The 71,146-nt window shown below is 43.4% G+C and overlaps 3 protein-coding genes, 2 long non-coding RNA genes and 1 pseudogene across 5 annotated transcripts in view; 4 read left to right on the top strand and 2 right to left on the bottom strand.

Annotated features, from left to right (window-relative positions):
• The window catches only part of Npvf (neuropeptide VF precursor), a 3,800-nt gene extending 1,066 nt beyond the window's left edge, over nt 1-2,734 (top strand). Inside the window, exons 2-3 of the mRNA XM_055611840.1 lie at nt 677-1,053; nt 2,485-2,734. Coding sequence (XP_055467815.1) covers nt 677-1,053; nt 2,485-2,536 — 429 coding nt within the window. The 3' untranslated portion in view covers nt 2,537-2,734. The remainder of the gene's footprint in view (nt 1-676; nt 1,054-2,484) is intronic.
• Nucleotides 2,735-15,197: 12,463 nt separating this feature from the next.
• LOC129680229 (HAUS augmin-like complex subunit 8) lies at nt 15,198-24,341 on the bottom strand (annotated as a pseudogene).
• Nucleotides 24,342-26,480: 2,139 nt separating this feature from the next.
• CUNH7orf31 (chromosome unknown C7orf31 homolog) lies at nt 26,481-55,166 on the top strand. Its single transcript, XM_055611839.1, has 9 exons — nt 26,481-26,614; nt 34,195-34,371; nt 38,599-38,670; nt 40,562-40,591; nt 44,487-44,668; nt 44,971-45,059; nt 50,703-50,877; nt 51,167-51,258; nt 54,351-55,166. Exons 1-9 carry the CDS (start codon nt 26,481-26,483, stop codon nt 55,164-55,166), a joined length of 1,767 nt encoding a protein of 588 aa, XP_055467814.1.
• On the bottom strand, nt 27,697-62,265 carry LOC129680249 (uncharacterized). Its single transcript, XR_008720660.1, has 3 exons — nt 62,195-62,265; nt 37,215-37,279; nt 27,697-29,425 (listed from the first exon to the last, which is right to left on the bottom strand). It is a non-coding gene; the product is annotated as an uncharacterized LOC129680249 (long non-coding RNA).
• A 195-nt stretch (nt 62,266-62,460) lies between these two features.
• On the top strand, nt 62,461-64,445 carry LOC129680283 (cytochrome c, somatic). Its single transcript, XM_055611881.1, has 3 exons — nt 62,461-62,599; nt 63,454-63,631; nt 63,743-64,445. The coding sequence occupies exons 2-3, from the start codon at nt 63,463-63,465 to the stop codon at nt 63,889-63,891; spliced, it is 318 nt and encodes a 105-aa protein (XP_055467856.1). The 5' UTR covers nt 62,461-62,599; nt 63,454-63,462; the 3' UTR covers nt 63,892-64,445.
• A 2,033-nt stretch (nt 64,446-66,478) lies between these two features.
• LOC129680205 (uncharacterized) overlaps nt 66,479-71,146 on the top strand; it is a 5,195-nt gene continuing 527 nt past the window's right edge. Inside the window, exons 1-3 of the long non-coding RNA XR_008720656.1 lie at nt 66,479-68,008; nt 70,660-70,799; nt 70,904-71,146. The exon at nt 70,904-71,146 is cut by the window's right edge and continues 527 nt beyond it. This is a non-coding gene — a long non-coding RNA (uncharacterized LOC129680205). The remainder of the gene's footprint in view (nt 68,009-70,659; nt 70,800-70,903) is intronic.

Genomic DNA, 71,146 nt, shown 5'->3' with positions numbered 1-71,146 from the left:
GCTCCTATGGAGTCGGACTGTTGGAGGTACAGTACCTCACAGACCAACATTGGCTCTTCAGTAAAAATGTAATTTGTAGCCTAGTTAAAGTGCAACTAGTTTTTTGAAATATGTTTTTAGAGTGGAACTGTTTCTATGAGGGCATAAAAAACTCAATGGGACTGCCCAGAACCATACACAGAACAGGCTGGCTCCAATTCTGAGTGCTACTTGGTAAAGGGGAGAAGCAAAATGATGGAGGGAGGCATGGGAGGGATGGGAAGGCATGCAGAGGGAATGGAAGTTTCCTCTAAAGGCATAATACAAGCATATAAAAATAGTCCATAAACAATATGAATCAAAAACCTGAAAGAGAATAACTGTAATGAAATAAACTTTTGCCTCATTTCAATACTTCATTATATCCCTGCTGTTTGAACATACTGCTGCACTCACTATATATATTTTTTATTAATATTTTATAGTTGTCTTATAATAGTCAAGGGACAGAGAAACTAGATTGCTTTAAGAAGCTTAATACAAATTATTTATTTAAAAATTTTGCATATAGGAACACAAACTTTGTTTATAGCTAAAGCAAGTCTGTAGATTAAAGTCTGGATTTAAGTTAATTTAGGGTTTAAATCTATGGCTTGTAATAATAATAAATTATTTTAATTGTTGTTTCTAATTATAGCCCAAAGAAATCCCAAAAGAGGAAAAGGAAAGAAGTGTCAGTTTTCAAGAACTAAAAGACTGGGGTGCAAAGAATGTTATTAAGATGGGTCCAGCCCCCGCCAACAAAGTGCCACACTCAGCAGCCAACCTTCCCCTGAGATTTGGGAGAACCACAGAAGAGGAAAAGAGCCCCAGGGCACAGGCCAACATGGTGGCAGGGACTGTGAGCCGTGTTCCCAGCCTACCCCAAAGGTTTGGAAGAACAGCCAGAAGCACCCCCAAGACAATGAGTGGTTTGCTCCAGAGATCCTTGTATTCCTTGGCTGCCAGTGAGTTGCTCTACGCCATGACCTGCCAACATGAAGAAATCCAGGGTCCTGGGCAAAGGCAACCAAGGTAAGTGTAGGAAAGATGGTCAGCTGCGTGGGCAGAGAATTAAAAAAATGTGTATCCCATACTGTCAAACTGGACTGCTAAGAAAGCTGGCTTCTCAGAAGGACGGGGGCAACGTCACAGTAAATAAGCACCTGTACATTCAGATCTCTTCAAGGATGGGTGTGATAAGAGCAAGCCACCCACGTGGCCATTGTTCAATGTTCCATCCCTCTAAAATAAACATGCCACATGAGAGGATTGTTCATCAGTTTAGACCACATCACCATCTCAAACACATGGCAAATTCAGGGATTTTATTTCCCCCCCAACAATTTTTTGGGGGTGGTGTGGGAGATGGAATGTGGGCCTTATGCAGGCTAGGCAGGTCTTTTACCACGGTCAAGCTACCATTCAACTTTTAACCAGAGTTTTCTTCACCTTGTTTTGTAAATAAATCCTTCCTACATCCATTCTTAGTATTAATTAACAAGTACTTACTAGTGTCGGCTACTACGTAAGATTAGAAAATGTTATTCCTAGGAGAAACAATAGATTAACTAAAATTCCTAACTTTGGTTACAGGCTACCCAAGAAACTTGCTACCATCTGACTTGTAGGTTAGGATCTGTTACCTTTAACAGACTTTAATTTCTCTAAGTCCCATCACTTTATCCACTGCCACATCGTTAGGACCTAGACCTGTGACTTCCCCATAAGTCCTGGGTATTTGAGAGAGTGAATGACTGTTATACGAGAGACAGTAATAATATCCTACAGAGGGTGCACCCATGGGAGGGAGCCCAGGGCTATTTCCTTGGGAGGGCAGCTGGACTCTTAACAGACAGAGCCTATGAGGAGGAGGGAGGCCATGTCCAGACTAAAGGCTGAGGGAGAGAAAAGGCACTGAAGTGAGGCAAGCCATGGAGAACTGAGGTCCCCCTTGCAGGAGCAAGAACAAGTAAAGAACTCAGGATGAGGGCAGAGGGAAGAGGATAAACAAAACGCAGATGAATGGGGACCAGGCATGGGTTTAGGCCTCAGTCATCTGGAGATGGAGAGTTGCTGTCATTTTTGTTGAGGCCCTAGGGTGTATATATTATATAATACATATATATACAGGGTAGCCTTGCACAACTGAATCAATGGTGTCCACCACAAGGTCACAATCCGGCAGAATCTCATTTGTTTCAACCCAATTCAGCTAAAGTATAACTAAGTAATTACAAAGATGAATTTTTTTTTTGAGACATCATCTCACTCTGTAGATCTGGCTGGCCTTCAACTGTCTCTGTGGACCAGGCAGGGCTCAAACTCACAGAAGTCCTCCTGCCTCTGTCTCCCAACTGCTGAGACGAAGGCTATGTCCTTCCACACCCTGGGTGGGTCGTATCTTTATGTATTTTGGCTTGCTAGTGCTCTGATAGATGAGAACACTGTTCTGTTACATTGAAGGAGACAGACATTCTCGGAAACAGATGATGCGGAAGGGAAACAAGAACAATAGGAAACCTCGAACCCGTCCTTCAAGATGCTATGAAGCTGTGACTGTAGTCTAAACGGCTCTGTGGTGTTGATAAGGAAGAGCACTGATGAGAGCAATTCTCCTGTCAGCATAGACTATGTCAACGTTTGTCAAACAAGGTCAAGAATACTTGTAATGTAAAGTTGAAGTACGTTTTGTCAGAATAAAACAACACTGTAAATAAAGACACTTCTGTCTAATGGGAGAGAGGAGGAAGGGAGGGAGGAAGGGAGGGAAGGAGGGAGGAGAGGAGAGGGAAAAAGGGAGAGAGAAAGGGAGGGAGGGAGAGAGAGAGGGAGGGAGGGAGAGAGGGAGGGAGGGAGGGAGAGAGGGAGGGAGGGAGGAAGGAAAAGAGAAACTGAAGCCATATGACTATACACTGTAAAACCATGAACATGTCCATCCTCCGACACCCCTACCCAGCACTGAGCACCCCCTGCCCCTGTCTCACAGGCAGGTTTGGGGGAGCCTGCCTCCCCAGCTCCCAGCTCCACCTCCAGCTCAACCATCTGGGATTATGGGGATGGAGCTGGGGCGGGGTGTTCTATAATTTATTTGGTGAATAAAAACCTCCCAAAGGTGCAGATCCTAGGCTCCCAGCCAGCTCCTGTTTTCCCATGATGCTATGAGGCCCGGCTAGGACCCACCTGGGCAGAACCTCTGCCTAGCACCTTATAAGTCTAATAGGCAAAACACCCTCAGGTCTGCTGAGCCCCTTGTGCCTTTTGGGTTGCATTTCCAGCAATGTGGATGAGAGGAGCTTAGGTCCACAAAGTAAGTCCTATTGTAAAGAAAATAAAAGAGGGAAACCCCCCTCCATGCACACACAAAGTCTGTATAAAGCCATATCTGTAATACACGGCGGTTCTTCCTGTATGTCACAACGAAATTTCCCGATTAGATGTACACACACAATCATGTGCTCAGCTACAGTTGCTTAAAAAAATTAAATAGATGTGTGGCCTGACAGATAGCAAGGTGAAAGCTGATTGACAAGTGGACCAGGGTAACATGGCTACTTGTGAAGGTGGTTTAAAAGATTTCCCTTCTCCACGTCACCGTCACCGTTAGTGAACAGATTAGAATTTAAAGCCCAACTCCTCTCTGTGTAATTTTACAAGACAAAGGAAACCCTGAGTTCAAAGAGGGGCGGAAGAGAGAGCACTAAGAGCAGACCATTTCATGCCTCTTGTATCTATATTCAGAAACTTGCCTGTCATGCATCCCTTTGTGTCCTCATGTAAAATTTTAAGGCTTTGATTTGGTGGAAAACCATCTGGCCACTCCTCAGCTAACAACTTCTAAATGCAGCGGAACCAAAAACAAATGCATGGTGAGCCAACCTTAGTCCTGAGAATATGAAACCCTTCATCAGCTGTAACAGGCTTACTGAGCAGCTCCAACTCCACAAGGGACCCACAGGAAATGATTTCTTTTTCTCCCACTCCGCTGGGCCTGGTGACTCTCCCTCTCCTGCTGGGTAGAGCTCCAGAAACAATACCCTGGACAGATGCCATAACTTCCTTGGTCACTGCTTGATATTAAAAAATTCTGTAAAGTCCGGGTGAAGACTCCAACCTCAGATCCAAGGCAAACTGTTCGGTCCCTCACCACTGGCTAGCCTACAGACCGGAAGATCCGCAGCAGGAACAGAACGATTCTCTCTTTTCTCAGCCTTGCCTGCAAACCTCCGCGGTGGCTGGCGGGAGGGAAAATGGCAATGGAGAAAGCAGTCCTCCCCCTTCTCCAGAGTGTCCAGGTGGGCAGAGCATGAGGGGAACTGTACACGCTGCTCATACAGCCTGTCTGATGTTGCCGCTTCTCCCGGTGAATTACAGGCTTTCAAGCTGCCTGGACCTACCTGTCGCTCACTCTCTCCCTGCTACTTCCTCCATGTTCTCCCTGGACCCATCCTATTGCCCGAAAGAAAGGCTCAGCTACCTTTCCAGTAACCGCTTGGGGTATAAACAAGATATCCAGCCCATGAACAAGCTTAAACTATCCAGACCCTAGCGCTTGGCTTCCAGAGAGCTGCGACAGGTCCATGGCCAGTCTTCAAGTCCACTGGCCCTTGCCGCTCCCGCCCCAGAGTAGTTTCATGAACCTGTGACCTGTGCAGTCCCACAGGGCCAGGCTCGATGCTAAAGTATGGGGAGGATTTGAATGGGATCCTCAGGGACTGGGGTTAGAGGTTCGGTCCCCCGTTGTGACAGTATGAGAGGTGAGCACAGGAGGAAGTTTATGGGTCACTGGGACTACCACACACAAACGGGACTCCAGAGTGAGTTTTTATGACCTTAGGTCACACAGACCTAAGACTTCTGATTGCCTGGTTGGCTTTCTGTCTTACGAATCGATCGCCTACTCCTGCACCGAAAGGCTCCCGACATTGTGTGTCATTAGGGTTAGGATGTGCAATGTGCCCCAGAACTCAGGTTTGAGCGGTGACTCAATCACTGTGGGCACTAACCTTGTCATGGAAGCAGTCCACTGTGCTGGATAGTTTTGTGTCAACTTGGCACAAGCCGAACCGACGAAACCACACTTGAGAAATGCCTCCAAAGAATCTGGCTATCGGGCATTTTCTTAATTAGTGACTGATGGGGGAGGGCCCGGCCCATTGTGGGTGGTGCCAACCCTGGGCTGGAGGTCCTGGGTTCCACAAAAAAGCAGGCTGAGCAAGCCAGTAAGCAGCACCCCTCCATGGCCTCTGCAGGGCCCTGCTTCCAGGTTCCTGCCTGACTTCCTTCAGTAATGAGCAGTGATATGGAAGTATAAGCCTCCCCAACTTGCTTCTTGGTTATGATATCTCATCACAGCAATAGTAACACTAACTAGGACATCCATTAATGAGTTCTTAGCCTGATGGCATTAGGAAGTGGGGCCTAGTTTATCATGGGGCTGTGTCTCCAGCCCCTTCCTTTCACTCTGTTTCCCATCGCCCATGTGGTGAGACTAAAAATGAATGGAGCCAGCTCTGAAGCAGCTAAGCCCCCTGAAACCATGAGCTTAAATGAAGCCTTTTGTCCTTTTAAACTGTTTTCTAGCAGGTAATTCTGTCACAGGAACAGAAGGCTAACACATATGTTAAGTGCGATGATGTCCTTACTAGAACCGGGCTTATCCCAGTCAGTCTCCAGAACTGTGACCGCTTTTCTTAACAAAGCAACCAGCCTCAGGGATTTGTCACAGTAACAGAAAACAGATTATACAGAAATAGAGCTATTCCCATAACTATACCTAAAACTATGGGGGCAGATTTACAATCAAAACCAAGAGATGGGCAGAGATTTGAAGAGTTTGAAAGAGCTAAAACCCAAGATAATTCTTAAATAATCACAATCTCTCAAGTGATTTATGCTGGATTTCCTCAAAACACTGGCGTTTTACAGCAGAAAAAAAATAGAAAGGACACAGAGAGAGAGAGACCGAGAGAGAGCCTTCTCTCCCAGAACTTCCCTTCCTGGGGAACCTGCCTGGATTGGTATCACCCTACACCCCAGCCAGCGTGTGAAGAGGAGCAGAGGACAGAGGCTTCAGGGAAAGTTGGAGGTTCAGAATGTTCCAATGCAGTGATGATTTCCATGGAAATGACTTTGATGTGGTCTCAGCACCATATTTTATATATCATGTTATGACAATGACCTTGAAAATAACAAAAAAAAAAAAAAAAGGAAGAAGTGTCCTGACTCTGGAGCAATTTCTCATGAGAAAAATGAAAGGTCAGTGCTCACCTAAGTGTGACCAAAGAAATGAGACAGGCCAGAAGGTGAGTGTGTTGGCTTCTGCGTCCTGTCTTCCTTTTTCCCTTCTTAAAGATCTGCTTTGGCCATCACATGGTACCTCTCCTTTAGAGGATAGAAAGTTATCACACTGCACAATGAATGAACCAACTGCATGCTGTTTTCTCTACCTGTGTCTGTATAAGTTTCTTCATCAGGAAAACCTGTTTCCTATCAGAACCCACGGAGACCAATCAAATTTGAATGCAGATGCATGCAACAGAAAACCTAGCTAATAGTATCCCAACCAAGACTTTTCTTCCCACATAAAAATGTGTGGGGGGAAAAAAAAAAAGCAGTCCTGAGCTGGTGTGAGAATTCAGTCAACTGGGACCCAATGTCTGGCCATCTTTGCCTCCTCTGGACCTCAGCAAGCTACCACACCTCTTTTTGAGGAGCACAGAGTCAAAGGAATTCTCTATTTCAACAAAACTTCTCTTCAAACACTAACCAGGAACTTCCTCTTTTGTGCAAACAGCCACCCTTGTGTGCAAATTGGACAAGAAAACAGTGTAGTCCTTCCATCCCAGGATGTGGCCCCAACCACTATCACCGTGAAAGAAAAGATAAGAGCATGGCTACAGGATGGGTGACCTCTACAAGCTCGCCTCCTTGCTTTCTAAAAGACATATCACAGTCTCATTCCCTAGACAACAGTGAGTTTGGGCGCTATTTGTGCATCACAGATTGTTTGGCAGTACATGGAGTTGCTATCTCTAGTTTTCACCTGCCATGTGCCAAGGGGACCGCTCTACAACTGTGACAAACCCAAAATGTCTCTGGACACTTCCAAATGTTCCCTGGAGGTCCAAATAATTCCTTATTAGGAATCACTTAGTTGAATTGGCCCTTCCTAAAACTTGTGACTATCGCCATAGTGATTGTGTTTTCTTTAACGTTTAATACTGTTCTGTTAACACGAATTTCTATCCATGAGAACAAGGAATGAATTGTCTGAAGAAACAGGAGCCAACAAACTGGCTCAACTGCCACCAACCTGCCCTCAAGGTCACCTTCTCCTCCACCCTCTGCATGCCCACCAGCGTGCAATGACAAGCCCTCAAGCTCGCTAACGTACCGAGCATTCGGGGAAACCTCCGCTGACTTAAACACCAGTAAGAAAAAATACAAGAGCCCGAGATTAAATCCTTAGTGTTTTAAAATCCCATACGAAGATGTGGAAGAGAGTAGGAGATGGGAGAGGGGAAGGGAGGGAAGGAGCCAAGTAGGAGGGAAGAAGGGAGTGGGAGAGGGACAGATTAGATTCTAGGAAAGCATTACTTTATCTCTTCCCTGAATGTAGAGCAGGAAAGGAGTGTCCACCTCAGCAGGAATAAGAGGTGAGAAGCACAGTATCACCGAAGCAGAAGGAAACTATTGTTGTCTTATTCCACCTCAGCAGGAATAAGAGGTGAGAAGCACAGTATCACCGAAGCAGAAGGAAACTATTGTTGTCTTGGGCCATCAAGGAGCAAAGTGATGCTTTTTCTTCTCCAGCACGAAAGTGTTTGGGGTGTGTTTCTGTCTGTAACACACACACACACACACGCACACACACACGCGCGTGCGCACATATAGGTAAGCATGTATGTGTACCTGTGTACATGCATGTAAAGGCCTCAGAGGCTGAGGGTTTTGTGTCTTCTCTTTCCTTTCCTTCCTTCTTCCTTTCTTTCTTGAAACACATCAGGTAGCCCCAGGGATCCGCCTGTTTCTGCATCCCCAGCACCAAGATGATGAGTGGGCCACCATGAAACTCAAGCCCTTTGTGGCTGTAAAGTGAGCGCTTTACCAAGTAAGCTACCTCCCCAGCTCCCAAAGTGCTCCTGTTGATGAAGCCCCACCTCCCATTCTGCTTCAGCAGTACTGCTGGGCCGGAGAGGTACAGGGAATCTCAGTGACTCCCAAGTAGAATTGTGGCGCAGTGGCCAAAGGTGCGCTCGCTGTACCTTCAGAGGTCTTACACTCCCTGGGTGATTTGCAGCCTCTTACAGAGCTTATTCAGGAAATGGAACAACATGTTAAGATATTAAAATAAATCAGCAGTGCGCCCTGACTCACCAGCACGAAGTGTCATGGCTGCCCCACTCTTCCCCAGATGGATGGCTATCGAGTATGCCCAGTAGGATTCAGTTAGAACATATTACCCAGCAGGCAACCGTCCCTCTTCATTATTCCCAGGCTATGTGAACTTCCCATTTATTAATTAACTCCCTCTTTGGACTGTTTATCAGATGTTGCATGGTTCATTCACCACTGTGCTCTTTAAACTGGGGAGATCTTGCTTGCCTTTTGAAACCAATTTTTATTGTGATAAAAAAAATCCACATAACATAAAATTTATCATCTTAACCTCCTATAAGTTTACAGTTCAGCAGATTGAATACAGTTCACTAGTCTTTTTCTGGAATCTGATTCTATTCATGACACACATGCTGCTACAATGTAAACACAGCCAAAGTTTTGTTTTATTTATGAAAAAAAAAATCCCATGAAAACAACAAAGCTGCTGGTTTCCACGAGGCCTGGACTCTATTATAGAGTCTTCCATTACCCAGAAATGTTAAAACTTTTCACCTAAACATTTTCCTTCTATGTCTTTAAGTATGTCTCAAAGGAGGCTATGTTGCAGTCATTTTTTTTCTCCCCTTTTATTCACTCATGGCTTTTGACATACTGTACTGACCTGGAGCCTAAGCTCATTCATGGCCTGGAAATGCCTGGAAGAGCGCAGTTTTCTGTCAGCAGACAGACACGAGGAGACATGTAAATATGGTCATGAAAATGGAGTCTGATTAGTGTAAGTCTCTTAAGAAATGAAAAGCCTTATTTCCCAGCACTCAGGAGGCAGAGGCAGGTAAATATCTGAGTTCGGGGGCAGTCTGGTCTACAGAGTGAGTTCCAGAACAGCCAGGCTACACAGAGAAATCCTGTGTCAAAAAACAAAGCAAAACAAAAATTGCTTTGCTAGGTGGTGGCAGTGGCACACACCTTTAATCCCAGCACTCATGAGGCAGAGGCAGGTGGATCTCTGTGAGTGTGAGGCTAGCCTGGTCTACAAAGTGAGTCCAGGATAGCCAGGCTACACGAAGAAATCCTGTCTCAGAAAAATGAAAAAGAAAGAATGAAATGAAATGAAATTTGGTGCCAGATGTGGAGGCGCATGTCTTTAAACCCAGGAAGGGGGTTGGGAGTGGGGCAAAGGCAGGCTGATTTCTGTGAGTTCAAGCCAGCCTGGAATCCAAAGCAAGTTCCAGGGTGGTTATACAGAGAAACCCTGTCTTGAAAAGACAAAACAAAACAACAACAAAAAAAGAGTTATGATTGTTCATGTGCTGTTTTGCAACACTTTCTCTTGACCTTGAGAACTCGCTTATATTCTGCCCAATAACATAATTCATTACGTTACATTAGTTCCTGTCTGTTTCATATTAAAGTCAATTAAAATTGGAAACTTTGCACTTGATGTCTGAAAAATCTACATCAGTAACTAGCCCAAAAGATGTCCAAAGATAACTAATGAAAAAGTTCCTTATAGACTGCATCATAGCATTTTCCTCTCACAACATAAAATGAATACGGGGCATGTAATACTAACAATTATTACCCACATCCTCATCCTCAATATAGGAATGGAAATACGAAAGGAGCCAAAAGAAAAATCACTACTAAAATCAAGAATGGAACTAAATTATAACCAGATTGATGTCAAATTAACATTCTCTTTGTGGGAATAGAAAAATATTATTTTAATCCTGAAGGAGAAATATTACAAAACTGATTTTACTTCTTGCCCAGATTTCTATTGTGGTTAATAAAGCAGAATCTATTGTTCTTCTTGCAATAAAAATAATTAGCTATGGCAGTGCATCACATAATTTTCTCACGTTCGAAAATTGTCTTTTCCCCTTGTGATTTAAAGCACTGAGTGGAGCCAACATTGCAAAATACCTTTTAACCACTAGGGGGAAGAAAACATTTTGCATCTGTGCACTACCAGCTTTAAACTCTAAAGCTAAAAGGACAGTCTGCACTACAACAAAAGGCCCTCGAGGTCGCCCTGTGTTCTGTGCGACGTCTGCACATATAATGCTCCACTGACGGTCTTAAGGGTCAACATTAAATGAGCATATTCAACAGTCCACAGAAAGTAAAAGTAAGTATCCCTTTGAGTCTAGTCTATCCTCCCAGAAAGGTGGGTTCCTTAAAGCAGGCTAGCATCCCTGGAGCTGCCACAAGCAAGTTTCTTTCTGTGTTAAATATCCGCAATGCAATGCAAAGGTGGTGTTTCTTCTAGAACTGGCTTGTCACTGAGTTCACAGAGCTATAAATTCTCAGCTATGGACGAGGAGTATTTGTAATATGAACTTTCTTTACCAGGAACTAATAATAGTTCTAACGAGGCAACTTGTTTCCCTTCATTGAAAGGGAATTTGTTTCCATTTCAATGAAATGACCTTTCAATGAAGCTATTTGCACTTCAGTAACTAAAGCATTACTTTGATTAGAAAACACAACCTCTTCACTCTCTCAACTAAAATGCAGCACGGTAAATTATCCCTCTTGGATTTCCGTCTGAGCCGGCGACATTTTAACTACTGCCTCTTTCTCCTCCCCTCCTTGTCAATCTTGGCCATGCCCTACATCAGTGGACAGCAAGAGGGTGATGGTAGCAGGCTGGTGGAGGAATGGTAGGGAGCCAGGAATTACTCATCACAGAAGTTGGTGACTTCTCTGATGCCTCAGGCTGCTTTTACCTCTCATGGCTTTACCCACCACCCTAAATCACTTCAGTTCTAAAGCGTTCTTCTTTAACCTAAACAATTCTTCTCTCTCCACTTCCTAGGTCTGTGGCAAACACCTACCCTAATACAAAACAAAAAAACAGAGAAGTGGTATGGAAAAGCTGGGAGTGGAGCACGGTGGCAGGCTTCCTCTTATTCACCCTGAAGAACAGTGATTTCAGGCTAACACCAGGCACAGCAAAGTGCAAGGATACACTCAGGTACACGTGTGTTTGAAAATGTCATGACTAGGCCCATTATTTTGTACTGTTCATAAGGAGAGGGACTGGCATGATGGCTGGGGGAGGGTAGCTGCCACCAAGTCTGACCACTGAGATTCATGTGGTCACAGGAGAGAACCAACTCCTGCAAGCTGTCCTCTGCCCTCCCTGTGTGCACCACGACACACCTGCGCACGCGCACACAATAAATAATTATTTTTCAAAAAAGGAGAGAGAGAGTAAGGCTACGGGTACCTAACCACTGAGGTCTAGTTTCCTAAGTGCAGTTGCACAGGTATTAGTCTCCTGGGGCAAGCCAACACCTAGTCACCAGAAACCGGTGCTCTGAACAAACAAAAAGACACTTTCCACAGGGCTACTGGGAGTCAGAGATGAGGAGGCCAGCATGACAGAGTTCCGGGAGGGCTCTGGCTGGCTGGCAGGCAGCCAACTTCTCTTCTCATGGCTATAGTCACGTGTCCTTTCCTCTGTGGCTGTGCACGTTGAGACAGCACCCTTCCCTCTACTTCTCAGTCTCAACTCTTGCTCTTCCTGCCTCTCCTATAGGATCAGAACCCCCATCCATTTAACCCAATTTCTTCCCAACACCCTGTCTCCAGATATCTCTTGCGCTGGGGGTTAGAGCGTCACCATGTGCAGTTGGGGAAGGTTGAGCATAATTTGGTCCCTACAACAATTTGTGCCTCTTCACTCTACTAAGAATCCCCGGTGGGCTGGTGGCGCACACCTCTAATCCCAGCACTCAGGGAGGCAGAAGCAGGAGGATCACTGTGAGTTTGAGGCCAGCCTGGTCTACAAATCAAGTCCAGAACAGTTAAAGCCACACAGAGAAACCTTATCTCAAAAAAAGAAAGAAAGAAAAGAACCCCAATGGGTTGAAAAATTAGCATCCCAAATTCAGACCACACCCAACAACTTAACTTGTCGGAAAAAGAATTTTCCTCCTTTTAATGGAATTACTTCATACCCATCCAAATTCTCAACAGAGGGTAGAGATGGGAAAACTTGCATCTCAGTCGACACCAGGCACCTCTGTCTCCCTTCAAGGCAGGATTTGTTGCCCAAGCTGACAGTCGTGGCACAGACTGCTTTCATAAGTATCTTTCTACAACTAACACAGGATCAAGGCAGGAGTATAAAGGTCACCTCCACCCAGCCTGGGACTGCTGTGACAGGCTATGCCCGCTCCCCAGATCCAGTGTTGGCCAGCATTTATCTGGCCCTCATCACACATAGACCTCAACACCTGCCCTGTCCTCCAGCCTTCGTCTCTCCACAACTGCTAAGCTTGCTGTTGCTTGAGGCGGGATCTTCCATGGCTCAAGCTCTCACCTCCTGCCTCTGCCTCCCCAGTGCAGGCGTTACAGGAGTGAGCCGCTATGGGCACTGATCTTATTTTCTCCTCCGTTGCTGTGATACAAGCAACTTAAGGGAAAGGGGGTTTACTCTGACTCACAGTTTGTGGCAGTTTGAGTGAGCACAGTCCCCATAGGCTCATATATTTGAATGCTTGGTCCCCGACTTGTAGAACTGTTTGGGTAGGATTACAGGTGGCTTTGTTGGAGGAGGTGTGTCACTGGAGGTGGGCTTTGAGGTTTCAGAAGCCCATGCCATTCCCAGTTAGCTCTCTCTCCTCTCTCTCTCTCTCTCTCTCTCTCTCTCTCTCTCTCTCTCTCCCTGTTTGTGGATCAGATGTAAGCTCTCAGTGACTACTCTAATGCCCTCCTGCCTGCCTGCTTCCTGCTATGATGGTCACAGACTCTAACCCTCTGGAACTGTAAGCCCCGTACAAACTCTCCTTTAAGTCGCCTTGGTCATGGTGTCTCTTCATAACAACAGAGAAGTAACTAAGACACGGTTTGAGGATACAGTCCATTTCAGCAGAGAAATTAAGACAGCAAGAGCTTGAAGCTAGCCCCAATTAAATGCGGTCCTTTATAAGAGTTGCCCTGGTCCTGACAGCATGTCCGTAACAGCAATAGAAACCCTAGGATACTGGGTATGACCACATGCTTCCCTGTGAGCCCAGTGCTGTCTGGGAACTCTGCATGGAGGACAGGCTGGCCTCAAACTCAAAAAGTCTGGCCTGCCTCTGCCTCCTGAGTGCTGGAATTAAAGGCATGTGCCACTATGCCCAGCTGACTGGCTAGTTTTTAAAGACCAGAAAGAGCCCAGTTTAGATTGAACATGTAAAAGATAACACAATGCTTTTTCCTGTGTCTGGCTGGTTTTATTTGCCAAAATATCGTTGAAGCTTATTCATGTTTTGGCTTTGTAATAAGATCTCATTTTTCTTTAAGGGCTGAATAATTATTTAATATATATATATATATATACACATATATACATATATATATGTATATATGTGTGTGTGTATATACCACAGTTGATTAATTTATGTCATTGATATAAAAATATATGTGGCATGTATTATATGTGTGAGCATGGTATATAGTATATATATATACTGTGTCTCAAAACAAAAACTAGCCAGTCTTCTATATCCAGGTAAAATAATAGAAAATAGGCTAAGACAACCATGCAAGAGAAAAAGAAAAATTCTCATTAGCAAGTCATTCAAAGCCACTCATGGTGCCCCCAGACTCTTTAAGGGACTGCTGGCAATCGAGAGGGGATGTCTGTCAGTGGTGTGGGCAAATAGCCTTGCTTCCGGCCTTGCTCATGCAAACAGCTCTAATTAAACTCAGTGGGCTACACAGAGAAAGGAGTTAAGACTTCATGGGGAGAAGGAGGGTTTCAGAGAGTAGATGAGAGAGGGGAATGGAGATGAGGATAAATGAATAAAAAAACGGAAGGGAGAGTCCTTTAGCTCATCTTCATGTAATTTTTCAGGGCAGAATATGCATGCTCACTGGTTGTCTTCCTCCTGAGTAGATACATATCCTGAAACAAATGAGGCACAGAGTTCCATGTTTTTAAATGCAAATTTTAAGAAAAGTACTGACAGAGACTTTTTAATACATCTTCCAGGCAAGGAATAAGATCCAGTTTTTCTTCATTTATTCTTCATTTATTCTTATCTGCCAAGAAGTTCCCTCAAAAACTTAATTCATTTTTGAAATGCCACTTTGTTAAAGGTCTCTATAAGATTTAAAAGAAAGGTTATAGACTATAATTCAAGCTTTAAATTATTATATATGTCCTGCAAATTCCTTAAGTGAAGATAAATGGTCTCATCATGATCTGGAATTTTTGTCAACCCAGACACAATATTCTAGGCATTTTTTTTTTTCATTCCTAAATTTTACTTCCATGTGTGAAGGACTGCTAGGTGAGAAAGAGGTCAAGGAGGTCAAACTGCCTCAAGCAGAAAGGGGATGTGAGGGTATTGATGATACCAGTGGTCACTGTATACCTGTGAATATCTGTGAGCAGGTCCCTTGTGTTACTTGTGCTGGGGCAAATGAGTTACACCCCAAGTGCTAGGGATCAAATGCTGGTCACACATGTAGAGCCAACCCTGAATGACCTCGTCCCTGAGAGCCTTTCAGGGGATATGCCTAGCTGGTCTTTGCTACTTTGTGGGTTCTTCCATTTCCCCACCCTTAATCACCCCTACCACATCTCACCACCTAACGCTAGACAGGAGAGAAACAAGGACAGAAGGGAGAGAGGAATTAGAAAAGTCCCTGAATCTAATCTCTTTACTTTCATTTCTTCTTTGACGGTGGCTACTAACCTCCCTAAATGACCAACAGCCACTGACCCCACTTCTTTGGGGGCCCTTGAATTTATGTACCTCTGAAAAATTCCCAGAATTTCAAACATCACACAATTTCAGAAATTATCTGCAGCTGACAAAACCATGCTTCGGCTAGAGCATGAGGGAAATCACAGTCAGCTGCTGCCGACAGTCCGAAGCAGCTTCATATCCCCACATCCCTACACCTGGGATTAAAACAAAAGCACAGTCTAATGTTTCTGTTTTGTAAAAAACCAAATTCCAGAATTCTTTAAAATGTCTCTGCAGAGATGCATTTCCAAAGAATAACTGTTAAAAAAAAAAAAAAGGCAGTGTCCCTTTCCTCTAAATTTTAGTTGAAAAATTCAATGGTAAAATAATTATATTTCTCTACCCTTTACATTTGAGTTTAAAAAAATTAAATGAAACAAAGAAGAGGAAATGTCTGCTCTTAGGTATGGTGAAGGAGAAAGTTTATTATAGACCTGTGGGAGAGCAGAGCCAGAAGCAGAGACATCTGGGAGAATCCAAAGTAGACATGACCAGACTGAGTTGTGCCATGTGAAAAGAACGGGGACCCGGGGAAGAATGGAGAGAGGAGAAGGGTGGCCAAGTGCAGCTGTCAGGTGGCCAAAGGTACAAAAATCTGGTAGCCAAAATGGTTGGATTATATTAGGAAGAGCAGCCTGCGCTGATCAGCCAGCCAGGAGGGCCCTATAGCAGGTGGGTTCTGAGGGACACAGAGAGAACCTGTGTCTGCTTTGATATGTTAAATAGGCACCTCAGCTGTTTGCCCCAGGTTTGCAACCTAACAACACTCACTTGAATTAAAACTAAAAACTTAAATACACTACCATACTGTTAGAGGCCCGCCCCTTTAAGACAGCCATAGCTATTAAGAAGCCAGATCCTACAGCCTGGAAAAAAAGAAAAAAAAAAAAATCAGATCATAACCCATGAGCCCCTGCTGCTCTGTACCTGAGCATAGAGTAAAGAGCTGCCCTGTGCTGTGCTTTTCCAGCCCCTAATTTATGGTCTTAGCCAGTGTCTGGCTCTCCTATGCTCCTTGCCACATGTGCTATGTTGAACTAAATCTCGTGATGTAAAATGTCCAGCTACTCAGAAAGGTTCTAGAGGTCATGTGGATTTCTCTGAAGAGGCTTCGCTGACCTGTGCCTATCCACCCATATCCACACAACCTTATGGCTGGCGGCTTCCTTGCTTCCTGTCTCTTGTTCTCACTCATAATGAAGCCCCAAGAAGTTTCTCCTTCCATTTAAGACTGTGGTATATTGTCTTTCTAATGCTCTCCCAGCTCAAGGCCCCTGGCAAGGCCTCAAGGCTCTTCTAATGAACCTCATTCTTGAAGTTATAGCCGGGCCTAGTGGCCCACACCTTTAATCACAGCACTTGGGAGGCAGAGGCAGGCAGATCTCTGTGAGTTCAAGGCGAGCCTGGACTGAAGAGGGAGTTTCAGGTCAGCCAGAGCTATACAGAAAAACTGTGTTGAACCCCAACCCCCAAATTATATGCCAGCCTCCTTTCATGAACTTTCATGCACTATTTTTCCCTTTTAAAATTATATTTAACATTCATTTAACCTAGAGTTGCCACAACTTCCCTAGTGTTCCCACATCCACAGGCATAATCCAAGGATGAAACTTCAAATATATTTCACTCAACTGTCAGGCTCAGTTTCTTCCCAGGAAGAGCCCCCACCAGGTTAAAGGTCTTGAATGTTTGCTCCTCGGCTGGTGGCTGCTTGGGGACATTATGTAACCCTAGCTGGCGAATGCAGACCATCCAGGGCAGGCTTTGAAGGTTCCTGTTCTCTGCTTGCCCACCTGAGGTGTGAATAAGCTGTCCGCAAGCTCTCCCCACCTCAGACGAAGCCTCTCTAGCCACTGTGTCTTCCCCTGGTGGAAGCTACCCTCAGAAACCATTTCTGTCAGACATTTTGTCACAAGACCCGAGGGGGTGTGTGTGATCCAGATAAAGGCACGGAGTGCGGCGGGAAGACGGGAAATTAAATGGGAGGTCCTACCCAGAGAGGCAGCAAATAGCTGAAAAGATTAGGATGGAGTTCCGCCAGAAACTGGAAGACAAGACAAATCCAAACAAAAATGATGGCTAACTGTGTCAAGGCGGCTCTCCCCTCGCTCACCCCGCTGTCTCCATCAGGGTCTTCCTGAGGCTGAGCAATGACGTAGCTACTGTTCTACTGCGGTGAAGAGACACTATGACAAGGCAGTGTAAGAGCCAGAGTTGACCTGTAAGCCCCACCCCAAGGACAAGGCAACTTCCTGGAATGCTGGGAGCTGTAGTTCTTGGCAAATAACAAGCCACGTGTTTTTACTCCCCTAAACAAGTTTTTGCTTGATCACGTGTGGGCAGGAGGTACATAGGCAGAAAATATATCAGGATGTAACCTTGCCCCTGACTGGACCTGATGGAAACTGCAATGAATTGTGGGGTTTGCCCTTTTAAGCCTCTACAAAAAGTGACTGGGGCCACTCCCTGGGAATACAGGGGTGGACCTGCCAGGATTTAAAGTTTGCTTCAAATCTGGTTCAGAACTGTGGCACTGGCTTTCCCCTCGAAAGTCTTAGGATTAGTTGATGAAAGAAAGCCTTTAATTGGGGGCTTGCTTACAGCATCTCGTGCCTCACCTTCGTTCCCACTGCCAGTTTTTCGGGCCGTTTTTCAATAGAACAGACTTAGAAACCTAAGTTTGCATCTTTACTCTGACAGCCCCTTTCTCTCTCTCTTTGGACAGGGTCTTAATGTAGGCCCCAGAGTCACCGCAGCTGAGGATGACCTTGAGCCTCCACCTTCCAAGCTCCGGGAGTATAGGCGTGCACCACCTTTCCAGCTTTTTTCCTATTAGTTTCTCTCAAGGTTGCAGTCATGACTGAGGAAATACGGGAGGGCCCAGGCCTTTGGGAGAGGCAGACGACCACCTCCTGACTCCACCATCCCACTGGTCCATCAGGGAGGGAGGAGCACAGACTCAGGGCTGAGTGTAGAGAATCCCACAGACCCCACCTTGGAGCTCAACGGTATTGTAAAAGAGGCTCTCCCCAGCGTGCTGCAGCTTACGCCATCACGCCCTCGCCAGGTGCAGCGCATTTCGACTGTGTGACCCACGCACCCTTTAAAAGGTCCCAGCCACCCAGTTCTGTGTGTCTCTCTCATGCCCTCACCCTGAGAAGGTCTTTGTCTCGCGCAGCGCCCAAACCTCTTGCCTTAGATCTGTTGTTTGGTGTAATCTTCTTAGTAGCTCACCAAACTGCCAAGGTACCTTTTGCTGCTTATCCTAACACTGGAGCCAAAGACTCGGTAGGCTACCCTAGTGCCCGCTCACGCCGCTCTCAGGGGACTGAGCCACACCAAGACCCTCTCTCTCTCTTACCTGTGCCTGCAACCTCTTCACCTTCCACCCAACGCTGGGCCCCTGGCCTGTCACCGACACCCTCGCATTCAGAGTAAACGCTTCCTGAGTCTCCAGCGGAGTTACCCGCCCCCGACCCTTGGGTGAGATTTTGGTTTTTGAACACGGTTTTCATCCTCTGGCTTCTTTCGAAAGCCCTGGTATGAAGCACCCGTGTCGTCTCTAGCCCCTGGTCTCTGCTCAGGTCGGTGATGACCCACTGAACAGCTTGTACCTTCTTTCTTCAGTCCTCCCTGAGTCCTTGAAACACCTTGGACCTCAAGTCTGTGGCCCTCCCTCTCTAGCTCACCTATGGGAACTGCATCGTCTCCTCGCTCCCCTTAGGACGCCTTTTGGAGAACCTCTGACCACCCCTTTTCCAGTGGAATCTGGCCTTAACTTGCCGCCCAAGCGATCCAGGGAACATGAGTTAAAAAAAATCCCCATTCCCTACTTGTTTCGTCGCTCCAAGAGCTCCCCAGACTGTGTCCTGTCATGTCTGTAAGTTTGTTGTAAAGTGGGAGTCTGAGCTGGACCCAGCAGGATAAGGGTGTGGGGAGTTGGGGGGTTAGCGGCAAAGGAGCAGGCCAGCTGCAGTGAGCGCTCAGCACATACCTGCTCCTAAACCACGAGCTAATCTAACCCTCTTAAGGTAAGGTATGTGTGGACCATTTGTGAATGATTCTGATTCTTCAGCTGCTGGCTGCATCACTCTGGCCCGCTGTGTCCCCTTGTTCTTGCATCCTGCTGGTCCACATGGACATCTTCTCTCTCCTGCTCCCTCCTGGCTTTCTCTCGCCTTACAGCCAGCCTGCAGACCCCCTGCCTCTCTCTCTCTGCTCAGGGTTGAAACATAAAGTCCTAGCCTTATAAAAAGCTACTAAAAAATTATTGCAAACTATTAAGGATAATTAAGACATGCAAGTTGATAGTCTTCTCACGAATGATCAAATTCTTTAATGTCTTCAGAACTATACCTGTAGTAATGCAAAGTACTAATGAATTTTAGGGATAAGTCTTATTCAGGCTTTTGTATAGGTTTTCAAAGTTAAACCTAAAACAAGTAGCTAGAAATATGCAGTTTGCCTAGTTTAAACATACTTAACAAATAAGGTACCTCAACTCCTTCAGAGATCTGCAGAATATGGCACTTAAAATGTTTAATTAAAAAAAAATTTTTTTCCATGGTAGATGTGCCAGGTCCTGGCAACACCCCTAATCTCCCCCAAAGAAGGTGGATGGGCACAGAAGAGCCTCCACCTGAAGCTTGCTTTAAATGTGGCAAAGCTGGCCACTGGGTAAAAAAACTGCCCTTTGTCTCCACTGCTGAGAGGACACCGTCCAAACTGTGGGCGAGCAGGACACCGGGGCAGGTTGCCCTGCTTTGCCTGGACAAGGTAACCCAGTCCCCCAAGTTCCTACTCCACAGGACAGTCTGTCAGAGCTTCTGGGCCTGGCAGCCAAAGATTTATGCTGTCCTGCGATCTCTGCCCCCAGGAACCACAGAGAAATCTAGGGTGACTGTCCACCTGGCTGGGAAGAGTCATTTTTAATAGATTTGGAAGCTGCTTGGTTTGTGTTTCCTGTTTACTCAGGAGAGACTCCTCCTCAGGTCTCTGATGGGGCTGACAACTAGGCTAGGGATAGATTTGTCAGTTGATCAGCAGCAACCAAGGCTTCAGCTGTCTTCTTAGTTCTCTTCATGTGTAAAACTCAGGCCACAGGCCTCACTTTCCTAGAGCTATTACTAGGTCCAGACACAGTTTACCTTGTTACCAGCCTCAGAAAAGAGATAAACTTGCAAAACAAATTTCGGTGTAACTTTTTTACTATTCTTTATTTAAATCACTCACTTTACAATGCTTGCTCCCAGTCATCAACCACCTGTGTCTCGTGATGAATAATTAGATTATAAAAACGTATAAAGTTTATGTAGGGTCTGGGGATACTAAAGCTTAATTTGTGAGGATCTAAGTAAATGTTTTAGGGTCTAAGAAGGAGTTTTAAGGTGAGGGATAAATGCAAGTTATAAAGGTCAGAGGATGTGAACGATTATGTCATCATAAGAACGTGATTTAAGGTATATATATATAAACATTTCAGATTTCTTTCCCTGGCTGTGCTACTGTTGAATTAAGGCTCAGAATTTTAAATTTCCTTTGGTTGCCTTTGAAATTTAGACTTAAAGTGCTTCTCTGTAAAACGAATTTTTGTTCTCCTGTTTCAGTTGTTGTCTGGGAGGCTTATTGCCACCACCTGCTAACCTACGCCTACTCCTGGAAGCTTCCAGCCTCCCTGCAACTGAACCTAGGGCTATGTGCTCAGCCTCTGAGACTCACTGCTTAATAAGCTCCACTCTTGTTCTTACTGAGCACTGGGCTGGCTGATTCAACTCCGCTGTTCTGGCTCAAATTCCTCTCCCTGATGACTTATTCAAGATGGCTTCTTTCCAGGCCTTGTAAAAACTTCCTCCTCTCTATCTGCATTAAGTAGCTTCCCTTTGCTCTCTCCCTCTTCTTGTGAGAGTTGGGCATATCCTAGTCTGTCAAATCTTTCTGATTCATCACTGTTTCTGCCACTCGATTAGACATCCCTTTCAAACAGAGGTGCTTTCTTCTACAAACTAACTTTACCTTCATTGCTTGGGATAATAGGCATGTACCACCATGCCTGGATCTAAGCTTTTCTTTACCTGAAACTTGCTCTATTACAAGCTGGCCTTGAATTCAGATCTGCTTGCCTCTGTCACCTGGATTAAAGGCCAGTTTGTATCGGACCTAGAAGATCTTTGGATGTGATCTCTTGCCACCCAGATCACACAGACCTAGAAAGTCTCTGGAGGTGCTCTCTTGCCAGAACAGCCAGGTTTGGAATTAACATTCACCTACACTTCTTTGTGTTAAACTGTTTAATCTATATACATCCATCCAGTCTTCTGGATAAACAGAAAAAAGTCACTCTTTCATGGTCTGTTTGTACTGAAAATCAAAATCAAGTGAGCTTTTGCCCTTCTCCACAGGAGCTACCTGTCCTTCCAGAGCTCACCTTAAAGTGTTCCTGTATAGCTGGATGTGGTGGTGTACGCCTTTAATCCCAGCACTGGCAGAGGCAGGTGGATCTCTGAGTTTGAGGCCAGCCTGGTCTACAAAGAGTTTCAGGACAACAGGGGCTGTTACACAGAGCTAAAAAAGGGGGGTGGGGGTGGTAATGGAAGTTTTGGTTTCTTTGTAAACTCAGTTATGTTATATAAATATGGTTTTATTTTAATCCCAAGCATGGGATTTTAGTTGGGCAATAGTTTGTCCACAGCTGTTAACTGTCCTTAGGGGGATTGTGGCTTTTGCCAGCTGTTAATGGCCTTTCACACCTGAAGAGGGGCATGTTCTAGGGCTCTGAGGATAAATTTGAGAGCTGAGAAACAGAAGGTGGAGCTTTGCATGTGGCGTGTAGCTGTTTGGAGAAATCAGAGATGGGCAGTGTGGCAGTTTGGAGCTGACAGACACTTAGGGCACAGTGGTCGGAAGGAGACTTGCTAGATGCTTTTGGTGTTGAGGAGAGATTGGTATAGCCCCCCCCATCCACTGACCCTAAACAGCTGGGATAAGTAAAGGGGTCTGGTCCCCCTCTCCCCACTAACCTCTCTTTTACCTGGGGCTTGGAGGATTGGCAGGAAGGAGGTAGAGATCTAAACACCCCCAAATAAAAGAGAGTTTAAAAAATGAGTGCTGGGTTGTGGGGACCTGATGGCCACTTGGTTGGTTCCATGACAACCAGGACTCTGCAGAGAGACCCTGCCTCAAAATGCAAGACCACAAACCAGAAGTGCTGATGATGTCCCAAGTGGAAAGCATAGGAAAAAAGTGCACAAAAGTTTCAAAATACTGTGTCGTCTGACCACCTTCAGTCCCTGTGGACAAGGCCTGAGGGCATGTAAATAGCCCAAAAAAGCAACTGGGAAATGCTCAGAAAATGGCAAGACAGGCTGCCCGAGTCACTCAGGGTCAGGCCTGCACTGTGGTTCATGCTGTCCTTGGAGGGGACTGAGGTGTACCCGAGGGCATCTGAACTCAAGTACCAGGGCTTGCAGGTAGGGGTGCTCTGGGCTTCTTCCCAGACTTCCTGGTTTGAGAGGAAAGTTCCGGCACCTGGCTGATAATCCTGCAGAGCTCCAGGTTCTTCTGTGTGATCAAGCCCTCGAGCTTCTCCAGCAGACACCTGTGACTGGCATCTGGGGAGTAGATGTCCAGCTCACCCAAGAGCTGCAGCGTGGTCCTCGGGGCCGGTGGCAGATCATCGAGGAGCACCTGCCCACTTCCCTGTATATGGGTGGCCTGCACAGGTAAGCACATGCTGAGTGGTATCCAGGCCTGTGGCCAGTGTATGTATTGCTACTTGGGGGTGTCAGTGGGGGAAGGGGGTCTGCCGTGGCCTACAAAGGGCCCAGTACCTCCACCTGGGCCTGGAGGATGGTGGCCAGCTCCTGATGTTTCTGCCAGAGCAGGAGCTGGTTGCTGCCACTCCAGTGCCTGCCCTTGCAGCCTCTCCTCAAGGCCCATGGCTGCCAAGTCCTTCTCAGACTTCTCCTCCAGGATGAAGGCTCTAACACGGGACAGCAGGGTCAGCAGCAGCATCATGTCCATGGTCTCCTGCAGACATCACCTGATTTTGGGAAGGGCTCTCCTTTTCTGAGGGCTTGTAAAGGACCCGGCCTCGGCTCTCATTGGCATTGTCCTGTCTAGCTGGAGAGCCTTCCCGAATGTTCTTGTGGTGGATGGCCAAGAGGTCTAGGTTGGGTGGAGCCAGCATGGTGGACTTGCAGGTCTCCTGTCCCCATCACTTGGCTTTGCTCCTCAGTGATGCAATGGCTTTCTTCCCTTGAGCCAGCCTTCCCTCTGGCTGCTACAGAAGCCTCCTTAGTTGTCGTCTTGGATCAAAGCTATCAGGACTCAACTACTCTTGCTCCCTGCACTCTCCTGGGCACCAGTGGCTCAGGCTTTCCCAGGCCCCCTCTGAAAAGTTAGCCATTTTCCTGCCTTCTGCTCTAAGGTGGGCTGCCACTAGGAAGCAAGGAGTACTACTTAGCTGGGAGCTGGGAGGAGGGTGTTCTAGGTGCAGGGCCAGGCTTGTACTTGGTTGGAATCACCTGGCAAAGGGCAGTGTGAGTGAGTATGGCTTCAATATGTCCCTAAGATGTGCCCAGTGTTCAGGCTTTTAACCCAAAATCTTTTCCTATGTTTCTACTGTGACACAAAGGTGTGAGTCTATTGCCTTTTCTACAGTGTGCGTTTCAGTACAGATTACAAACAATGGTGATGCTAATGTGTTATACTTCTCTTTCTGTAAACTTAATTTTTTTTGTAAGCTTTATGGAATAGTCTTGAATCTAGCTCATGGTTCAAATGGACTCCAGATAAGTGTCCATATCAACAGCCTGTTTCCCCGTCTACCCATTCTGCTTATTCCTGAGGGTGGGATCTCTCCCTTTTCTGCTCCTGGGGCTCTCCCCTCAATTACCAGGACCATGGGCCTAAAAGTTTCAAATGCATACCTAAGAAAAAAAAATTCCCCCTAAACCCCTTAACTTTATCTTCTGCCTCCTTCCAGGTCCAGGTGATCCCTCAATCTGTATCCTGGACAGCTTCAAATTGGCTGGCGCTGGGTGGTCAGCCTCGCAGCCTGCTTTGACTAGGCCTGTACTTACCCGGCCGTAGGTGGACAGACCTGGACAGCGAGTGAAAGAGCCAGCTCTCCCAGGACTTGAGCAGCACCCCAGCTTTCTTGGGTCCCCAAAGATGTTGTCGCCCCCCAGACAGCAGGAAGCTGTTTAAAGAGCACAGCGTCCTCATTCCTGCCTCACCATCACGCTCGCTCTTCACCTTTTATAACAAATAAAAAATGCTGTAAATCAGGTGCTCCGCCAGCCTTCCTTTAGCAGCTCGGTGGTAGCAGCGTGCGTCATCACCCCACTCCCCCACACCCCCTTGCCAGGTGCTGCACGTTTCCACTATGCGACATGCGTGCTCCTTAGAAAGGTCCTGGCACTCCAGATCTGTTCTATTTCCTCATCTCTGCCCCTCTGTCTCTCCCTCATGTCCCCACTCCCAGAATACCTTTCACTCTCCCTTCTCCCCATCTTGTGTTAAATCTGTTGTGCAGCGTGATACCTTAGCGGCACAACCTTGGCCCCAACCTGCCAGGGTACCCCCACCACTTTTTCCTAACAGTGTTGGAAACAAATTCAAAAGACTATTAAAAAAGTTTTTAATGTTCTAGCCTGCAAAAAGCAACCTCAGCATTGAGAAAAGCCAAATCAGCCAAAAGCTGATTTGAAGCAAGACAATGGTTTTTAAATTCCTCTGAAATCGAGAAATTCATCCTCTCTTCCCATAGGCCAGGACTCGCCCTGTTCCCAAATTCCTCATCCTCTTGGTTTAGGACAACGAGCTTTATCCATAATTAGGGCTTGAGTCTGTCCCCTTCTCTGATCTAGTGCTCAGCAGGCTGCCAGTAGCTCTTTCAACTCTTCGGAGCCGAGAGATAAAGTGGGTGAGCCGCCAGGCAGGAGAAGGGGTACCCAGGGCCTCGAGCTTTTCTGTTACTGTTAGGAACCTAGAGTGCACCTCATACTGTGCAAACAGACTCTTAATCAGTTTTCTTGCACCGAGATCACCTTGCCCTTCTTCCCAGACGAGAGCTTTAGCTCCTCTCAGACCTTGAGAAGGTTTGCACGCTCCGCACTAGGGAAACTACAGACCAGTCAGGGAGGAAAGAATTTCCAAGGCGGCGCCACTAGAGGGCGCGCTGGGTCAGCCTATGGCGGGGAGAGGGTAGGCCCGGGGCGGTGGAAAGACAGGCGTGGGGGCGGGGCTAAAACCCGAATAATGAGTTGGGGTGGTGTCCGGTCCATAGCTGAAAGAGGCCGAGGGCGGGGCCCACGGCTCTGGGCGGGGCCCGAGGCTGGGGGCGGGGCCAGGGTTTGAAGGCTCGGAGAGCCTGGGGTCTGCGGTGCGGTCGAGGGCAGAAAAACCCGCTTTCTCACCTTCCTTCTAGCCGCAAACACACTCGCTTCACTTCCGGCCCCTCTCCCAAGTCTCCTGGCCCGGGATCCTCCGCGGGGCTACTAAACAACCCGAGGGGGCTACCCGCTGTTCCTCTGCGCTCCCGCCGCCGCGCGGGCGCCCCACCCTCAGGATGTGTTACCTAGTGCGCGGTCACCGTCGCCGTCACAGGCAGCCTCTACCCCGCCCCCGGTCCGACCCAGACTCTTTGGCCTTCTTCCCCCGCACCTGCCCGCACGCTCCCGGGGCCCCGCAGGTGCGGAAGACCACGAAATTCCACGCCCCGCGGAGACCCACCAGCTCCCTCGACAAGAAGGGGAGGCGCAGTCGGTCGGGCAAGGCTCCCAGGGCAGAGTGCCAGGTGCGTGCGACTCCCTGGCTGCGCTGAGCCTGTGGTCCCCGGTCCTCCGCAGGGGCGGCCTGGCCCTCAGCCGGTGGGGAACCGGGTCCCCAACGGGGCCGGAGGTGCTACACCACCACCCAGTTTAACTGTGAACCGGTCCTGTTCCCGAGTGGAAAGGCTCTGCACCTCTTAACAGCGAGTCTCCCTGCTTAGGAAGGCCACCTGACTGTTCTCGAATAGTGTTAAAATTGAGGCAAGCCGTGAACTGTAGTTAGGGGACTCATTACTGCTTCGCCATGTGCTCATCTCCCACTTTGCAGGTTTGCTTCAGCTGAAGTTATGTCCATAGAAGTTCACGTTACTGTTTATTACAGCTGACAGGGTCCACAGACCCTCACAAGAAGTCAGAAAATAAGCCTATGATTTTTGTGCATCGATGAGTTGAAGAACTTTGGCAGCAGAAAATGTTTCCTGTCCGACCTAAGGCAGAGACACTATAATACTAACCAGGACAGTTTCCCAGACCAAATGCTCATCTTTTATTTATCTATTTACTCCCCAGACTACCTTTTAAGGCAAGAAGCATGGAGGTAATTCATGGCAGGCCCTACTGTTGTAGGGAGCTTGAAGGAGCTGACCTCCTGTCAGATACCTTTTATTCTAACGAGCTGCACACTCCACTCGAAACGACTATTCGTCCAACTGCTTCAGAAGACAGGTAAAAAAAAAAAAAATCAGAAAAATGCAAAAGAAAGCCTTCATTACAACATTGACCTTTTCTATCACACATACGCGCGCGCACACACACACACACACACGCTTTAGCTCTCCCATATATCACGTGAATGAGAAGGCAAAACATGACTAAACTACATGGTTAATCTGTTCAAACTGAAAAAGTATATTGCTGTACACTATACCGAGGCAGACATTGACTCCTTCCACTGCATTCTAGAAGTGGATTCTGAACCCAGGCCCCGCAAGGAGACACTACACCAAGCTACATCTCTATTCTAGAACCCTAAAACGGTCCCCTTCCTTCACTTGGAGAGTAATCTGTTTCAATAGAGTATTGTGGTATCCATTAACAGCGTATCCACCAGCACCTTCAGTCCAGAAATACTCCTGGAATTGGTTGCTGTGGAAGCCCTGCACTGTGTGTGTTGTAGTTCTTTGGCTCACCATGCCGGCCATGCCAGCGAGACGTTATCCTCCTCTCACCTATGATATATGGGATATAGACAAATGCTTTGCCAATCTCTCTGTCTCAGCCAGCTTTGACATCACAGGGATAAAATGAGGCAGGGCAAAGGGGGGGTCCAAGGAGGGGGTGCTCCTTGGGGGGGGAGTATCCAGTACTCCTTGTAACTGGCATATGATCACCAGTAGACTTTTTCTTTGAGGGTAAAAAGCTTGACTCTCCAAGCCAGAACTGATGGTTTCCAACAGGGGTTGCTGGCTGTAGCCAGGTACTAAATAAAGGAAAAGGAGGAGAAAAAGACCACACACACTAGATGGATGAAGCAGGACAAGCTCCAAAATGAGCAAGTTCTAACAAGCTTTAACAACTTCACACATATACATACATGCACACACACACACACACACACACACACACTCACACACTGGGTCGATGGAGCAAACTCCAAAGTACGAGCTCCAACCATTTTACATACATGTACACATACACACACACACATATTGGGTGGACGGAGCAAACTCAAGTGAGCACCAACCATATATACACATATATACATTTTGTAAATGGAACAAAACTCCAACTTTATTTTTTCTCCCACAGCTTATATATCTCAGAAAAATCTTTCAAGCACAAGAAAATTCACAATGTCGTTACATTCCTTTTTCTTTAAGTGAACAATTACAATGAGTATGTGTAAGAAAAACATGTTCCCTAATATCTTCACATGATCAAATGTTTTATGTATTATGGGTGAAACACAAATATGAGAAACAAATTATTCCCAAGAGCCCACATACATTCATAACAGAGCAACCTGTTACAGATTAACAAAGTGTAAGCAAACAAGGTAATTTTTTCAGCCAGTTTCTCTTTACTGGCAGGCTGCAATCTGAAGTTACAAAGAATCAATTATCTTAAAAAGAAATCCTATAAAATCTTAAAAGAATCACAAATCTAAACTTTCATATAAAAACAACCGGCCATTTCTACTTTAAATCCTCACGGTGCACATCTACTCATGAACAATTTCTATTATATCTTAACAGGAAGCTGAGGGCAAAATGGGTACAAGAAATTAATCAGCACCAGCCCAGCTTTGGCGAGAGTCACACCAGCCAGTGCTAATGTGGGCCATTCTTCTTGTTCCCTGACCTCAAAAATCCCCCGCTCAACTATGATGAGTGTGCCTTTCTGAACTTGAAATCGTTCCTCGAGATTGTCTACATCAGAGCCACTGACAAAAACAGCTTAATCTAACTTTCTGAAACTATGTAAATCAAAGCAGGAATTCTATAAAATCATTAATTCATCTAAACATTTTTTTATGAAACTTTACCCTCATATTGATCTGCAGGAAAACAGACCAAAGGAGTGGTCTGTTACCCAGGAAAAAAAAAAAAAAAAAAAAAACACACCAGTCTAGACAGTGAGGGTCTCCTCACACCCAACCATACCATGCTAGATATATGAGGAATATAGCAATGACAAACATGAGAAGGCACAGCAGCAGCAAGAAGCAATGTGGAGACAAAGCCCCTGGGCTGAGCCTCCCCAAAGTACAGCCATGGCAGCTGAGCCAGACAGTGGGCCGTCCCCAGGAAGCTTGCTTGCCCATGGCAGCCCCTCCTGCATGGCGTCTGCCAGGTAGGCAGTTCAGCTGCTGAAGTGCTGGCCACACAAGATGAAGATGTTTGATCCCCAGTGAGAACCTGTTACCCCAGTACTGGGAAGGCAGACACAGGATTATTCCTGGGGCCCTGGTGCTCAGTAACTAGCTAGTCTAGTAAAATCAGGAAGCATCAGGTTTGGTGAATGACCCTGTCTTAAAGTGGAGAGTGATTAAGGAAGGCAGTTAATGCCAACTTCTGGCCTCACACACAAACCTTTTCCTTCATTTTTAGGGAATTAGACAGGATGCTGCCTTAACTCAATTTAAACACTTCCAAAGTGGGGCTGGAAGTTCAGCAGTTGAGAGCACTGCTGCTCTTCCAAAGGACCTAAGTTTGGCTCTCAAGACCTCGCTTGACTCTCATCTCTTACATCAGACAGCTTGCAACCACGAGTAACTCCAGTTCCTGAAGATCCAATGCCCTCTTCTGGCCTCTGAGGCGCCTGCACACACACGGGGCACCATACACACACTCAGGCATATACACATAGTCATAAAACAATAAACAGTCACAACAAAATATCCTTCCACAGAGGTACAATGCTCCCACATGGGCAGTCCATTCCACATTCCCCTGGTTGTTGGACCATTTTCTTTGAGTTTTTCTAAGAACAGTTTTCTTCCTTGTGACTTCGTCCTGCTGGTTCTGGTTCTTCAGTCTGAAACATGTGAAGTAATATGTCATTATCCCTAGGCCTGGAGCTCTTCAAGGTTTAAAGTTTCCTCAGTCTCCCTGAGGGTGTCAGACCCAACACCTGGCTATCCAAGACGCTGCTCTTACATTTCAGCTATTGCTCATGATCAGACTTCATGGATCTATTTCTATTTATAAACATGCTCTTTGCAAAAAAAAAAAAAAAAAAAAAATTGGGGGCCTGGAGAGATGGCTCAAGATTAAGAGCATTTACTGCTCTTACAGACCCCAGGTTGAGGTGCTAGCTCCCAGCCATCTGTAACTCCAGTTGTATCTGATGCCCTCTTCCAAACTCTGCGAGTACCAGGCACACATGTGGTGCACACACATGCAGGCAAAAATACTCTTATTTATAACAAATAGATGTTTGTAAATAGATTTTTGACATGATAGGTGCTTTTTAAAAAGCAAACCCATCTGAGAAAATTAAGTACCCATATGGCCAACTAGTCATAAACTAAGAGAGGCCATTTAAAGCACGGCCTGCAAACAACCCCAGCTCCTCATGACTAAACCCTGCTTTCCCCTTTGCGAGCTCTTTCCTATCCCTGTCTCAGGACAGATTGCCAGGGTGATCCTATGCTCTTACGGCCCTTCCTCTTAACTCCTTAACCTATGAGGCAGCTGGATGCTCTGGAAAGTGTCCTCAGGATAACAGCAGCATCTCACAAGTTCTGAATCAATGGCTCTCAACCCAAACTGCAGGGTACCCACCAAAGCAAATCAAAACAACAAAAAGAAAAGAGCCCCCGCATTCCAGGGAATCACTCTTCCTGATGGTAGAGAAGAATCAAGGTCCCGGTACATGTTAGCTTTCAGAAGCTCCGTTTCCAAGCATAGAGACAGGCACACCCTTGCAAAATGTGACAGACTTTGAGTTAATTTGGCAATTCCTTACACCAGCCAACTTTGTTCTTTATATACTGGGCAAGGCAATCAGACAGATATATTAAATCACCTATGGATAATCATAGTAGCTTTTCCCTGTAAATCAAGCACTTGGAAGGCTAAGACAAAACTATTGAACTAAGAACTATTTTCATTAGTTCAAGGCCAGGCTGGGCTACCAAAAAAATCACTTGAGAAGCTTTGTGAAAATACACATTTCCAGGTTTAACCTATTATTCTGGCACACTAAGTCAGAGACAAGAGTACAAGACCCCAAGGAAGACTGGGTTAGCAGAAAGCACTGTAAACAGTAAAAGAGCCAGAAATAGGCTCTTTACCCAATGATCAAAGCACAAGCTAATGTTTATGTTTTCATTTCAAGTACTTCATTCACTTGTATGTTTTAGAACAATTATCGTAGCACTCTTTTATAATAACCTTATTTGTTCTCCTTTGAAATTGTTAAGTAAATTAAAGCATCATATTCTTTTGTGTATTTTTTGTTCAAAGTTCAGACTTTCAACTTAACTAGAAATATTTTGGTGGAGAGCTCCTCCTAACATGCACATGGCGCGAGACTCAATTTCCAGCATACACACACGCCAAACTGGATGGATGGATGGATGGATAGATAGATAGACAGACAGACAGATTTAACTGTGGCTAGGCCAGCATGGAGGATCACTAGCCCTCCCCGCATCTTCCCATTCAGCTGACTTCTTGTCTGTAGCAAGTTCTCTAACTCACCAGGCAAAGGAATATACCAATTAAAGAAATGTCCTGAAAATTGCTTAGGATTTCAGTATAGTCTCCCATTTTGCCTCTGGGTGAACTTCACTGATTTCTGATTCTTGAAACATAAACACATGCATACATACATACACACACACACACACTGCTATTAGTTCTCTACCAGCTAAAATAATAAGTTTATTATGAGCTCTCCTGTAACCATGCCTTCCCATAGTTACTAGCCAAATTGAGCCCTCTACATTTGGGATTGATTCTTACTCAACTTTATTCTACACAGTAAAACAGATTCTACACAGTAACTTTAATATCTTTAGGTTCACCCATAACCTTCCCAAAAACAAAGTAAACAATTTTCTGTGGCTACAGAGTAAAGCACCAACAATTTCATGATTATTCTCTTTGTTAAGAAGGAGTGTTTTATTTGAAATAATTATTTCATCCTAAAACCTCAACTTATATTTTAAACATTTCCTTCCATACAGTGTTTTGAGTATTAGGCTAAGAGATGATGGTTGAATAGATGAGTATCTAAAGAAAGTGCTGGTGTTGTGGTTCACACCTGTTAATCCCAGCACTCAGCAGACTAAGGCAGTTAAATTGCCATGAGTTTCCTGCCACCCAGAACAGAGAGGAGAAAGACTGCAGGAGTAGGGCAAGTGGAGGATCAGAGGTTATTTAAGCATTACCTCTAATTTTAAAGGTTTTTTTAAAAAAATTTTCAACTTTCCAGTTTCACTGGGTACCAATATGTATGACTGATTAACATTTTCTTCTGGCTCATTTTCTGGGACAGTGTAATTTACTGGGGTCAGATATTGAGAAATTGACTCATTTGTAATTTAAATGTTAACTTTACAAACTTAAAAATTAAAGCTTAGCTTGTCATTAATCACAAGTATTTAATATTTTCCCTTGTCACTTCCCCTAAACCATGTGTATTGGTCATAGTCAGAGCTGGGGAGAGTGAAAGGTCTGAATGCTGTTTGCCAGGACCCCAAAGTAACAGTCACCAAGCTTTCCTAAACTGGTTAGGACATGTTCTCTAGAACAAGCCAGACAAAGTATTTTGTGCTTCACAGTTTCATCATAGATACTCAGGTTTGCTGTTAAAGGGTGAAGGCAGCCACAGACTAGTCATACATAAATGAAAGGCAGTATTGCAGTAAAATACTATTTACAAAACAGTTAGTAGGTCCATGAGCCACAGCTTAGTGCTTGTTTATCTAGCAATTTCATGTGATGTTTAGTTCCATTTGTAAGGCAGTCCTGAGTGTTAATTCTCCATTATAATTACCAGTTACTATGGGGGAGGGGGAGGGCTATAAGCCATGTACTGCCCTGACAGAGAAACAAAAGTACCAGCAGCTCTTGCCTCTGAGCTCCACTTCCATGTCTCTGACTGCCTCCCACATTCCCTCAGAGCATAGTCCACATGAAGCCTACAGAAGACGCTTCTGCTTTTCTCTCATGCTTTACTTCTCACCATGGCCCTCTTCCACTGTGCCCACAAATTCCTGACCTCTATACCAGCCCTGAAAATAGAGATACAAAACCATTTTTATGGCAAAAAAATAAAAATAAAAATAAAATCAACTAAGTTCTACTCAAGTCTTTACAAATCTCCCAAACTTATTCAAATATCCAAGTTAGAATGGGGTAGCACTTTTAAGCTTCTGACTTGAGACGAGGCTGTTTCTGTTCAGCAACACACTGACCCACATATAAAGCTCAATTCCTAGTTCCCCAATTATTCCTAAGTTTCCCCCAGAGGTCCCATCATTGCATAGCACATAGGGAACCTCACTGAACTGTTGGGAAGCAAGTAACACCTGACAATAGTATACTATTCCTTCACAACACCCCAAGCCTCTTCAACAGATGATGCCAGGAAGATCCAAACACAAAGGAGCAAGTTTGACCCTTACCTTATACCATACATAAAACTTAATCATGATTCAGAGACAGATATAAAAGCAAGAACTAAAACTAAAACTCATAGAGGGAAAAACAGGAATTTATATGACTTCCTAATCCATGCAACCAAAGTAAAAATAAATTGAGCATCAAAATTAGAAAGTTTGATATTTCAAAAGATATTCTCAAGAGAGTGAAAAGAAGGTATACAGGAGGGCATATTGCATAATAAAAGACTGGTATCTGGAACATACAAAGAACTTGTAACTAAGAAATAAAACAAATTTAAAAAACAAAAAATCAAACAGATGTTATCCAAAGAAGTAGTAACAAAAAGTACTGTTGTCATTAAGAAAATGCAAAACAAAATTACAGTGATATACTCCTTCACTTCTGTGAAAATGGTTATAATTCTTTTTCAAACATAAATAACAAGTGCTATAGTGAATACAGAATATTTGAACCTTTACACCATGCTTTTAGGAATGTAAAATAAAGCATCTGCTATAGAATAGCCCAGCAGTTCCCCAAAAAACTAAACACAAATTAACATATGATCCAGCCATATTATTCATTTTTTTGGTAGTGCTCCTTAGAAAATTAAATCAAGTACTCAAAAATACCACTTTAGCAAAGCAATAATCTTAAAAGCCAAATATCTATCAACTGATGAATGGTTAGGCAAAATGGAGTACCCATTGATAGAATATTATGCAGCCATTAGGAGGAATGAAGTCCTGGTTCATATCACATAATATACCAACCTTAAAAGCATTATGTCAAATGATAGAAGCCAACACAAAGACCACATAGTATAAGGCTCCATTTATATGAAGGTCTACAAAGAAGGTAGGTGCTCGAGGTGAAGTAAAGGTGGGTTCCTTAACAGAGCAATAGCAAAAGAACATGCACTTCTTTTTGAGGTCAGGAAAATAGTGTGAAAGACAGTATATTTAAATAGTCATTATAATTAAGCTGCTGTAAACAAGTCAACTAAAATTGATGAATTCTATGGCATGTGAGTTACATCTCAATAAAGCTATTTTTACAAAATAAATAAAACAGGTGTGGGGAGGACTAACCTAGTCCTTTCAGCGGGCACATGCTATCTCAATAACCAGAGAGTATCATAATCTGAGAATGCTATATTCTGAAAGCAGGACCTATGTTTTCTTACAGTTATCAGGACATGAGGGAGTCACTGCCACAATGCAGGCTTCCATGGGGTGCCGAAAGAGAATATGGTGGCATTGTCCCAGTTGCCCTTCCTGAAGAACACAGGCCAAAGTGTGAGCCTCCCCTCGTCATGAGCAAAGGACATCAGCACTATGGATTTGGTGGGGAGACCTGGCCAAAGTAAGTGAGCTTCCCAACTGTCACTTCACACAAGGTCTTCATTAACCATGTCTCATTTACTGTTAGTGCTATGTTAACACGTCTGCTTCTGGAGTTCTTCCACTGTTAATGAAAAGACACAAAGAGAAAGAGAGAAACTAATTCTTTGCTTCCCAATTGTGAGGTAGGTCTGTGGTAAGCCTGTAGGGTTTTTTTTTTTTTATGTTGCTGTCATTTGAGATAGTAAAGTATTGATTTAGAAATTTTGATTAATTCCTCACTTACCTAAAACTAAATGAGGTCTGAGAGGTGGCTTGGCAGTTAAGCGCACTGGCTGCTCTTCCAGAAAACCTGAGTTTGGTTCCCTACACCCACATGGCAGCTAACACATCTGTAACTCTATTCTGGGAGATCTGACCCCCCTTCTGGACTGCACAGGTACTATACACATGTGATGCCCAGACATTAATACAAGCACATATATTCATATACATAAAATTAAAATCAAACTAAATGAGATCAAAGGTTAAAAATGTTTTTTAAGTTAAATTTTTTTTTGCCTGAGCAAAAAGTTGGCCCAATTTATACTGATGTTTTTGGCTGGAGACTCTGTTTTCTAGTTTGTTCACAAATCTTTACTGAAGTATTTGGGACTGCAGGACACTATTTTCAGGTTGATTTTTTTTTTCACATGTGTCCTGGGGTACATAGAGATCAGAGGAAAATGTTGGGAGTTGGTTCCCTGCTTCTCCGATGTGGGCTGCAGAAATTGATCAGGCTTAGCAGCAGCCTCCTTTACCCACTGAACCTACTGGCCTGCTCATAAGTAATAAACTGTAAAGCCATTTCTTCAGCAAGAGTATTCAAAACATAAAACTGAAGGAGCCTAGACCTGGACGTGCAGGCATGTAATCCAAGCTGGCTAAGATGCTGAGGAAAAAGGATCAGAAACTCAAGGCCTGGGCAACTTGGTAAAAAAGACCCGTCTCAAAACATAAATTAAAGAAAAAATGATTCAGGGTATAGTTCAGGGGTGAAGAACTTTCCTAGCATGTACAGGCCCTGGGTCTTAAAAAAAAAAAAAAAAAAAAAAAAAAAAAGAAGCAGCAAGTTAAATTAAATGCCACATTATTTACTAAAGGTTATTATTATTTACCCAGAACGGAATCCTTTTATGGCACAGTCTTCCTGCCTTATCTAACACTCTCAGTTGCCTGGTTTACTAACAGTCTAGGTATCTAGTTTCTCGTTATTCTAAAGCATGTGAAAGAAATAAATTAGGAAAGATAAGCCACATCTAGAAAATGAAATATTAATAATAGGGCCATGAGAAGCCAGCGACCCTCTGTAAGCCTCAACAAATAAGAACAAGGCCCAGCAGAGACCAAGTGGGAAGATTCAGACATCAGTACTCACTAAGGACTTCAAATTCAAACACCTGTTCAATTGACCTTAAAGACTCCACCTCCAAGCAAACACTCAACTGTGCTACAGTTAGTTAAGTCTTTGTAAACTGTAGGCTGCAACTTCCCTTGGCCAGACACTGCAAATCTGTAGTCCAGGGATTTGACCCCAAGTGGCTTCCACCTGTTCATCTTATCAACTGACCCATTATTCATTATCTATTCTGTAACCTGAACATAGCAAAAGGTGGCTCAGCAGCTGGGTTACATTCTTTGAGAGATGCACAGCTGTGGTCCCAACATTTGTATGTCAAAAAACACACAATATTCTAAAAGAATCAGAGGAGTCACACAGAACTCCGGTGTGTTGAAGCAAAGCCAAAAAAAAAAAAAAAAAGACTGGTTTTGAATATTCAGAGAAATCAAGTTTGAAATGAAGAGGTTCATTGTTCTGACTGCGCAGCCCTAAGAACCTGGGGAGGGAGTACTGTTCACCTTAGAAATGTCATTCTTCCCTCACCCTGAGTCTAAGTTGGTGTATCTGTTTTTCTTGTGCTCTTTTATGTCAAAGTTGTCATTTTAGCATGTTTTTCTCTTGAAAACATCTTTCAGACAGTCTTCTAGCATACTGCAAATAGCTTGGCAAACAACTGTAAAGACTGTCTTTTCTTAACAATATTTTTCTTTCTCTCTAAAAAGAGCCTTTTATACAAAATATTTTCCAGCTTTCTGATAGGTCAAGCCTCAATTAATTTATAAAAATATTGCTCTTGAAACACTCGTCACTTTTCCTGGGTGGAAAGGGCATTTCAGTTGGGTTCTCTGTTTCCACACCACACACCCACTCCTTGTGGGGATGTATGCTCGTTTGTTTTTGGTCAATTTGATAAAGACTAGAATCAGCTAAGAGAAGGGAACTTCACGTAAGGAATTGTTTCTATCCAACTTGCTGTGAGCTCCTATGTGAGAATTTCCTTGACTGATGACTGGTGTGGGGGCCCAGCCCACTGGGCAGTGTCACTCTAGGTAGGTTTTCCTGAGGCTGAGCCCCAGGGAGCAAGGCAGCTAGCAGTATCCCCTCTTCTGTGGTCTCTGCTTTGTCTTCCTCTAGCTTCTTGAGTTGAGTTCCACCCCGACTTCCCTTAACCATGGACCATACCCTGTAAGATGTAACAAACCTTCTTCTCCACACTGGTTGCGGTCAGTGTTTATGACAGCAACAGGCACAAACTAGGACAGGGTGGGCTCCTCCTTTCTTCACTAGCTCCACTGACGAGGAGCACAGGTGCCTGCTCCTTGGTGAGAGCATTTGAAGTGAGGAAACAGAAAGAGTAAGGCTAAGGGAAGATTAGCTACAGAGCAGGTCTGTCATGCCATGGGAGAAGCCATTGCTCCTCTAACTCTTCCTGACATGGCTACATCTAAGTAAAGCTCTCTAAAGGCATCTTGAATAATACTCACCTAACCATGTGTGAAAACTTCAGAAATTCTAAGTTGAGTCAGTCATCCCCCAATTCATCCATACACTGAAAGAATAAAATCAACAATCAAAATGCATGGCCTTGCTTTCACTCTCATAAATGCTTTTACTTATAAACTTATTAGTCAAGTAGCAAAATTGTTAATTTATTTTTAAAAGTAAATAGATTCTTCACTAAGCTACTGTAAGATGATAAAAATATATTAAATAGATCTCTAGTATTATGTGAACTAAACGATTGAAGAACTTTTTCTTGGTGGTCTTTAATGGTAATGGTGGTTGTACTTAAAAGTTAATATAACTGCATGAATAATTTCTAATGTCCAAAACGGAAAATTTATCACCAGATAAGAACCAAACAAGAAATAAAATAAAATAAAATAAAAACCAGACACCTACCCCATGGGAAAGAGCCAACCCTGTCACTATTAATGATACTTTGCTATGCTTGCAGACAGAAGCCTAACAATGGGAATAGGGGTGGTCTCTGACTCTGTTGCCCCTGGATCCCTTTCCTCTAGTTGAGCTGCTTTGTCAGGCCTCAGTGGGAGAGGATACTGGTCCTGCTGTGACTCGAGATGCAGAGTGGGTTAGTACCCTTTGGGAGCCTCTCCTTCTTTGAGAAGGAGGAAAGAGGGGAATGTGCAGAAGGGGGGCATAAAGGTAGAACTGTCAGGAGAGGAGGGAAGGGGCTGAGATTAGGCTGTAAAGTGAACAAGAGGCCCTGTCTCAAACATACATGAACATGCACATACAACCCCCAAAACAGAAAAAAAAAATCTATCGGTGGAAAAATACTTATTTGAATAGATTTTCCCCATTGTTGGGTATTTAGGGAGAGGGTGTTTGCTTTTTAAAATTATGCATGATACCTGTCTGTTTTTAGGGATGCACATATGAATGCAGTTGCCCACAGAGAACAAAGTGCTGTGAGCCCCCTGCGGCTGCTGGGGCCTGAACTCCCAGCTACCACAGCAACAGTAACACTCTTAACCATTGAACCATATCTCAGGCCCCTTTCTAATTTTCAGTTTTAACAGCTAGGTCTGTTTATGTGACCTAAGCTGAACTTGCAAGTCCTATCTCTGCCTTCTGCTTGTGAACTTACAGGTGTGTGCCACCATTTGTATGCTCTTTAGGTTCTACTATAACTGAAATTACCTCTTTTGCAGTGCTAAGTTGAGATAGTTAAGTCTTCCCATCCTGTTTACTGAAAACTTCTTAACTAATTTAAAGTGTTACCTTTTATATATTCTGTATAGAAATTCTATATATTCATGACTGTATTCCTGTTTGTCCTTACTATCTAATTGATGTGCTGTAATTTTGTAAAAATACATTTAATTTAATCTGTTATCTTTTCAGAAATCTTCCTATTGAACAGTTCTACTATTTGACACAAAACAAGAAAAGTGATGTCTATGGAAATGATTCTTTGTAAGTTGTTGGCAGGGGCTGTTATGTGTGAGATCACAGATAACACTGTGAGCATTTCAAGTGGAAATGAATTATGTAAGAAATTTAAAAGCCCTTTTATAGAAACAAAACTTTCCTTCATAGTAAAGATCCCTAAGACAAGAAATGAACTATAAACAAATGGAAACAAATGGACCAGACAGATTCTGTAGTCTTTGAACAAGCCCGTGCAAACTAAGGACCAAAGCGCCTATTGGACCACATCTCTGCCTCCCCTCTCAGCTAGTAAGATGTTCCCAAAGAGTCACTGAAAACGCCAAGGCTCCTCAACAAAATTTGAATTGGAATTTATGAGGACAGAGCTTATTATGATTACCTACTCTTACTCTCTCTTTGTGGGTGTTGTTACCTTACCTTCAATTTAAGGTACTATATCCCATCATATTAAATTGCTGTTTTGAAGTGACTTCTTATGTATACTGAAAAGGCATGGGTTTATTTTCAAATAAAAATAGATGCCATCTCCATATTGAACCGAGTTTCTATGTACAATGAACATACAGCAATTACAGAAGCACTGAAGTAACACTGAACCCTTAAGATTTGGGCTAAGAAGCTAATGCAATATAAGACTCAGCCACTAGAGGGAGCCAAAATTTGTTTGTCTAAGTTGTACACATTTGGGTTTCATTAACTCAATTCAAACATGGCAGAATTAATGGACAGATGTCTGAACATCTGTTACTTTGTATCTTTTTAAATTTTTAATTTTTTAAAGAAATAGTTCATCTAATTTTTTTCATTTTGATTCAAGTCCATCTTAGTCATGAACTGTCATAGCAAACATTATCACATGAGAACAATTTCAGATGCCAACTCATATTTTATTTATATATAAATATATAGTAGCCATCCTAGCAACACTAAATCCTTTGGATTCACATATTCGTCACTTCCCGCACTCCCATATTTCTGCCTCAGTAACATAGCTGGAAGACAGGAAATGATTTCTTTTTTCAGCTCACACCCACAGAATACAAATAAAGATAAAAAGTGTTATGGCTCATGTGAACTGTGCATTTATAATGCACTATAGAATAATACAGCTATAAGGCTTGCTGCTTTCTTGTGAATATATCCAACATGAAGGATATCTAAAACAATTAGCAGTGTAGTAAAATCTTCTGATTTATTTGGTTGTGAAATGATAACATTCTGATTATTTTCTACACCTAACATCTGTCAGAGGCTTATGACATAAGCTGAAAACAATTGCTGAGGTCGCCACTCAGCGGATAACTTTCCCTCTGCGGGGGCTTGTTTCCAGGACCACAGTATTAACTCCTGGCCTGTGGGTTCAGAGTAGTCAGTAAGTGCAGCACAGCAAAACAGACTGATTCCGAAAATCCCTGCCTCTGGGAACTTGGCTGATTTTGCACTCTACCCTCTGGTGACTGCAATGTCCACTGTCCTGAGAGAGCAGCAGTCACGGGCAAAGGGACACAGCACACCCGATATTTATATATCCTCCCAGCCAGGCCACACAGGCCACTCTAGGACACATAACTGCATCACACATGATGCCAGGCTCTCAGGGTCCTCTGGCTACTGCCTGATTATGACCGAGGAAGTAAGAACAGGAACTTGCAGCCCCTGAACCTTCCCTGCAAATAAAAAAATGCAAAAGGTTTGGTAACCAGGACTAAGTTGAAATCAGTGGGAAAATCGATATGTAGGGCAATTAAGATATGAAAATACCATGCCTGTGTCTTATCATTGTGTAAGGCAGTAAAAATATGCCTACATGTCAAAATAGTTTAAACACAGAATATAGCTTAATATTCTTAAGTTCCTAATAGGAATTCAGGCCCTTAAAAGCCCCACTTAAACTTTTTTCCTATTTCTATTCTAGGTTACCCAAACCACCTAATTCAACAGTGGGGTAAGCATATACTTTATATTTTCCTCCCTTTTATACTAAAAAAAAAAAAATGATGGACTGCTTATGACTTAGATGGGTATGAACACAGATGAAACATTTCTTGAAAGCTGCAGGTTAGCTATTGGGACAAGTCCAAGGCACTGATATTTTATTTCTCTTCACTTTTATCCTGTCTGTCTCTTAAAATACAATCTTATTTTAGCATAGTTTTAGGCTTATAAATGTATTATGTGTTAAAACAGATTTCCTCATGTACCCCTACTCTCCCTGCTGTCTCTTAGTTTTTATGCAGAATGCTTTTCATAGCAGATGAGCCAGGGACGGTGCACTGCCATTAATGACTCCACACTTCAGGTCTAATCACATTTGATGCTGACTTTTTCTGTACTAGGATTGCACCTACGACACCATATTGCATTTAGTCCAGGTCTCTTTGGGTGCCTCTTGGCTGGGTCAGCTCCTTCGACTTTACTTGTTTTGATAATCTTAATAGTCTTGAGGGTGAAGCCGGGCGTTGTGGTGCACGCTGGCAATCCCAGCTACCTTTTAAGAGCAAAGCACTTTTATAAAGTATTTAGGGCTGGGATGTAGCTAGGATGGTGGAACACTTGCCTAGTATGCACCAGGTCCTGGGTTTGATTCCCAGCACATTCCTGTAAGCCCAGCACTCTGGAGGCAGAGGCAGGAGAATCATGAGTTTTAGGTCATCCTCAGCTATATGTTGAGTTTGGGGTCAGCCTGAGCTACATTAATCTCTGTCAAAAATTTTTTTTCTGTTATTTTGCACGGGAGTTTTACATATTCTTGTGTGGGTTTTGTTGTTTTGTTTTGTTTTGGGTGTGTTTTTTATAATCACGCATTTTGGTTTATTTTGGTTTAGGAACTCAGGAAGTAATCCAGTGCCACTTTTTTTTGTTTGTTTCACACTGGCCGAAAGCTGTTCTTTGAACCTGTTCCTGTATTAACATTTCCCACACTGTAGTGGGACTATGGGAAGGTTTTACTGTTTTTACTCGCCTTCTGGCACTATAGGACATTTCTGGGTCAGCCTATTCGTTTCCTGACTACTCCTAGAAGCAGCCAGAACCTCAAGATACAGAGCTCCTTTTATTAGAGACTGGCCTAAGTAACCAGACCTGAGTAGTAGGTGCTGCTAGACCGACGTTCTCCCACACCTCACTGGAAACATTAGGTTTTAAAATTGTGTTTCAGCCTTGGTGAATAGCTACTCAAAAAGCAGTCAGAATCTATGTCAAGGTTGCTGGAGAGGGGTATTATTAAAAGGCAATCTTTGAAGAATTCTTGTTTGGGGATTTTTAAAGCACTTCACACAGGGTATGAAAGGGAAGCCCTTTTTGCTAAGTTACATTCATCTTTCTTGAGTCTGAGCTTCTAAGTGGCAGGCTTGGTTCCTTCTAAGAGCTGTGTGGTGTACAGCAGTGTGGTGTACAGCAGTGTGGTGTAGGCAGGCTTGGTTCCTTCTAAGAGCTGTGAGGGAACCTCTTGGCTGGCCCAAGTCTGCTGAGAGTCTTGGCCTATAGATGTGACCTCTCAGTTCTGACCTCACCTGGTGTTCTCAGTGCATGCCTCTGGGTGTCCAAGTTTAACTTTCTTTTAAGCACACAGCCTTCACATTAGGGCCCCACCCCACTTCAGTATGACCTCCTCATGCCTAATCACACATACACTGACCCTATTTCTAAATTAGTTTACAATATAAGGCCCTTGGGGGGTAGGATTTCAACGCAGAGCTTTCGAGGAAACAATTAAACCTGTAACAGCTGTCTTGTTTTCTTGCATTCTAATTAAACACTGTTCTCTGGTCTGCGGACCTCTCCATCTGAAATTTCTTATTTGTACAGCATCTACACTGTCCCTTAGTCTGTGGCAGTTCTCCAAGCAATAGTAAAATTAGATCTTTTTTAACCTTTCCTTCACTGTGCTATTTTTTTTGTTTTAATATCTAAATAATTTGCTATGTCTGTGTGTGTCTGTGTTCTGTTGACCTCTCAAAGAAACAAGTGGCTTGGGTTGGAAGTCCTGTCAAAGATGTTGGATTACTGGGCCAGATGCTCAAAATTATTCTCTCTCTGTGTGTGTGTGTGTGTGTGTGTGTGTAGTCTTTTTAACTTTTTTTTTATTAATTACAGTTTATTCACTTTGTATCCCAGTTGTAGCCCCCTCCCTCCCCAAGCCAATTGATAGAGGAGGTCCTCCTCCCCTTCCCTCTAACCCTAGCCTATCAGATCTCATCAGGACTGCCTGCATTGTCTTCCTCTGTGGCCTGGTAAGGCTGCTCCCCCCCTCACGGGGAGGTGGTCAAAGAGCCAGCCACTGAGTTCATGTCAGAGACAGTCCCTGTTCCCCTTACTAGGGTACCCACTTGGGGACTGAGCTTGCCATGGGCTACATCTGTGCAGGGGTTCTAGGTTATCTCCATGCATGGTCCTTGGATGGAGTATCATTCTCAGAAAAGACCCCTGTGTCCAGATTTTTTGGTTCTGTTACTCTCCTTGTAGAATGCCTGTCCCCTCTAGGTCTTTCTATCTCCCCCTTCTTTCATAAGATTCCCTTCACTCTGCCCAAAGTTTGGCTATGATTCTCAGCATCTGCTTTGATACCCTGCTGGGTAGAATCTTTCCGAGTCCCTCTGTGGTAGGCTCCTGTCCTATTCCCTGTTTTCTCCCTCTTCCAAAGTCTGTCCCATTTGCCTTTCTGAATGAGGATTGATCATTTTATCCAGGGTCCTCCTCCTTGCTTAGCTTCTTTAGGTGTACAGATTTTAGTATGTTTATCCTATATTATGTCTAATATCCACTTATAAGTGAGTATATACCATGTGTGTCTTTCTGTTTCTGGGATACCTCACTCAGGATGATCTTTCCAGTTCCCACCATTTGCCTGCAAATTTCATGAATTCCTTGTTTTTAATTACTGAGTAGTATTCCATTATGGAAATGTATGACAATTTCTGTAGCCATTCCTCTCAGTTAAGGGACATCTGGGTTGTTTCCAGATTCTGGCTATTACAAATAAAGCTGCTATGAACATGGTTGAGCAAATGTCCTTGTTGTGTACTTGAGCATATTTTGGATATATGCCTATCAAATGGCAGAGAAACACTTAGTCCTCAACCTCAGTCATCAGGGAAATGCAAATCAAAGCAACCCTGAGGTTTCACCTTACACCCATCAGAATGGCTAAGATCAAAAACTAAAGTGACAACACATGCTGGAAAGGATGTGGAGAAAGGGGAACCCTCCTCAATTGCTGGTCGGAATGTAAACTTGTACAACCAGATTTGGAAATTGATCTGGTGCTTTCTCCGACAATTACAAATAGTGCTTTCTCAAGATTCAGATATATGTATATCTTCTTAAAACATGAAGTGGTGGGGCTGGAAAGATGGCTCAGCAGTTAAGAGCACTGGCTGATCTTCCAAAGGACCCAGGTTCAATTCCCAGCACTACTATGGCAGCTCACAATTGTCTATAATTTCAGTTCCAGGGAATCTAACAACCTCACAGAGACAAGCAGGTAGCCAAAACACCAATGCACATATAAATTTAAAAGAAAATATGAAGTGAAAGTTAAAAGAAACAAAAAATTCTTCCTATATTTCCTACAATTTGTAAGACTAATTAATACACTGTGTGCTTTATATTAGCAATTTAGGAAATACTAATAATTAGGTATGATTATTTTTCAGATTAAGTTAGTTTTGATTTATCTAGCATTGTTTATGGTAGCTTCTACAGAATGCTAGCTCTGTGAATATAGAAATGTGGTCTGGACCATCTCCACGGGAACAGATCCACCACAGCAATGGAGCCCAGTAAATATTTGATTTTTTTTAATTGTACTTCTCTATTTTTATTTACTTGTTAAATCCTAGAGAAATCTGCTCATCGTATCCAATTGAACATCCCTACCATACACACACAAGCCGTGGTGCCATGTTTCCGACCTTCACCTCACCTAAGGACCTCTACACTGGTGTTAAAGCTCGCAGCCAGCAGCCTTTTCCTCCTACCGTACCAAGCAAAGCCTACGACATGATGGTTTTGAAGACAAGAGGTAGAATGTGACTTGAAATCAAAACTGTATGTTGTCTTATCCTTGTTATGAATCCCGTCGTAAGATCAAAGCAGGCAAGGAGAGCAGCAGATGGAATGGCCTGTCACAGTGGGCTAAAAAAGAAAACTTAGCTGCAGTCCGCTGCAGACACAGACTCTGCAGACACACTGCACTTCAAGCACAGCCTCTGGTAGAAACGGGACATCTCCACCTGGCCTCATGTCTTAGCACACCCATAGGTCTGGTTAACTAAAATACAGCTCTGACCTCTTCAGAATAATTACTTTTGCTTCAATTTTCAGGTAACCCCTACAGATATGAACTGCATGATATTCCCATGGATTCAAAGAGAAAAGCATTGTGTTGGCCAGGTCAGGGTGTATATTATGATGTAAGTATTATTCAAAATGTGTGTTTAAGGGAAAATTAATATAATTTTACCTAATACACTTAAAAATGCACAAGATGAGATGAGGGTGATGGCTCAGTGGGTAAACTACTTGCTGTGAGAGTGTGAGACCCGAGTTCTGATCTCCAGTACCTACACAAAAAGCTGGGATGCAGGGTGAACCTGACCAGTCTACCCGAATCACTGAGCTCCAAATTTAATCAGGCCTCGTTCTAAGATTATAACATGGATAACGAGAAAGGAAGACACCCAGTGTTGATCTCGTCTCCACAAGGATGCACACACACACACCCTCCCATACACATGCCCATCCCCCCCTACGCACAGTGCATACATCAAACACATAAAAGTTGACATGGTGGACCACTTATATCTATATGAAAAGTGCAATTTTAACTTGAACACTTTTAATTTTATTAGCTGATTTCATTTACTGATGTTAAGTATGGGACATCTCAAGAGTAGTCAGACAGAAGCAGGTGTGTGTCCTTGAAACTACATTGTGGAAGGACTGCATTTCTCATACTTTGTGTCCTCTAACTCCATCCTTGTGGTTCATAATATCTTAAGTACTTTACATAATTCCACCTATGCATAAAATAATGAGGTTTTTAAAGAAAGATTCATAAGCTATTTTCATTCTAGTCATTATTAATGCATTTGTATCAAAGTCTAAAAGAAAACACGGTATGTTAAATTGCTGCACACAAACCAATTTGAGATACAGCATTTAACTCTTACAGTAATTTTATAAAATTACCACTAAACCCATTTTATAGATGGGGATACTGAGACTGTGACTATGCAGTGATTACAGAGTTCAGGCTTGTGAGGCTTTTCTCTGTTCTTCACCTGTACTCCACATGGATAAAAAAGGAGAAACTTTCAATCACGAGGGAGCATATCTAGGCATTTGAAAATAATAATGGCTAGCACTTATTGGCCAAGTGGCTTCTAAGGGCAGTCTCAGGTTCTTCCATATAGTAGCTCCTTGCAACCGAGAATTTGGGAACTAGGTAAGCAGTTAGTAATGGAATGTTGGAAACATCTGAGCTTTCCCTGGAAACCAATGTGGCAGGCCACACAGCTGTCCACAGAGTACAAAATTCCTGTTTGTTTTGTAGTATGTCTAAAAGAACAATCATTTTAACAGCATCTCTGTTTTTTTATATATCTTTTTATAATTATATACTTTTAATAAATAAACTATCATTTTAAAAAGTCTTGCAAATAAATAAAAACATCACAGGTCTCTGATTCCTTCAGGCAAAATCTGTTACCTAAGCAACAGAAACAGGAAAGGTTATTCTGGCGACAACCCCATTATTTCATGTTCTGGGAGTCGGTGTCTCTACCATGTGCTCTCACCATGTTACTCCTTTTTGGGTTCCTCTTTGCCCAAGTGGAAATAAAGTCCAATGATGTAGTGAGTTAGGAAGGCCCTCTGGAAACCACCTTACTTCTTCCCCTCATCCACCTTTCCTGAGTAGATTCCTGCCATGGGACGCTCTCTTCCAGGGCCTTTTCGCCTGCCTAAAATTTGCTCATTTTCCAGGGTTTCACTCAACAATTCATTTCTATTGAAACATTGTTGGGATCTAAGTCAGGAGGCCTTTGTTCTAGTTAGTAGCTGTCCTTTGTGGGCATCTGCTGTCTCAGTGATATGAGAGGCATACTGTCTCCTTTTGAGCTCTGATTAACTTATCTGTTTGATTTCAGTAAAGCTGGCCTACAAATATGAAAAGTTTGGGGAATAATATAAAAACTGGAAAACACTGGATAAGACCTTATTGTCAGGCCAGCAGGGACATTTTTTTCTGCTAACACCTCCCATATTCCATAGCCAGTAACTCTCCACACCAATCCACAGCCTGTCAACTGATTAGAACTCCTTTGAGAACAGAGTATGTTGTATTTTATCTTCCACCATGTTTGGGAGGGGTGTTGTTAAATATTTGTTCATTTGAAACAGGATCTCATGTACCCCAGATTGGCACTGTATTTGGCATGTAGCCAAGAATGACCTCAAACTTCTGATCCTCCTCCCTCCCTCCCAAGTGCTAGGATGGCAGGTATGTGCCACCACACTGGTTGTATTCAGCACTGGGGATGGACCCCAGGGTGCTAGTCATGCTAGGCAATCACACCACCAGCCTAACTGCATCCCAGTCTCTCATATACAGTGCTTCCGACAGTATTTTCCACTGGGGGGTTTGTTCTTTTTCATGTCCCCAGTGTTTAATCTCACTTTTGTGGTCTAACTAGTCTCTTTTTTATTTGTTTTGTTTTTCGAAATAAACCAAAAAAATGCCCTGTCTGTCCTGGAACTTACCTGTAAACCAGGCTAGCCTCAAACTCAGAGCTCCACCTGTCTGCCTCCCAGTTCTGGGATTAGAGGCGTGCGCCTGGCAGTGGTGGTGTGTAGATAACGCATGTGCGGTCAGAGAACAACCTCCAGGTGTCATTCTCCCCTCCTTCCAAGGATTCGGAGATGACACTAGGGCTGTCAGGCTTCATGGCAGACACCTTTGCTTGCTGAGCCATCTCACTGGCCTAGGGCTTAGTCCTTAACAGAATATTTTAAATATTATCATCTTATCCTCATCCTCCCTGATACATGTTTGAAGCTTATGCTATCAGAACTGCAGAGCTCTGGGTACCTCATTCCCACCCAGAGCCCACAGTATCCCTGTGTTTGATCTGACTCTTTTCTCAACCGAGTTGTTACCAAGTACTTGCTGCTCTAACCAGGTTGTGTTGTGGTGTATGTTTGAGTGCATGGCCTATAAGGAGGTGTGGCCTTGTTGGAGGAAGTGTGTCACTATGGAGGCAGGCTTGGAGGCAGGCTTTTATGCTCATGCTATGCACAGTGTGACACACAGCCGCGCCTGCTGCCCGCAGATCAAGATGTACAACTCTCAGCTCCTCCAGCACTATGTCTGCCTGCAAGCTGCCATGCTTCCCACCATGATAATGGACTAGACCTCTGAAACTGTAGGCCAGCCCCAGTGAAACGATTTACTTTCTGAGAGATGCCTTGGTCATGCTGTCTCCTCACAGCAATTAAACCCTAAGACACAGGTCTTCTTGTGCCACTACTTTCTTCTGAGATCTCCTGTCTGGCCACTTCCAGCCATTACTAAGCCAGACATACATTCCTTTGGTAAACAAGCAAGTTTTAATATTTGTTTATTCTGGGCTGCTTATGTCACTATTTGCTGACAAGCCTAAATCCCCTTGCCCTTTCTTTCTCAGTAACAGAGTGCAGTTAGCATTCGGTTTGTGATATAAAGTCTTTAGGACAAAATGTACTTTGTAATCATCTTTTGAGTAAAATGAGACCTAATCCCAGAAGGATGTGCCATACACTTCCCTAACTTTGCTTTTTTTGTTTTTGTTTGTTGTTGTTGTTTGTTTGCTGTTTTTCAAGACAGGGTTTCTCTGTGTAGCCTTGGTTGTCCTGGCCTCACTTTTTAAACCAGGCCGGCCTGGAACTCACAGAAATCTGCCTGTCTCTGCCTCCCTGAGTGCTGGGATTACAGCTGTGCACTGCTGTGCCCAGCTCACTTCCCTAACTTTGAACTTAATTTAAACAATTTTCAGAGACTCTCCAAGTCTATTTATTAATTTAATGTTCATTACAAAACAGATTTCCTTAAACCTAAGCATCTGGACAGAGCCTTGGCTTCTGTTTGAAAGGGAGCTCTTTTCCATGTTAACAGAGGCCCCACTCGAATGTTTCCTGGTTATTAAAACCCTTGCCAAGACACCATAGACAACACTAAATCTTGCATTTCATATTTAATTTCTTGTGTCCTAGACTGCATCTCAGCAAGTGATCACTCAGTATAAAATAAATTAGCCACACCTCCTAAAACAGTGTCTGAAGAAGGCCCATATTTTTTCAAATAAGCTAGCTCTGCAAATAATGAAAAAGACAAGGAAACACAGAGGGCTTTTGGGGGGCTGGACAAGATGGTTCACTGGTTAAAAGCACTTGCTGTTCTTGCTGAGCACTCGGGTTTATTTCCCACCATCCACAACTGCCTGTAACTTCAGTTCCAGGTAATCTAACACCCTTTTCTGTCTTCTGTGGGCTCCTGCATAAACTCACAAGTACACATACATATTGTATATGCAAATAAAATTTAATAATAAATCTTTTTAAAGGAGCTTTCTCTACCCCTAAGTAAGCAAGCCATAGATTAGCAACATATAGAGGTAGCTCTATAATATTTCTTGACACAGACTCGTGTCTTTTTTTTACATGAGTTCTCTACTTCCCTAAAATGGGAGCTGCCTCAACATTACAAGAATTCTAGTAACAGTATCACCCCTGGGCCTAGAAACTTTTCATGGCTGTCCCCTGCCCTTCCTACTTGTGCTCCTCCCCGTGGGGCTGGGACTTACGGAGTAAGAGGCTGGATCCCTGTACAGCACATGTTCCCGTCTCCCACCCCACACCAGTCTAGAGCCTCTTCTTTGTATCCATCCTTGAGGGTTACTACATCCCCAGCCAGTCTACAGCTCTAGGCTAGTGGGGTAGTGAGACAGCTACCAGCCAGAATGGGGGTGATGGGAGGTAGAAGAGAGCCCCTGAGACTAAGTGCAACATCTGCAGTATAAACTTGAAAGAGACTGAGAAGTCTAAATTTGGAACTGTCTTTCCAGGTTGCTAACTGGCAGGTCAAAGTAGAACCAGTTTGTTAATTTCAGCTAAACTGTTTAGACACATGGTAGGCTTCCATTTATACTTCAAACCCCAGGCCCTGCAAACATTAAAGGTGGTCTTGGCATGCAGGCAACAAGTGGCATAATGTTACGTACTGCCCACCTCCACCCCACGTCTGCTTCTGTAGCCTTTTGTCTCTGTATCTCTGCCTAGTTGCTGTGGCATAGCATAACATGTACTCTCTCATCTCCCTCCTTCCCACCCTGCCCCTGGCCTCACTTCTCCATTCAACTAGAATCAATCTCTTCCCTCAGAGAACTTCCACGTAGTTTTGTCTTAACCTTTTTAAAAACAGCTGTCTGTAGTCTCTTCACCCCTACTCTCTTGTACTAGCCAGTGTGCTCCTGGAGCATGTTCGCTTCTGATGATCCTTCTTTCTTTTCTGCCCATTGTGTACATCCGGGCACTGACTGAATGGTTAGAGCCACACTGTGATGCATCTAGCCATGCTTACATGCACAACTCTCTAGAGAATACAAAATAAAACTACAGTTCTAGATAAAGAATGACCATTATATTTTAATGTGAGTGACTTAAGCCTTTGTCAGCTGTGGCCAACATCGTGCAGTTCACTTTCAGGGACAGAAGACAAAGAAGCAGCCACTTTGGCTAAAGTCAGCCAGCGGTTCACAGAACCCTCAGGATGGCTAATGAAATTGCACTAGAAGTAGAGTAGCGAGGGACAAACTCCAACCTAAGTTCTCAGAGAATTTGAGAAGAGATGTGAACATCTCCTTGATAAAATGTGGTTGTAGTTACAACCACCATGCCTGGCTTGAATATAGTAATTATTGAAGAAATTACCTCAGTACCGCTTGCCTGCTGGGACAGTGAGCCAGCCCTCATTTGGGCAGATACCATTAGTAACAGCTATCTTTATGTTCATATTCTAGTTTCCTAAATGTTCTGAAAAAAACAAGCCAATATTCTACCCCAAACCTCCTAAAACCTTTGCTCCTAACCCATCTGTGAGCCCATGGGATACTGTAGAGTCTGCAAAAGAAGCCAATATACAAAGAAACCTTGAGAGGTCCCACTGGATCACTTCATACAATCATGATTTTACAGGTATGAGTCCCCACTAACACAAGTAATGAGAATAAAAAAGGAACACTCACAAATGCTATCTATCACAAGCTTCCATTTTCTGATGTCCTTTCATGTTACTTATTGTATACTAATCCACATTAATGGGAAAGCTCAGTTTCTCTGCTAAATGGGCATTTGGGAGGTAGGCTGGTTCATATTTTATTGCTTATAATTTATGATAAAGAGAATGAGTAGGTTTTCCTGTTTACAAAGCAGTTTAAGTACCATTCTTCATTTATCAAAATAATAAGACAATTTTCTCATTAAGGTACAGGGCCCATGAGCCCCCTTGAACTGGATGATTACCGTGAAAAGGAGGTAGCAGATCTAGCTGGACAAATAGGATTTGACCCACAGCCTGTAAGTAACTGCAATCAACTCTCAGTTATGTGTGTGTTTGGGGGAGCATTCAGGCCTTGTCTCTTCCTATGTTTTCTGTCTTGAGTATTGTGGACACCCAAGCAAAATGACAATCTTAGTTGAAAGATAATTCTGAACTTACTAGAACTGACCTAGAGATCCTTATCACCATTTGGAAAAACAACTCCTCACAGTACTATTTTTTTAAACATTTTCTACCATGCTACCATTGATAAACTAATTCATAAAAGAATTTGCTTATGAAAAGTAAAGCTTAACTAGTGACTTCATGATCCTTGATAAAGTCTGTATCTTTGCAGACTTGGGTATCTTACACGTTACCATGACTTTTGAAGAAATTAATGACTTCTTCCTGATAGTCACAAAAATTGAGAGTTGACTGAATTGCAATCAAAAGCCAATACTTTTTTGCCTATATAAATAAATAATTGATTATATAAGTGGCTTGGGAGAAATTATCAAGCCCTGTAATAAAATATATAATCTGTCAGATCAATTATATAAAGAATGCAAAATGACCTAATATTCATTTGTTGGTTTACTGAGGCCATAAATTGTACTCTGTATGAATACAACTTTTGAAAACAATTTTTCAAAGGTATACATTGTGGAAACATATATATAACTATAAGCATATGAAAACATGGATTATTTTTAGATCACACTGAACACTTAAATTTTATATTAGCTTCAGCATTTGTGAAGAGGATGCCAAATCAAACACCTGAATTGGTTCCATAAATTGGGCTTTATAAGCCACCAAAGGGCTCTTAATTGTTTTGATTCTGTATTTGCACGGGCACTCTCTATTGGGTTAGTTACATGCTCTGACGCTGGGCTGTGCGCAACATGCACAGCCACTCCAGGGAAGGCTGTTCTAGTGGTGATAAAAATCCCTGTGAACCTTTTAAAGAATGACATGCGAGTCCTGGGGCTAGAGGTGATATTCAGTTGGTCGTGTGCTACCTTAGCATGCATGGAGTCCTGGTTTGATTGTTCGGCACCTCATACACCAGGCATGGTGGCACATAATTATAATTCCAGCACCTGAAAGGTGGAGGCAATAGGTTCATGAGCTGAAGGTCATACTCAGCTGCATATCAATTTCAAAGCCAGCCCATGATATGTCAGAAGAAAAAAGAATGTACTGAAAGCTGTTGCAAGCTGGAGAGATGGCTCAGTGGTTAAGTGCACTGTCTGTTCTTCCAAAGGACAAGGGTTCAGTTCCCACAACCCACCTGGCAGCTCACAGCTGTCTGTAATGCCAAATCCAAGGGACCTGACACCTTTACACTAATGCACATAAAATAAAAGTTGTTGCTTACATAGCAGATACTACTAAAATCCGATATCCTTTTCTTTAATGGCAAATGTAGTAAAACTTATCAGAAAGGTGGGGTCTTTCTTCCTCTCACAGTTTATTTACTAAAGCTTGATTAGCTAAAGGTTATTACAATGAATGATTCAGTATGGAAATTCCTCCAACTAGGATAGTCAAAAAGGATCATCCAAAGTCCTTTATTCTTTAACTCCATGCTACTGTTACTATCTTATCAACATTCTTTTTTTTTTAAACATGGGGTATCATGTAGCCCAGGCTGGCCTGAGAGTTTCAATATAGCCAAGGATGACTTTAAACTCCAATCTGGTGTCTATTCCCCTAATGCTTGGGTTACAGGCTTTTGCCACTATGCCTAGTTTTATGAAGCACTTCAGATTGAACCCAAGCTTCTAAGCAAGTATTCCACCAACTGAACTATATTGCTACCCTCCCAAACACAAACACACACACACACACACACACACACACACACACACACACACGCATATGCGCGCGTGAGCACACACACATACACCATTGTTACCTTTCCTGATCAACATGCATATACTTCTTTTTGGTGTCTTCTTTAGCATATTATTATAAAATTTCAAGCATACAGAAATAATTTTCCTTTAGTACCTGTATACTCACCAGCTAGATTCTACCATCAACACTTAGTCAGTTGTTGGCATAATCTCTTCCCTCTAACCAGCTACCGGTATTTTTATTATTGTAAACACATTGGAAAGTACAGGCCTTACTATACTTTATCCCTTAGGAGTGGACGTGCATACCATTTATCAGAGTGAATTTTTTTTTTTTTTTGCTTTTTGTTCAATGTTGAAGTATACATTCATTAAAACTGTACAAATTGTAAATGTACATTTGTCAAAACAAAAGCACGCAGCTTTCATTCACGCCTCTGCTACAATAGAGAACACATGTCACCACCCAGGCCCTAATATCACCTCTTCTTCCCTCGGTGGCACAGCTCCAGAATAGTGTCCTGAATATGACCGCACACTTTGAAAGCATCTCAAAAGGAAACACAGACAGGGCATTGCTTGGCATGTGCACAGACCTAAAACTAGTACCCAGACCTCGACTGAGCACCCCAAACGGTGCTTCTCAACGCACTTAGCATGCCACGGCGTCAGCAGCACCTACGACACTTGTTCAAATGCACGTTTCTGAGCTGGGAGGATGGCTCAGAGCACACGGGCTTGTTCCCTCTTACACATGCTATTTATCCCCCAGAAACTCCACTGTAGACCTCACAAGTCCTAGTCTTAGAACTGAAGGTAGAACTCCACTTTCTGCCAGCTCTGAAGGTGATTCTGAGTCAACCTAGGCTTAAGAATTCTTGCCTTGCCTAGACGATTTAAACAACTACCCAGGAGAGTCAATGCACTCTTGATTTCATAAGTTTTAGTCCAGTGAGTCCTTTTGTATCTTTGAAATTCTGAGAGCCAAGAATTCCCACACAGAAAAGCTTGTCTATAGCCAAATAAAACATATATGTGTGTGTCTAATTTTACCTGACGCCAGTAAAAGAGAAAGATTATTTCTATGGGCCCAAATTCAATGTCTTTAAATAAAAACTGAAAGATCTTAGTCTGTATACTTCCAGCCCTTTCCTATTTACTGAGATAGTGAAACTGGGTATGAAACTGGCCTATGTGTAGCCATATCATTATAATGCTACATTTATTAATCAATTGATTTTTCCCCTTTTATTCCACTGGTATAGCAAGAAAAATTCCATACTGCCTTAAAACCTGCCAGACCTTTGGAAGGTCGAATTGCACGGCTCCTTCAGAAACAACGACCTCTGGAGGCTATGGAGGAGCAACGACGACCTTCCTGTCCAGACTGTACTCCTAAAGCCGTGTGTGCATTCCACAGATTCATACCCAGTTCTATAGAAATGTTGGCAATGAAGGATAACTTCCTGCCTGGGAGGACCCATAAAAAACAGGATATCGAAGAGAAGATTAAGGAAGAGCAAAGCTTGATATCTACCTATCAATTCCCTACTTCTTATCCAGCAAAAGATATGAATAGTCTTTATGACCTAAAAACATTTCCAAAAATCACAGACACTAAGAAGACAGATGATTTGTACCGGAGACAGCTGGCGTTGAAACCCTTACCTGTATCCTACTCTAAGTCAAATCATTACATTAACTATGACCAACTTAAATCCGCCTTCCGTGACCCATATACAAGATGTCAAAACCCTGCTCGCCTCAGTAAGTCTAATATTCTACAAAACAAAAGTGATATAGATTTCAATATTGACAGGTTCTTAAGTAAACGAGAATTTGTGGGCATGGACAGGGAAAGCCGTGAAGAAAGAAGACCTATTTTGGGATGGATTTCTAGAGCTGAAGCGTCTGAGCCTCAGACCAACCTGCTAGATCTTAGGAAATCATTTTCAAAGTCCATGGCACACAAGCGTTTGCACAGCTCCATCCGAGAAGAACAAAAAGACCTCAGGGATAAACTGCACTCTGGGATGAGACATCAGTTCTATGGCCATAATGCCCATTATTTCTATAATTGAGAATTTCCCTCTGCCCTTCAAATCCCAGCCTCTTGCAGGAAAAAAAAAAAAAAAAAAAAAAAAGTATGTCACAGAGTGACCTGCATTTGGCTGGATTCTCTCTCTGTACTAAGCCATAATGACATTAATGAAGTTGTGTTTTTAAGAATTAAGGTTAGGATCTGGTCAGAGGAACCAAAATAATGTCCTGACTTCTTAAAACATTTAACAGTTTGTCAACAAAATATCAAAACCATGGAAAAAATTAGTCTTTAATCTCGTCTTCAAATTACACTCTGAAGTTTTCTAAAGTCACGAAAATCAATGTGCAGACAAAATTTACATCATCGTTTTGCAAGAAATGCAAAGTTGAAAATTTCAAATATTGAAGTTATTTAACAGATAACTCTAGAATGTATCATGATTTAATAAAATTAGAATGTCAACAATCTCTTTCTGTAAATGTTTTCACAAAATAATGGGTAAAATTCATCTCTGAGTTCAAGACCATCCTGGTCTACATAGTGAGTTACAGGAGAATCGCCGTCTCAAAAACAAAAACAATAAAAGAAAGGAGGTAGACTTCAAATCCCCAGTTAAATGAGGGTGGAGTGGCTTTCCAAACTGTGTAACTTCAATAGTCTGTCGACAAGTCAGTGGGCAAGAGGAATCCTGAATGTCCTGCCTGTACACAGCAGAGTTGTTTCCTTCCCCATAGCCTTCTGATAGAAAACAGCTATTTTATACATGTAAAGTTATTTTGTGACAATCCAATTTATTAGACTTCCAATTTTGGCAAGAAAAAGTCTGGCTGGATGTCAGTTATTTCAAAGCCCAACACCGTCACCTTTGAGGTGTTTGCCTAATGTGTACGTAACTGCCGTATGGAAGTCAACACGTGTGCCAAGAGGTGTGCTTTTAAAAGTTCTCTTTGATGCTCTGTGTGTTTGTGTGCCCATCACAGCACCAATGTGGGGGTCTTGGTGCTTCTCCTTCCACTGCGGGTTCTACGGCTCCAGCCCAGGCATCAAGCTTATGTGGCAAGCCGTTTTACCTACTGAGCATCTCACTGGCCCATGAGATTCATTATAAAAGTAATTTATCATTAAGTTAACAACATGACAAAGTTAGGGTTTGGGACAGCTGAGTTGCTTAGAGGAGGCTTAGACAAGACCAGCTGCTCAGAGAAAACAGACCAGCCAAGCTCCACAGAAAGAGATCCACTGAGCTGCCTAGAAGGGTGCAAACCACTTGAGCTGCCTGAAAGAGCCTTAGCATGATGAGCTACCTCAAGGTGGGCACTGAGCCCCAAGGTCCCAGCTTTTGTGAACTGTCAACCCATGCTGGGACAAGCTGTGATGCAGCTGCCTGAGTCATTTCTGTTCCTGCAAATAAACCCTCACCTACATTCTTATAAATAATGCCAATAAAACTCACTGGTTCACACAAAAATGTTACATGTTTTGAATTATTTTTGTTCAATAACCAACATGTACATTACTTAAACCTATTCTGAGCTAAAATTACAAATTGTGGGTAGGTATTAAGCAAAATTTCCATATTAAAATACTGAAAACTGTAATGCAATCAATCACATGACAATTTCTAAATTGTTCATAATTTTGTAGACCGCTGGGCTCAAGTGTCGCTCAGTAGTAGAGTCCCTCACTAGCATGCCTGGGTTCAATCCATAACATCAAAAGGTTTATAATATAGGTTCTGGAGAGAGAACCCAGCAGGGGAAAGCACTTGCTCTCCAAACACAGGAGCCCACATATGCCAGCCAGGGTCCACTCAGTGGGGATAGAGGAAGAAGGATCACTGGGGCTTCTGGCTCCTGCCCACCTGAAAAACCCAAACTCCATATTCAAGGAAAGACCTTGCCTCAAAGGACAAAGAGAGTGACAGAGGAAAACATCTTGCATGCACAACAACACATAACACACATGTGTATAACATACACCCAATTTTTAAAATGCTTTTGAGCTGACAGATGACTCAGTGGGTAGAGACACATGCAGGCCTCATGACAGTGGCATTTATGCACCGGCACTTATTAAAAATTTAAAAATTAATGTTTAAATGCCTTTTTAAAAAGTCATTGAACTGTCCAAGGTGATGTGCAATACAGTTAACATATTAGGGTACTCGGACCCTATTATCTAGTCAGAGAACAGGCCACGGGACTGGACCTCTATGGAACCAATGTTGAAAGATACGACTCCACAGTGCAGCACAGTTTCACCCTTTTTTCTTTCTATGGCTGTGTGACACACACAAGCATGACATAGTATACATGTGCAAATTAGAGGACATCTTCGTGTGGATCATGGGACTGAGCTCAGGCTGTCAGGCTTTACAGCAAGCACCTTTATCCACTGAGCCATCTAACAGGCCAAGGAACTTTGTTTTAATTATACATCTGTTCCTTGGGTCTCCAGAGTGTACAACTGCATTTTAACTACAGGTATTTACCCATGGCCATGTAAAAGCACCACAGCCTTCATTTCAGCACTGTCACAGTCATTCACTCTGATATGGTTAAAATGAGAGACTCTGAGTAAGCGGATACCTATACTCCACGTAGCTCATTAAAAAGTTCAGTGGTAACAGTTTCTAATGGAGATTCCAAAAGTAGACCACTGATCCAATTTCACTCTTAAAATGATCAAAAACACAGTTAAAACCTTTTAAAATTTGCTCATTAGATTGTGCCATATGCTAAAAGCATACAACACACACACACACACACACACACACACACACACACACACACACACAAATCAGCCAGGTTAGTGAAGAAAATTAAACATCAGGAAGATGCTTTCTAACTACCTGGACACATAAAACTGAAGATAGAGGAAACAGCCAACAATACATGGCAGAACCCTCAAAGACTCAGACTTAGCACCAGGGGCCTTTAGATCTGAGAGCAAGGGGAGGAGGAGGGGACAGGAAGCAGCCACTTAGCCACCTGGTGTTGTGTTCTCACAGTCCACTCCACAGTGCAGGACAGCTGAGGAGACCAGCATCTCTGGCATGGGAAGCTGGCATGGCTGAGGACGGGGTACTTCTCTGAAAGGGGGAAATTATACCCATGAGGGTCCTAGCTGGACACAGATCTTCAAAGGAACTCCTGAAGGAGGTATAGCTGAGAACTGTTCACAGAGATGTGGGCCGAGTCAAAACTGTAGGGAGATAGTGATACTCCAAAGCCTTTTCCCATCCTTCAGGAAGTTGCCAGTGCCTCCCACTGGCCTAACCCAGCAAGAATCTGGGAAGCAAGGGGTATCAGGGGTAAGAAGTCCTTAGAGCTCACTGGATTAAGGCAAAGAAAGGTAGGGAGTGAGTCATGATGAGTAAGAAATGCTAAGAGCATGGAAATCATCTTCTCTGGGTCTTCTCGATAACTGGCTGCAGCTTTACACTGGCTGCCTCACCTTGCAAGTTTATATTAATAAACAAAACTTCGCTTAAATTCATGAGCCACCCCTGCTACCTTCAGATTAGCCTAACGCTTCCTCACCACTCAGTCCTTGTAGACTTGAAGAGTTAAGCCTTACAGTGGATTAGGCTTGGCTTATGGGGATCTCTCTAGATCACTAAACTGCCTCCATGTCAGCAATGAGGTATTTCACTTCCTTGTATTTGCTGGAGCAATGTTTTTAGTTTCTTGCCTTCAATAATGTTCTTTTCCCATTCTCAGCCTCACTATCTGTCACAGGAAGCCTGAGTGTTGGGCTGTCTTCACATTCATTATGCTTTGCTGACTGAGCTTAAAAACCTGTGGGGTTTTCACTTAAAGTGAAAATATGTTGTTCTCTGCTTCTCAATTGAAGACTCAAAGGCTACTGTAGACGTTATTTTTTTGTTTGGTTGGTTGGTTTCTTGTTTTTTGTTTTTTCGTAACAGGCCTGGATGCAATTCTATTGTGTCTCAGTGGAAAGCAGAGACAGAGGAACAGTGAGCCAGTGCAGTGGTGAGAAAACACATACGACTGTGCCATCTTGCATGCAGGCATTTCCTGCCACTAGAACAACTATAACAATAACATCAGTGACCATACATTACAGATCACCCTAAAAATATATACCAGCAAAGACTGAAATATTGTTCAATTACAAAAATGTGCTACACAGACAGGAAATGAGCATATACCTTAAAAACAAACAAACAAACAAAAACACAAAAAACCCAGCATCTTCAGATTTGTTCCATACAGGATTGCCACAAACCTGTAATCTGAAAGAAGAAACAGAATATTACAAAGGGGAGAAAAAAAGCACAGCATAATAAAATGAGGAATATTTGTACAGATGCGGGGGTTGATAGGATTGTTCATGTGACTGTGGATGATGAGAAAGCTGGGAAAACCAGAAGTAGCATGGCTAAATTCAAAACCCAGAGAGCCCCAACCAGGGAACCTAATAGTGCAGTTCTGCCTGAGAACTAAGGGGTTACTGGTGAAAGTTCCAAAGGCCAGAAAACCTAGAATTCCTTGTCCCATAGCGAAGTAGGGAGCTCTGGCGCCGAAAGACAGCAGCAGTTCCCTTCTCTAGGCCCTCAACCTATTGCATTTGCCCACCTATTCTGGATAAAAGAGGGCCTGTCTTACTTAATCCACTGACTTAAATGCCAGTCTCTAAGAGATACTTTACTGACATACCTAGAAATAGTACTAGCTACCTGGATATTACAGAATCAGGTCAAGCGGACAGTTATCCGGCTCAGCAGGTATGAAATTTCAGGTTCTCAAGATGGAGTTCCATCCACAGATGGTGGTCAGTTGTGTAAAATGCCTATACTTCATACCACTGAACAAAACAGCAAACTCTGTGATGTGTTTCACTACAATAAAAAGGAGGAAACTAAACTACAGTAAATCCAATTAGCAAAACTGTCTATCTATCCGGCATTTCTCTTATTCTCCTCCCTGGCCTGCCTTCAGAATTATAGTAGCTGGCATTTTGTTGTATATAGAATACAAACACACACACACTCAGAGCTTCTGATGAGAACCTCATGGCAAACAGCATCATATGGTAGGGAGCACAAGAAGGCAGCCTGGTGGCAAAGGAAGAAACAAGACGGACCAGGTTTGCTCCTTCACAATAACTGGCTCTCTCAGAAACGAATCCACTCATGAGAGAACTAATGTGCCCTTTACAACTTGAGCCCAGAGAGAACTTCATGGAGAATCAATTGAGCTGTAAGGGACTTGACTAGAAGTCATGTTCCTCCCATTAGGCCCTTCCTCTTAACGGTCCTACCACCCTCCAATACTGTTAATCCCAGGGCAAGCTTCCAGGATAGAAACCTTTGAAGGATAAACTACACTGGAACCATGTCCAGGCAGAGAGCCACTTGTTTAAATGGTTGGTAAGGAAAACTAAGATGTTTTGTTTTTGTTTTGCCAAGGATGACTCTGAACTTCTCATTCTACTGTCTCTTCCCTCCCAGTGCCTGGATTTCTGGTGCACCTCACCATCACCACCATCACCCATTTATGCAGTGTTAGCAATCAAACCCAGGGCTTTGTAAATGCTGTGAAAGCAATCAACTGAGCCTAGTATACAGGAATAAATGGATATGTCAATCCACTTGGTCAACTAAGTCACTAGTGTACTTATAAGATTTGCAGTAGGATGTTCTTGAAAAACTTGTCATCAGCCAACTCCTTTAAAACTAAGACCAGTAACTTCTGTTACACAGAGAAAACATACTGAGAGAATAATGACCTCAGTAAGGACTACATTTTCTTTGGAGAAATTTGGAAAGCAATATCAGGACTTGGTTTAAAGACATAGTGAATGCCTACAGATATGCTATGCCAGGTCTTTAAAAAGTTTGCTAAATAAGCCTTTATACAAATAAGTTAAATAAGCCAATATAAGGACTATATCTGAATACTCAATGAATGCCCCCACAAGCTACAAAAAGTCTTGAATATGTGTGATGGTCTTATAAAGAGGTGTGACCATACAGAGTTATGTTAGAGAAAGAGAAATTAAAGTTATGACAGTTCAAAAACAATGAAAATACAGTCAGACCTCCATGTATGGATTCCACATCCATGTTGTCCAAAAATAGTAGATCACATCACATACTGTGTAGTTAAGACTTACAATATTCTCAGGTATATTGAATGACTTTAGAGTTTTTGTCATGTTCCCTAAGTGCCACTATATAGTATTGTGTTTGACATTAAGAGATTACTTAAATATTGGGGAGACTGTGTAGATTATATGCAAATATTACACAATTTCATGAGAGGAAGTTGAGCACCTTTGAAATTCTGTGTGGGTTCTGGGAATTGTTCTGGAATTAGCTGTCCCGGGGGATACCTAAGAACAACTGTACTCATACAGGCTGATGTCTTCCCTGGAGCAGATCACAGGACGAGTGGCTTGAGAGGGATCTTCGGCCACTTAAGACTAGCCCCGACATCTAGTGTCAATCTGACGGTGGAAGGAAGGATGGTAGAATATAATAAACTCCACCAGAGTATGGAGTACGTCAAGGCTAGGCGGAACAGAGGGAAAGGACCTGCGCTCATCAGAATTTGGGACAGGAATAATGACGTTAACTTCTAGTGCGAGAAGTTAGGGTATCGGGGAGTTTTAAAGCACAACTGGAAACTTGCTAACAAAACTTCCACCTCCAATACGGTCAGAAGGGATGCAAGTCCCAGTGGATTCCCAATACTCCTCTCATCAGGTCAAACCCTTTTTCTTTCCAAAAGCTCCTCTGACCACCCTCGTTTTTCTACTAAACACTAGGGGAAGGGAGCAGGGACTCCGGGCGTTGCTGCTGCTTTCACGCGCTCTGCTTTCACCTTCCCCAGCTCTGAGGCGCTGGGTGACCGCGAGAGAAGGAAGAAGATGGTTTAACAGGGTGAAGGTCACCAGCAGGCGTCCACTCGAAAGCCGGTGCAGCTGGCGCCGGCCAGGGAGCCCTGACCAAGCCTGGGTAAAGGTCGCTAGCCGACCCAACTGCTGTCTCGGCAGCCTCCGTGGGCGGCGGCAGGAGCCCTCTGACGTGGGTGTTACCTGAGCCGCGCACGGGATCCCGAGGGAGCCTCCGCCCCGCCTCCGGCGTCCGCAGGCTCAGGCACCCGGGGGTGACGTCATCCACGTCCGCGCCTTACGTTCCAGCGCCTGTCGTAAGTGTCGGGCTCACGACGTCCCTAGAGGAAGGGCGCCCTCTGGGCACATCCTACCATGCTAGGCCGCATGCGCGCGCACCTCGCGAGCGCGGACGAAGCTGGAGCCAATGAGGCGCGGCTACGTCACGACGCAGCTCCGGGCGCTGCCGCACGTCAGGCAGCGGACGGGTGGAACAAGTGTGGTTGCACCGACACCGGTACATAGGCGCGGGCCGGCGTGTCCTTGGGCTAGAGAGCGGGACGTCGGTCTTCGGGACATAACGTTTCTTGTGTCGACCAGCCCGGAGCGGTGAGCGCGCGCCGGGGACGCGGGGCGAGAGAGGCGCGAGGGGCCGGCGCGGGCCGGGCCGGCGCGGGCCGGGCCTGCGGGCCTGCGGCAGGGGAGGGCTGGAGGCGGCTTGCAGGGCTGGGTCCCGGGGTTCTGGAGGGGACTCGCCCGCCGCCCTTTCAGGGAGCGGTAGCTGCTGCTCCTCTAGGGCTGAGCCTGATCTTTACCTGAGGAGGCGAAGGGTGGCTTTCCTCAGTCTCCTTGAGACCGGCCTGGATGGCTGACCTCGTGGTCACCCCCGGGGTCTCAGAACGCGAGAGTGAGAAGGTTCCTACCCCAACCCTCCTTTGCGTTCCGGTGCTAGACTAATGCGAGAGAGAGCGACTTAGCCTCCACTTAAGACCAGGGCGCGTGAAAGCACCAAGAACCCTCCACCCGCCCCGCGCCTCACCACTCCGTTGATGTGTTTTGTCTTATCTTTGGAATTGGCTTTAATTGGCAGCACAGACAGCAGTTAAGCATCCTGAGATGTTAGAATCGTAGTGGTTTGAGCTTAAAGGAATTATAGTCCAGTTTCGTGTTTGTGACTTTTTGACCTTGCCCTCTTCTGGAATTGAGGTTTGAGCTGGGTTTCCACTTCCGTTCCTTGGGCATGAACTTGTCATGAATACAGACCCGCTTTAAAGGAGGGTCTCCTGCATACTGTGTTTGCTAACGAAGAATATTGCAAATGGACTAAGGTAGCATCCGGCCTTGTATTAGAGGTGGTAAGAATAGCAGTGGGTTGGTAGCGAGGTGATTTGAATGGTCACTGGGATCCGTTGTATGTGTTGCTGTAACAAGTTACTTGACCTGTTGGGTCTTTTCATTTTTAGAATTAGAAAATGGGTGATGTTGAGAAAGGCAAGAAGATTTTTGTTCAGAAGTGTGCCCAGTGCCACACTGTGGAAAAGGGAGGCAAGCATAAGACTGGACCCAATCTCCATGGTCTTTTTGGGCGGAAGACAGGTCAGGCCGCTGGATTCTCCTACACAGATGCCAACAAGAACAAAGGTAAGTAGGGGACTGTTGACTGTTAAGCCTTAGCACCGATTGTATGGGTGTAACCAACGCAGACCTATCAGGACTGTAAAACACTTAACTGCTACGTCCCTTTCTGTTTAGGTATCACCTGGGGAGAGGATACCCTGATGGAGTATTTGGAGAATCCCAAAAAGTACATCCCTGGAACAAAAATGATCTTCGCTGGAATTAAGAAGAAGGGAGAAAGGGCAGACCTAATAGCTTATCTTAAAAAGGCTACCAATGAGTAATTCCACTGCCTTATTTATTACAAAACAAATGTCTCATGGCTTTTAATTGTACCATAATTTAATTCGTACATCAAAATTCAGATCATGAATGGCTGACAATATTTTTGTTGGACAGTCCCAATTTAAGTAAAACTGACTTGTAGTAAAATGGATATGACCTTTTTTCAAAATAACAATCCAGTTGCAAATAGACTATCACTGCTCTCCCTTTCTCAAGATAAGATTGGACTTAAGTAGTAATGTTCTACTTTCCACAAAGGTGGGGGTGTCACCTCAAACCTATTAAATGGTTTTGTACTTAGATTTATATAAATGGGCATATGAATGTGTTTAAACACTGGGAAAACTCTGTCATTGTCTCAGAAATAAGACTCCCCTGTGTCTCAATTTGTGCTCACTGGTCTGTTACAGGCAGTGGCTAAACGTCAGTAAGCAACTGTCTTTCTTGATGATGCTGTTTTATTTAAATTCCCTATGTCAAGGATGCTGCCCTATTACCACGGAAAGACACTGAGTTTGCGTAAGATATCAAATAAAGAGTATTTAATACTTTATGGTTCATCTGTAAGTTGAAATGCTTTTCGTCACCAGCAACTTGGACCTTTCTAATTTATTTTATTATCTGAGACGACACTGTAATTCAGGACTGTCCTTAGACACCCATTCAGAAACACAATAGTGGAATGAACTTCTGTCTGTGTGGTTGTAATGGTGCTCTTTGTCAACTTACTAGATGGAAAGGTTAAAATAAAGGACATAGTTTGTAAGTTACCAACAGTAAGACTATAATTTAAAACAATCACAGATCATGTTTTGATTGTGCCTTGTTTAATGACTGTTAAAATTTTAGTTTCAACTTTCCCTGATTGAAAGCCATGCTCTAGTGAAGGCACTGGGTGGTGTTCCTTTGATCTCGGGAACAACTTAACCTAGAGCAACACTTCACCCTTAGTTCTTTGTCAGGATGATGTATAAGCGGAAATAGTTACATACTCACTAAGTCCTAAATTGTATAGAAAACGGTAGGGAAATAAGGGTAATAGCAGGAAAAGAACCTCATCAATGACTTCAGAAGTGTGGAGAATGATTAACTAGGACCCTGAAGTCTGACACTTTGATAAACCTTACATCATATAAGAAATTGAAGACAGTCTGGAAACAAATTTGGAAAGTTTTCTGTAATTTGGAGTTTTGGATTAAGATTTATCTTATTTGTATAGGTGTCTTATCTGTTTATATGTTTGTGCTATACATACTGCATTACCCTTGAAGGCCAGATGAGATTGTTAGTTCCCCTGGGACTGGTGTTACAGAGGGATCTGCAGTGTAGGCAGTAGGAATCCAAGCTGGGTCCCCTGGAAGAGCAATCAGTGTTCCTAACCCTGATAAGCTTTTTACTTTGTAAGTACTTCAGAGGTTGAGCTTTGTAACATAGGACTTGGTGAGTCCTAAGTTTTGTTAGTTTTGTAAACGACTTTCAAGGGACACTTTTTAACCCTTTTTAACCAATGTGCAAAGAAAGAAAGCCTTGGAGTTACCATTTTCTTGTATCCTCCAAATGATAGAAGAAAAAAAAAAAACAAAAAACATCAAGCCATTAAGATGAATATAGACATTTGGCTTAAGATTTTATAATATGGGTGTTTCAGTATTGATTCAAAGAAGCCTCATTAGTGTAACGCATAGTTTGTTAGTGTTATAGCTTATAAATAAATTCAGATACTTTAACCTAGAAGTGATGAAGCCCTGGTGACTGAGTCATTTCCTGACATGCTGGCTACCTCACCAGGTATACCTTTTGTGGAAGCTTGAGGAAAGCATCCCTTCTGATGACTCACAGATTTAATTTGTAATCTCTGGACCTAGAACATTGTCTAAGGCCTACATTGCACAGTTGGTACCTCCTATGTTCTAAGGCTAACTAGACTCAAGTAAAATATCTAGTGATATAGAGGGGAAGCCCTGTGAGTAATGCAGAAAGGGGACAGTCTTTGTTATAAAGGGTACATTTCCTTAGGAATAAGGCAAGGGCGGTAAAAAGCTACCACTCCAACTCATCTGCGTGTTCTTAGTTGCTTATTGTAGGTGGCCAGTTCAGTGGTATCACAAAGGGAAGTGAGGTGAGCTTCCCGGTGCCACCTAAATTCTGAATGCTTAGGAAAGCTCTGCCCGATAGAACTTCCTGTAATGGCTCTTCTACACCTACGTGTCCATTACCCACTTGTGGCAGTTAAACTCATGAAATGTAGGATGACTACAGAACTAAATTCTTATTGAACTAAATTTCTGTAGCCACAACTAGCTAGTGGCTGCTGTATTTATGGCATGCATCTAGAGCTTATGTGCATAAATTCCAGTGCCTTTCTGAACAGTGGTAATTCCTTAGTCTAAATCTCATGCTTGCTTCTGATTTTACGACGCTTTGCCTGTTGAATTTAAGTTGGCTGTGTTAGGTGGGTGGAGAGGCACCTCTGTCTTGTTGCCCTTTTACAGGCATTCTATTATATCTGTTCCTTTTAACCACAGGAGATTGCTGGATAAAGGACATGTTGGGGTACCTGCTGGCTGTCTAGGAAAAAGGTCTTAACAGACTAGCCTTCCACAGCTACGTAGTCTTAAATGACTTCATATTGATTAAACTCAGAAGTAAGCTGAAACCAATTCATTTCTAGTGGTACCTATTTGAGCTTCCTTTTGTTAGAATGTTTTAAAAGCCAAAGACGTTGGTGGGCCCTGAATGAGCTGCATGGAGCATCCAGGTGAGCTCGTGCAGATACACCCAGGATGCCTGTTCCCTGCCGAGTCTTCAGAGCATAACTGAGAAGACACCCTGACCTTTGGCTGCATCCATTTGTTTAATAAAACCCAAAGTATTCAGTTTAGACTTAATTAACTTCTAGATTATTTTGGTTGGGAATTTAATGTGCTTGAAAAATTAGTCATATCCTAAACTATCTTCACACAGAAAACTTAGGTTTATCATATGCCTGTATTCCTGAAGAATAAATGTGGTTCATTGGTAATCTCCCTGTCCATCAACAGCATACAGCTCATCATTCATAAGACAGACACATGGACAGGCATACAGCCTGCCCTCTGACCTCCACACATGCTGTGGCACGCATAATGAAATTACCTTTTTGTTTCCTATTCGCTAGAAATTAACCACATTCTACACTGGCTCTTAGTAGGTGTCTGTATAACATTTAAACATTGAGTTAGTATTTTAACATTTACTAGGTCTACAGCTTGGATTGTAACCTTGGAGGAAGAACTGTTGGACTAGATCATTGTATTATTTGAGGCGTAACATAGAAAATGTTGGCTGGGGACTAAAACTGATTAGAGTAGTGTCATATTATCACACATAGGCCTAATCCAACCTCACCCCTGATAGAAAGTAAAATCCCTACTGAATTGGTCACATTTGTTCATTTGTGTGTTGTTTATGGCTGGTTTCATGCTACATTAAGACCTGGTAGTGACAGTTATGTGGTACATGGAGGATTTGGAGTTCTATGTCAGCCTGAGCTGCAATAGAAATTGTAGTTCAGAAACTGTGACACTAAGAAAGTCTCACCAGGCTCAGGGATGTAGCTCAGTTGCTAAGAGTATTTATTTAGCATGTTTCGAGCCCTGGGTTTGGTACCTAAACCAGGCGTGGTGGTACAAGCACTTGGGAAGTAGAGACAGGAAGATCAGAAGTTCAAAGTCATTCTTTATAGTGAATTTGAAGCCACACTGGATTACATAAGACCTTGTCTCAAAAAATAAAGTTAGGTTTCACTAACGTAGAGACTTGCCAGGTGGTAAAACAAGATTGTGTTGCTCATAGATGGACAAAGCTTAGAGGTTACTTAGGTAATTACCTTGCTAGCTATCATATAGACTGACCCCTGCCCTTTCCAGGTGACTTCTAAAACTTTATATGAACTGAGTCATGTCTCATTTTATTTATTTATCATCTCTCAAGCTAGATGTGGTGGTGCAGGCATTTAATCCCAGCACTGGGAGGCAGAGACAGGAAGATCTCTGAGTTAAAAACTAGCCTGGTCTACAGAAAAATTCTCAACAACCAGTGTTTTACAGGGAAACTGTCTCAAAAAGACGAATAATAGTGAGTACATCTTTTTTTATATTTTATGTGATGAGTGTTGAGCCTGAATCTATGTACAAGAACCACATGTGTGTCTGAAGGACAGAGACCAGAAACAGGTATCAGATCTGGAATGAGTTTCAAATGGTTCCATTTGATCAAGTACTATTAACCAGCAGGTTGTCTTCTAATAGATACTTGCTTTAATAGGAACTGCTCCAGGCCTATGCTCCTGTGGCCCTCAGTCTCTACATTGTCTACAACAGAAGCCTCATAACTATGGCATCTTCCCAATCCTTTCTGGCACAGGCAGCTGCTGGTGGGGTCTAGACATCTACATGAACCTTTTGTCTCTACTACCCATCATCACACCCACTAAGCCCTTGAGCTCACCTAGGCTCCCCGATAGCCTTTCTTAGTCATCCACATACCAGTGAATGTCTGTCCTATCTACTTGGACTTTTAAAAACCCCAGGCCGCTGTCATTCACTTGTGACCTCTGTCCTTAGCCAGACTCAGGATTTCTTCTCAGTCTCTGAATTCTCCACATTCTCTACCATGGCCGTTTGTGCTTCCTCTCCTGATCTGCTCTGTAAACCCAGCCTGGGCCCTCAGCCATCTGCTTTCTCCATTCCCATGCCTGAGTCTTGGAGGAAGTCATGTGTTTCTACAGTCAGTCCCTGTAATAGAATCAACCCTAAGTCCACTGGAGCAGTGGACACCTTGTCAAACTGTTCTTTATGTATCCAGTTTCCCAGTCCTGCAGCTACTGTGTTGTTAGGCTCCTTGAGCATCTTAGCCTCCCTACTCCTTTCTCATGGCAAATGCTCCTCCAGTTTCCAACATGAATTCTTTACCTCCTGGACAAAAGGGAAATTCATCTGGTTTGCTGCCTGCCTTGAGCAATGCTGTTAATCTCGTGATGGCTCAGAATGTTCAATCAGACTATCGGTATCTCTACATGATACAGATATCTCAGTGTGCTCGACCTCCCTTGGCCTCCCTCTTCTACGCGAGGTGAAATGCTGGACTGTGTTCTTTTCGGTTCAGGACCTCATGGCATACTTCCATAATACAAATAAGCACTGTGTGTAAATTCTTAAGTAGTAGCTTTTTTTTATTCAGTGTGAGTAATGAGTTTGTAACTGTCCCTACCTGAATAGGCCTGTATAGGTCCAGACTGGACCCTTCCAACTAGGAGAAACTTTTCCAAGTCATGTACACAAAATTTTTACATATTATATTTAAAATATAACTTTGTGGCTTTTACTGGTGAAAGTTGGAGAAAAACAGCTCCCAAATTTGAGCCTTCTGCTGGCAGTACCTAGCAGAACCAAGCACACTAACCTTTCTGTACCTTAGATTCCTTGTCTGTAAACTGACATTAGCCCTCATAGCTTTGGGAATTTACAAAACTATGTAGCATGTTAACTAGCACTCAATAACCGATGTTAGCTAGTTTTGGACTGGCTAGACCAGACATACTGCCACATTGTCTACAGTAATCAAAGTGCATATTTAGGAGTAAAGGACACATGATTTTTCCAAGGGGATTGAACCTGAAGCTCACTCGGTTACAAGTGGCAGCTTTAGAGATTTGTATCCATCATGTCGTTCTAAAGTTCACCCCTCCCTGTGTGAGAACAGTAATTTCATGAACTGCAACCTGGATATTCCCCTAAGAGTGTTCCTAAACAGGGTTGAGTTAGACTAAAAGGAAGAATGGATGCCTACTGTTTGTACACTTAACTTCCAAGTATGTTTTTCCAGTAACCCAACAAAGATTTGGAGTTTTGTTAGTTTGATGTTTTGGTTGGCATTTTGTTATTTTGAGGCACAGTCTGCCTTGGGTTAGGCTGCTCTGAACAGCTGCCTTAGCCTCCTTAGCACTGAGAGTACAAGCATGTCACCATACCTGGCTGGTGTAGTTCTTACCTGGTTTGCTGGTGTAACACAAGTCCTGTCCAAGGTTTTCCTGAACCTTAACAGTCATCTCAACAAGAACAGAGAAGTCACAATGGTAATGTTTACATGAGAGAAGGTATGGGATAGAAAATGTTGAGTTACACATCCAATCTGCTTCCCCAGAGATTCAGTATAGGTCAAAGCAGCATGCTGCCTCGAGGACCCTCTACCCGTGAAACTAGGAAAAGCCCATCACAGTACATCATTCACTTGTTTGGAGTAGTGTTAAGTAGTTGTACTGTTGAAGACTGTTGGTTCTGGAGCAGCAGTGCTTCAGTGATTCTTGAATGTAAAGTGTGCAGTACAACAAAAGCTCAGTGTGCTAGCTCAGTGAATTGTTTGCTGAGTGCATAGGTCACAGGTGGAAGGACAGAGATCTGTGAATCAGATTAGAGTGCGTGTGTGTGTGTGTGTGTGTATGTATGTATCTATATATATACACACAGATATATACTTATATATGTAAAAACATATATGTGTGTGTGTTTCTTGGAAAATACAAAAAAGGCCTGTCCATTCCAGCAGCATACCAAGCTGGCATTTCAATGTGGTGAAGGGCAATTTAGTTAACTGAAGCGCAGGTCAAGATTCAGGTTAAATTCTCCAAAACAAAATGTAGATGTATCCATTAAGTTATTTTGTTGAGAGACCTACTTGAAGATTCTGATAGCTTTCTTTCTATTCTCCAACCCAAATTTAACATCAAGGTCGTTACTAATAGATTCAGTCAGTTGGAATGGCTGCCCTCTTCTGACACAGAAAGCAGAGTACCTCAACAGTGGGGACTGAATGCACCACAGCTAAACCGGACCTCTGAGTTCATATAGAAGCAAAGATGTGCACTGAGGTAATAGCCACAACCTCTCTGTCCTTTCCTCATGATCACCCCTTCTCAATCCCATTAATAGGCTTCTTTCTGTCTATTCTGTACCCATCCCCCCCCCCCCCCAGAAACCTGGAGGGATGACTGCTGAGCAGCCATGTTGGGTTGGTGGCACCTGAAGATGGCAGCCAAGGAAGATGAAGTGCAAAGATGGAAGAATGTGTCCCATGGACAGTATAGTGAAGATGCCATATAAACCAGACTACATTACCATTTTAAGAGAATTCTTTCTTACTTAAACTGTTACCATTTCAGCATTTGTTGCGTGCATCAATTCTAATCCTGATGCCCATGTAATAATGTCTCCTAAA

The sequence above is a fragment of the Psammomys obesus genome, unplaced genomic scaffold (genome assembly GCF_907164565.1).
Source record: "Psammomys obesus unplaced genomic scaffold, mPsaObe1.curated_primary_1811, whole genome shotgun sequence".
In the NCBI taxonomy this organism is placed as follows: domain Eukaryota; kingdom Metazoa; phylum Chordata; class Mammalia; order Rodentia; family Muridae; genus Psammomys; species Psammomys obesus.
Note: the sequence above shows the minus strand (reverse complement) of the source record. Positions and strands in the feature narration are given on the sequence as shown.

What these genes read in the sequence shown, in the direction of transcription:
- CUNH7orf31 (XM_055611839.1), top strand. Translation starts at nt 26,481, where the DNA reads ATGGAGGTAATTCATGGCAGGCCCTACTGTTGTAGGGAGCTTGAAGGA. An exon ending in GATGGTTTTGAAGACAAGAG is followed by an intron (nt 44,669 to 44,970) that starts GTAGAATGTGAC and finishes TTCAATTTTCAG; the next exon opens with GTAACCCCTACAGATATGAA. An exon ending in ATACAATCATGATTTTACAG is followed by an intron (nt 50,878 to 51,166) that starts GTATGAGTCCCC and finishes TTTCTCATTAAG; the next exon opens with GTACAGGGCCCATGAGCCCC.
- LOC129680283 (XM_055611881.1), top strand. Translation starts at nt 63,463, where the DNA reads ATGGGTGATGTTGAGAAAGGCAAGAAGATTTTTGTTCAGAAGTGTGCC. An exon ending in AGATGCCAACAAGAACAAAG is followed by an intron (nt 63,632 to 63,742) that starts GTAAGTAGGGGA and finishes CTTTCTGTTTAG; the next exon opens with GTATCACCTGGGGAGAGGAT.